The 72,089-nt window shown below is 38.1% G+C and overlaps 5 protein-coding genes across 5 annotated transcripts in view; 1 reads left to right on the top strand and 4 right to left on the bottom strand.

Moving 5' to 3' along the window:
* LOC149665119 (uncharacterized) overlaps window positions 1–370 on the bottom strand; it is a 2,372-nt gene extending 2,002 nt beyond the window's left edge. Inside the window, exons 1-3 of the mRNA XM_089842083.1 lie at window positions 362–370; window positions 200–281; window positions 10–131 (exon numbers count right to left, since the gene is read on the bottom strand). Of these exons, the coding sequence (XP_089698209.1) occupies window positions 10–131; window positions 200–281; window positions 362–370 (213 nt within the window). The remainder of the gene's footprint in view (window positions 1–9; window positions 132–199; window positions 282–361) is intronic.
* A 5,173-nt stretch (window positions 371–5,543) lies between these two features.
* LOC149665118 (uncharacterized) lies at window positions 5,544–11,700 on the top strand. The gene is made up of 2 exons (XM_089842082.1): window positions 5,544–5,613; window positions 9,362–11,700. The coding sequence occupies exons 1-2, from the start codon at window positions 5,544–5,546 to the stop codon at window positions 11,698–11,700; spliced, it is 2,409 nt and encodes an 802-aa protein (XP_089698208.1).
* A 9,362-nt stretch (window positions 11,701–21,062) lies between these two features.
* Window positions 21,063–22,151, bottom strand: LOC149665117 (uncharacterized). The gene is made up of 2 exons (XM_089842081.1): window positions 22,008–22,151; window positions 21,063–21,950 (listed from the first exon to the last, which is right to left on the bottom strand). Exons 1-2 carry the CDS (start codon window positions 22,149–22,151, stop codon window positions 21,504–21,506), a joined length of 591 nt encoding a protein of 196 aa, XP_089698207.1. The 3' UTR covers window positions 21,063–21,503.
* A 4,104-nt stretch (window positions 22,152–26,255) lies between these two features.
* Window positions 26,256–45,406, bottom strand: LOC149665116 (uncharacterized). Its single transcript, XM_089842080.1, has 8 exons — window positions 45,269–45,406; window positions 44,988–45,069; window positions 33,650–33,905; window positions 33,474–33,568; window positions 32,523–33,392; window positions 32,384–32,447; window positions 31,833–31,852; window positions 26,256–26,411 (listed from the first exon to the last, which is right to left on the bottom strand). Exons 3-8 carry the CDS (start codon window positions 33,903–33,905, stop codon window positions 26,256–26,258), a joined length of 1,461 nt encoding a protein of 486 aa, XP_089698206.1. The 5' UTR covers window positions 44,988–45,069; window positions 45,269–45,406.
* A 10,939-nt stretch (window positions 45,407–56,345) lies between these two features.
* LOC149665115 (uncharacterized) lies at window positions 56,346–57,624 on the bottom strand. Its single transcript, XM_089841944.1, has one exon. It carries the CDS (start codon window positions 57,361–57,363, stop codon window positions 56,347–56,349), a length of 1,017 nt encoding a protein of 338 aa, XP_089698070.1. The 5' UTR covers window positions 57,364–57,624; the 3' UTR covers window position 56,346.
* Window positions 57,625–72,089: the final 14,465 nt, after the last annotated feature.

The raw sequence follows: 72,089 nt of genomic DNA, 5'->3' as shown, positions 1-72,089 counted from the left end.
CTTACATACAGTGGATGTTAAACTAATTGGACGATAGTTTGCTGCGTCACTTCTACTACCCTTGCCTTTATAGATCGGGGTGACAGACGCTACACGCCATTCCGAGGGTATGGTTCCGCAGGTTAGGGAAGCTGAAAAGAGGGTGAGAAGGGGCGCGGCAAGTGAAGCGGCGCAATTTTTAGGAGCCGGTTGGCTATACCATCAGGGCCTGAAGCACTATTAATGTCAAGTTGTTTTAGGATAAGCTTCAGGCCAATTAAATTGGGGAAGAAGTCTGGCATCTGAGTTGTGACATTATCGGGTAGGTCCGTTAGATCAGGGGGTTTCGAGTTAAAGTTTTTGGGTAATGTGATATTCTAACTTTCGCCATTGCCACATCGGAGTCAGTAGGTTCACCGTTAGGGAGACGAATTTTGAGCCGCGTCGGCAGTGTGCGAATCTGGCGATTTATGAAGCGGTAAAAAGCGCGAGGGTTAGTTTTAACTACAGAAAGTTTTCGCGTTTGAAAGTCAACACTAGCTCCCCGTAAAAGAGATTTGACCTGGCGGACTTGAAGTCCGTAGATGGGCTGTAATCGGTCAAGGGCGGTATGGTTACCAGTACAGATAGCATGGCGAAGATTTTTTCATAACCGTTCTTTTTTCCGAACGGCACGCTTAGCTGAACGCGAGATCCAAGGCCCTGGGGGCGGCGGGCCGAATGGTTGTACAGAGGGACAGTCTTAGAGACACAGGCGAAGAGGTAGTCTTTGAAGAAGGTCCATGCGTCTTCAATAGGGAGAGCGGCATGAGGGGACCAGCCTTTGGTAGCGAGGAGTAGGTTTAGCTGTTTGTAGTCAGCACGACTGAAGTCAAAGTCGTGTTTAAATTTTATGGCTGGAGGAGCAACGCTAGCTAAGGGGTACTCCGCACAGATTGTTACATGGTCACTGCCACCAACAGGGGGTAGTGACGTAAGGATCGGACACACATTGGCCTTGGTTAAGAATAAGTCAAGTATATTGTGGCACAACGAATTGCATTGGCCAAGGCGAGTGGGGAAAGTTACGTGTTAATGTTGAGCTGCAGAGTGGAGAAGATCGATGAATTCAGTGTGGGGGGAGGATCCTAACGTGGGAGTGACAGTAGTCCAAAAGATTCCTGGGATATAGAAGTCCCCAGTGACGATAAGTTCACTGCGACGGTCGGAGATGAATTTCACATCCTGAAAGAGTGTTATGGAGTCGGTTTGCGTAGTATTTGGTGGACGGTAAACGCAACCGAGTGTCAACCATGAGCAAGAGGTAGGGGGTTTAAGTTCGACCCATATCGCTTCAGAATATTGAGTGGGAAGGGGCAGGTCATGGTAAACAATATATATGAGGACACCGCCTCCCGGGCGACCAGAACGATCACGACGTATCAACGAATAACCGGGGAGATACTCTATGTTTTCCGAATAGTACAAGATGAGGGTAGTTTTAGGTAAAAAAATGTGATAAAATTGTGTGCCAAAAAATAAATCGAATTAAAACGTTGAAAATTAAGAAAAGTACGTTAGATATTTTGAAATTCAAACTAGCCGCGAAATACCGCCCAGCTTGTTTTTCGCGTAGTGACGTTACTCATGGCACTCATTCATTGGTTGTTTGTAATTGGAGAGTGTATAGAGCTCTAGACCATTGTATAGTAGCATATTTGAGAAGACCTTTGTATACATTATTCTGATTTGTCATTTTTATTATCCTTTGTTCCCTTAACTCTTGGTTACGTTGTAGAGTAAGGATGATAGCGATTTGTCAAAATTGTTACAGATAACGGCCAAAACAGCACATTTTTACGCTATTTTGGCAAAGGCCCTAATCTAAGCTTTAACATATTTTCATTTGAAATTAAACATAGTGTAACATGGCTGTCAGAATCACTGGAGCTTCCACTCCTTGGTTCTGGCAGGGCATATCTAGCCTCCATGTTACAAGCAACTCCCCCTTCCACAGTTGTAATATATAATTATTAAGAATTTTGTTATCAGTTCTTGTTATGATTTCTCCTAAGACGGAGCGAATATTGTACTAGTTCAGTTACCGGTTTATCCCTATATCAGTTAACTGAAATAAAATTGTTGTTGATTTTGGATAATTAAAGTAAGTTGTCTTTAATTCATTTTTATGGCCCTCGGGAGAATCTCCCTATTTAGTTAAATTCTATTGAGGGTTACATAAAAGGCGCCCGAACAGGGACTCGACTCGAAAGAGAATATACCTTAAGCCTTGGTCAGTCCCGTAGAAAACTGTTTATCATTGTCGGTATATCCACCCCCTTACGTGGAGTTAAGCCTTGGCTTCCACATTGATAAATGATTAAAGATTATTAAATTAAATCTTAACTAATCATGACAAATTTAAATAATAAATTAAAAATAAAATTATCTTTATATTTCTGTATTGAATTGAGATAACATACTTGTTTATTTTGTATAAACTTAACTGGTTTAACTATTTTGATTATTGTAAAACTTAACTTAAATAAATAATGGCCTACTCGGACAATAACACATGGAGGCCGTCTCGAATATCTGAGGATGAGGAGGATGATTCTACTTTACATAAAGGGGAAGATAATCCGAAGGAAGATCTGTTTGCCTCTGTGGGGGACGATGGCGACACGCTAGCACCGCCAGAAACAGATGATCCTTTGGAGGATTTTAACCGGATTCTTCGCTTTGAAGAAGAGAAGGATGAAGAAGATGCTGATACAAGTAAGAGGACGGCCGCCTCTTCAGTATTGGGATTTTCTCCCTATCAATTATTTCCTCATAAGAGCATTCCCGCTCCCCAGGAAAGTTCAACTCCCTCAAATTTCCCTCCTCAAACTGGGATTGATTCCCTTGTTCCTCCTAAATCAGCGTCCAAAAGTGTTAAGCCTAGCGTTCGTTTTGCTAACACCTTACCTAATCCTAGAGTTAAAACAACCGGAACTCACATGTCTCCATCTCGAAAAATCCCTCAATTAGGACAAGATACTATTAATGAGGAATTAAGATCCTTTATAATATCTTTACTCCAAACTTTGGCAGATAATTCCACCACACAGGCTAATGCCGTGGCCCAAAAAGTAACAATAAATAAAGCTATAGCTAGCTACTAGTTTGAATAAATTAGTTAGGGATCTACCCAGATTAATAAATAGAAGTACAATTCCTCAGACGGGAAAAGTCTCTATTGAACCGCCGGAAAGGTTAGCGTTTATGGGATCTTCTAGCGATAATGTCTCAGAGTTTTTAGCTGCTTTTGAGGAATATGCTAAATTTCACAAGCTATCAAATGAAGACAGGTTAGCGGCGTTGCCTCTCCTTCTACGAGGGCATGCTTTGTATTGGTACAGCGATGTAATCCGTCAGTATGACGATATTTGTAATGCAAACCCTGCCCATCCTCATTTAGCTTGGAAGACCTTTAAAATGCACTTTAAGGCTCAGTTTAGAGATTCTGAAGCTGATTCTAGGCTTAAAATAGAGATTTCCCATAGGAGTCAGAAAGATAAAGAATCTGTAGAGGATTTCTTCGGGGATGTAATGAACATAAATTTAGGGATGACTCATCCTCTTTCAGAAAAGGAGTTAGTTCCTATTATTAAAAGCAATTTGAAAGATGAACTAAGAACTCCTCTCCTTTTCTTGCAATTTAGTACAATGGAACAGTTAAGAAATTCCTGTAAAACAATTGAAAAGGATATCGAAGTTAGGAAAAAGAATGCTGAAAAAAGGGAAAAGAGGAGATCACCCCCTAAACCTAAGGTTACAGCTGAGTCCTCTGGCCCAGCTAATATGGGCTCCGCCCATAGTCAGTATTCCCCCGGGCATTGTCAAAGCCCTTGTAATCCTCCTACTTCTCCTCAATGGGAATATCCCTTAAAACCGTTAGACTCTAGAGCCAAAGCTAAGGTTAACAGCTCCAATAGAGGTCAAAGATCCTTTACTAGATATAATAATCAGAGACCAAAATCTCCTGGTCGTCAATTGGCCTTGTCCTACCCCTCTACACGTACTATCACATGTTATAATTGCCTAAAACCAGGTCATCTAGCACCCGACTGTCAAGAAAAAAAGGTTAGCAAGTCGGGGGAAGCCCAGACGGGAGAGGTCCCACGTGGTCCCTCTCCCGGTGCCCTGAGGATTGAATCCGTCAGGAAAGGTTCAGTTTATAAAAGGGTTACCATTCCCGTTACTTATGAACACGCGACAGTTCACGCTAAGTTAGATAGTGGGGCTGATGCCTCTTTTGTCAGTTTAGATCAATGGCAAAAGATTTGTAAATTTAGAAACTCTTCAGAATTACCTGAAGATGAACATTTAGATTGTGTAGTTTGGGGCGACGGCCGTTATACGTTTACCAAAGGTTCCCACGAATTTGACTTCTCTCTTAAAGATAATGGGAATGAAAACTATTTCAAATTTCAATTCTACATTGTTAATTCCCTCACTAGTGACTTTATATTGGGACAAGATTTCCTTGAGGAATATAGGGTCAAATTAGATTTTGAATCTTCACATTGTTTAGTGGGTAATTTGAAGATCCCTTTTTCAATTCCATCAGAAAATGATCCAGTAAACCAGGAGATATTAGATAACATCAGGGAAGCGGTTTCCGCAGCCCCTATTTCTAATGACCAACGTCATCAATTACAATCCCTTTTGTTAAAATTCCCTGAATTATTTTCGGATAAAGTTGGAAGAACAGGACTAGTCTTCCACGAGATTCATACGGGAAATAGTCCGCCCATAAAATCTCAACCTTATCGTGTAAATGATCAGAAGAAGAAAATAATAGAACAACATGTTAGGGAAATGTTAGATGACGGGATCATTAGACCCTCAGTATCTCCTTGGGCTTTGCCCGTTGTTTTAGTTGATCAAACAAAACGGGGTAAACCCTATAGATTTTGTATTGATTATAGAAAACTAAATCAGGTTACCATAAAGGACCCTTATCCCCTGCCTAATATAGAGGATATGCTAGCTAGAGTGGGAAGACCTAAATTTATCACTAGCCTTGACTTAGAATCCGGTATTTGCAAGTGGAAATGCACCCTAAAAGTAGACCAAAAACTGTTTTCGTGACTCATATGGGAAAATTCGAGTTTAACGTACTCCCATTTGGGCTTTGTAACGCCCCTTGCTCTTTCCAACGTTTAATCGACGAGAGTTTTAGAGACGCCGATTACTTTCAGTTAATTGACTATTTAGACGATTTAATCTCTCTTAGTGAGGAACTGAGGATTGTAATCAGCACTTGACGTGTTTGGAATATGTCCTAAATAGATTAAAGGAAGCGGGTCTCACCCTTCAGTTAAAAAATGTTGGTTTGCTCAAAAAGAAGGAGTTATTTTTGGTCACATAGTTAATGAAAAAGGACTGCATATAGATCCTTCAAAAATTGAAGCAATTAAGAAATTCCCACCGCCTAGAAATATCAAGGAAGTTCAGAGATTTTTAGGAATCGCAGAATGGCATAATAGGTTTATTAATCACTTCTCTCAAATTGTAGCCCCTATTAATAAACTAAAATGAAAAATCCTGAAATTTATTTGGGATACCAACAGCAGAGAGCGTTAGAAAGAATCAAAGAAGAAATTTGTAAGGCTCCGCCTTTACCTTCCTTTAGAAGGGATTCCCCGTGAATTTAAACTACAAATGCTAGTGATGAAGGGTTAGGTGCCCTTCTATCCCAACTTCAAGAAAATAGTAGCTTATGCTAGCACAGGACTAAAAGATGGAGAAACTAGGTACTCCACTAGCGACATAGAATGTTTAGCCATTTGTTGGGCAGTTAAAAAATTTAGACCATTAGATGGGCAGTTAAGAAATTTAGACCCTTTTTAGAAGGTCGGAAATTTACAGTTCTCACTTCTCACTGACCATCAAGCTTTACAGTGATTATTAAATATCAGGGAACCGAATTCTCGTTTAGTTAAATGGCAATGTACCTACAAACTTTTGATTAACCACAAGAAAGGAGTAGAGAATGAGACAGCTGACGCTTTATTGAGAGCCCCGATAGACGTCTTAGTTTTAAACCTTATTTTCTCCTTTCCTCCATCTACTAGTATTCAGGATACAACTAGTAGTAGTTTAAGTCGTCATACAAATAGAAGTACTACAACATCCTCTAGCGACACTGAGCAAGGTCAAGTACGTCCCGCAGATCCTAGAGCCTTGTTATTATTATTAGTGAGTAGGGGGGCTCACGCCCTTGCACCGATGCCAAAAGGCATATTGTGCACCCACGTGTTCAGGCCTTGAATAGACCCGTGGCCACAGCGTAGCGAACATTTCGCTCCACTGTAATAGAGGAGACCCGCGAGGGTTCCAAAGTGTGTGAATCAAAATATTCTAGTCTAAGCGAGGCGAAGCAGTCGCAATCGCAAAATACGTGAGCGGATGTTTCTTCCTTCTCCTGACACGACCTACAGAGAGGGTCGTCGGCAAAACCCATCAGATGGAGGTGCCTATTAAGCCGACAGTGCCCGGTCAGAAGACCGGTGGCCAGCCTAATATCCCATATGCTGAGCGAAATTAGGTCTCTAGCACGAGACCTGCAGGGACCATTGACTAACAGTTTTGTCTGTCTCTGGCCCTCCATGTTATGCCAGAGCTGGTTTTGTATGACAGTCAACCTGTCATGCAGACACCGTTTTACGTGCCTGTAGGGGATGGGGACGGCCGGCTCCGGCCCCAAGAGCTTGGCCTCCGCACCCCTTTTCGCAAATCTATCGGCTTGCTGATTGCCAAGATATCCGCTATGCCCTGGCACCCAGTACAACAGAACCCTGTTGCAGGATGCCAGTCGCGCTAGCAGATCAAGGCAGCTGCGCACCAGTTGAGAGGTAATCTGACACTGGTTCAGCGCGTTCAGGGCGGCCTGATTGTCAGAATAAATTCTCACAGTCCGTCCGGTATACCCTTTGTTAATACAGTAATCTGCGCAATAACAGATCGCGGCAATTTCCGCCTGGATCACACTAGCGAAGGTGCCCAGGCAAGCAGAAAAGCCGACCCTTGTAGTTTGGCAGTAAAAGCCGGCGCCAGCGCCGGAATCAGTCTTGGAACCATCGGTGAACCAAATAGTTTCACCCCCAGTGCCAAAAGGCAGCAGGTTAGTCCACTCTGCTCGACTGGGGAAGTGGATGCTGAATGGCTTAGTGAAATCAAAACTGGTAACGGTTTTGTCAGAGCACATCGTAAGCGACGGCTCAAGTGCGGCGTACTCCCGAAAGAGCTTCGTATGGCTGTAATCCCAAAGTCTTGGAACCCAGCAGCCACTAATGTTGAGCCTGTAGGCTCCCATGACAGCCTCCTCCTCAATGAAGAGATGAAGAGGAAGCATGTCAAGGAGCACCTCCAGGGAAGCAGTTGGGTTCGATCTCATGGCCCCCGTAACACCAATGCAGGCAAGCCTTTGAAGCTTGCGCAGGGCAGCCTGCACCGTCTTAAGCCGGACCCTTGTCCACCAGACAAGTGCCCCGTAAGATAGTATGGGTCTGATGATCCCAGTATAAAGCCAGTGTACAGCCTTGGGGTTGAGGCCCCAAGTCTGGCCGACAGAGCTCCTGGTCCTCCAGAAGAGCATCTTGGCCTTCTTAATACACCGATCAAGATGCGGCTTCCATGTGAGTCTGCAATCAAAGGTCACCCCCAGGTAGGAGGACTTTGTCAGGACCTGGCCAAAGAAAGAGATATCATTGAACAGATCCTTAGTATTCTTCCTCGTTAAAGGAACAAGGACAGTTTTATCAGGATTAACGGTGAGGTTAACCGCCTGACACCATTGCTCCACGCTAGAGAGAGCAGATCTCATAAGCGCGGTAACAGTATCCGGGAACTTCCCGGTAAAGACTATCGCTACATCGTCCGCATACCCGAAGCAGCAGCAGCCCCCAGCACCCTGGAGCCTCCCCAAGAGTTCGTCCACCACCAGGCACCACAACAGGGGGGAGAGCACTCCACCCTGAGGGCAACCCCTGCAGGTAGTCACCCCTAGAGAGTCCCCAAGGAGGGACGCCGACACCTCGCGGTCGGTAAGCATGGACATGGTCCAGCGGCCAAGAGTGTCGCTGATGCCAAATCTCTTAACAGCTTCAGTAAAAACCGAGCTAGAGACCTTGTCAAAGGCCCCCTCAATGTCGAGGAAGACGGCCAGTGAAATTTCCTGAAACTCGAATGCCCTATCCAGGCAATTCGTAAGGCCGTGAAGGTCCGTCTCAGTGGATTTGCCTTTTTGGTAAGCAAATTGTGAAAAAGAGAGAGGAGTTACCGAGAGTACCTCGTCTTTAATGTACCTGTCCACCAGCTTCTCCAGCATTTTGAGGAAGAAGGAGGTCAGGCATATGGGCCTAAATGCCTTCGCCTCGAGATAGGAAGCCTTCCCGGGCTTTGGAATGAAGATGACCCTAGAGCGTTTCCAGTCACGAGGTATGTGATCGAGAGCAATGCAGAGTCTGTAGATCCTGCATAGTGGAGAGGCGATGTGGTCTAAGCCCTCCTGCAAAAGCAGAGGGAAGACCCCATCGGGTCCCGGAGACTTGTAGGGCTCAAAACAGTTGATAGCCCACCGAAGCTTGGGAATCGTGACAACCAGTCTGGCTACAAGCCAGTCTTCCCTCTTAGCCCTGTGCAGGACAGGGTAGAGAGAGTCAGGGTTTGTTGGATTGATAAAAGTAGAGTCAGAAAAATGGACCTCCAGCATGTGCTTGAGAGTCTCAGCCCCAGACTTAGTGTACACACCGTCCCGCAGCTTAATAGCATTAAGTCGATGTGAGCTGTCGTGCGCTAGAATCTTCATGACCCTAGCCGTAGCAGGGACATTGGAGACTTGCTCACAGAAGGTCCGCCAGGAGTCCTTCTTAGCAGCTTTAATGGCCCTGTTGTAGGTGTTAAGGGACTGCCTGTATCCAGCCCAGTCTCCCGTGCGCTTGGCTTTGTTAAAGAGCCTGTGCGTATGTTGTAACCATGAAATTATTTGATTAATTGATTCAGTTTGTAAGGACAGAGGGCACCACCTTACCTTACCACTATAAATAGCGAGGCCCTGCCGGTAATAAGGGGGAGTCACTCACTAGCTACGGGGCAGAACTATCATGTATAACTATATGTTTTAACCATGACGATAAGGAAATAATAAATGTTATGTTTTAAGTAAAAAAACTCGAATTCTCATTTACACAACTCCGCTAATCTAATCAGTTTATAAGCCCCGCGCGGGGAACCCAACAATTGGCGACGGAGGCGAGATACTCGACACCGAAATTTCTACAGAAATTATTTCGGAAGAGACCTCGCGTTCAACAAGACGGACGACGCTCATAAAGGGAATTCACAAAAATAGACCTCGACGACCACTTTAGACAACAACACTTCCAACATGGCGGCAAATGGAATCATAGGAAAACTAAAAAACATTTTCGACAACCATACGGAATCCTGGGAACAATACGCAGAACGACTCAACGCCTACTTTACTTCAAAGCCAATAAAATCGAAGACGCGGACACCAAAAAAGCGGTACTTCAAACAATCCTAAACCCCGAGACCTACACGCTTCTCCGTAACCGAATCCGCCCGGACACCATCGCCGAGAAAACGTACTCCGACCTAGTCACGGTCCTCAACAGTTATTTCAACCCAATTCCACTTCGGTGTATCGCCCGCCTCCGCTTTCATCGACGAAACCGCCAGCAAGGTGAATCAGTAGAAGCCTTTATCGCAGCCCTCCAAAATCTCTCTGAACACTGTCAGTTCAACGATAGAAACGACATGATTGTTGACAAGATCATTTTCGGGATAAACGACGACAACATGCAGCAAAAACTCATTGCTGAAGAAGAAGAGAAGAAGACTTTATCCTTGGCAAGGGCCACAGCCATCCTCGTCGGCATGGAAAACGCCAAGCGCAGCTTGGGAGAGATGAAAGACGAAGACACCGCCGAGAGGATAGCACATGTCTCTGGGCCACATCGCAAGTCAAGTAACTATGATACGTATAACTCGTATAACTCGCAGAAATCATACTCAGGACGCCGATATAACTATTTTCGAGATCATGCTCAAAGGGAGGATAGACCCGTCCCGGATTACAGCGCCTGTTTACGGTGCAAAAACAATGCCCACAAGGGTCCTGAGTGCCCTTACAGAAGCGCTACCTGCGCGAAGTGCCAACGAAAAGGCCATCTAGCCAGAGCCTGCCTGAACCCACCACGGCAGGGAGAAACCAGACCGGGCACATCAAGACATCACCCACAGACCTCCAACTATATAGGCGCAAATCATCACGAAGATCAATACGAAACAGCAACCCTCGCGGAATACGATACCGATATTTACCATATCAGCGTGGCCAAACCACATAACGACTCTCACAACCTCCGAAGGATACACGCTATCGAAAGATCCACAACGCTTAACGATGATGTCCCTCCACCTGAAATCGCCCAGCTGTTAGTCAACGGCAGACCCATCACATTCCAATTAGACAGCGGGTCAGGTTATACGATAATGTCATCACAATATTATGAACTCCTCGGAAAACAGAGCGATCTACACCCTTTTCCACGAACACTCGAATCGTACACGGGAGAGGTGATTCAGGTCCTGGGCCAAACAAATGTTCACGTCGCATTCGGAAGTCACCAGGCCACATTACCCATCATTGTCGTTCATGGCAACAAACCGAACCTTTGTGGCCGCAATTGGTTGTACTCGACATTAAGAATCTTACCATTGTTCGCAACACGGGCCCAAGCAATCTTACTATCGTTCGCAACACAGACCCACAGTGTTCAAGACGCCGATCCTGCCGTAAATGACCTTCTGAAGACGCATTCAGATCTTTTCACGCCGGGACTTGGCAAGCTAAAAGCAATACAAGCACATATCAATATGAAGGAAAACCCCACACCGAAGAATTGTAAAGCAAGATCGGTCCCGTACGCACGGAAAGACGCGGTGGAAGAGGAGCTTCGCCGCTTAGAAAAAGAGGGAATTATCGAGAAAGTCAATTACTCCGAGTATGCTTCTCCGATAGTAGCGGTACAAAAACCCAACGGGAGCATCCGAACCTGTGCTGACTTCAAATCAACTATCAACTCACAATTACACATAGACCAATACCCCATGCCTAAGGCGGAAGAAATTTTCGCCAAAATGAACGGATGCAAATATTTTTCGAAACTGGATCTACGCGAAGCCTACAACCAGGTCGAGTTAGACGAAGAATCCAAGAAGTATACCACCATAAATACAACACTTGGCCTTTTCCGGTTCAATCGCCTTCCCTTCGGAATTGCATCCGCATCCGCAATATTTCAGCGGGTCATGGAGATGGTTTTAAGCAAAATCGAAAGGGTGACACCATTCCAGGACGACATACTCGTGGGTGGCCGGAACGTAGAAGACCATATGAGTAGACTCAATGCCGTCCTTCAGACCTTGAAAGACCATGTATTAAAACTAAGACGTGAGAAATGCAAGTTTTTCCAAACAAGAATTGACTTTTTGGGTCACACCTTGGACGTACATGGTCTTCACCCTCAAGAGTGCAAGATGACGGCGATATTGGAGGCTCCGGAACCGAAAGACGCGGACACTCTACGATCCTTCTTGGGTCTCCTCAATTACTATTCCCCGTTTCTTGCCAAACAACGCAACTCGAATAGCGCCTCTCTATAACCTTCTTACGAAAACCGCCATATGGCAGTGGAACTCGCCGCAGCAAGAAGCTTTCATGCCAGCTAAACAAGCTCTGATATCATCAAACCTACTAGTCCATTACGACGCCACCAAGCCGATATCTCTCGCATGCGACGCGTCGCCAGTGGGAGTCGGGGCTGTAATATCTCACAACATCGAGGGAACAGAGAAACCAATCGCCTTCGCATCGCGCAGCCTAACCCCGACGGAAAAGAACTATTCCCAGTTGTAGAGAGAAGGGCTGGCAATCATTTTCGCGGTCAAAAAGTTTAAAGACTACCTATATGGCACCAAGTTCATCCTGTTTACGGATCATCAACCCTTAGTCACCTTATTGGCAGCTGATAAACCTATTCCCCCGATGGCAGCCGCACGCATCCAACGTTGGTCACTCACCTTAGCCGCCTTTTCCTACGAAATCAAATTTCGAAAAGGATCTCTCAACGCTAATGCCGATGCCCTCAGTAGACTACCACAACCGGTCAACACCACCCAGACTCCCGCACCCGCGGAATACGTCTTCGCACTACGGAACATCACCAATAAGGGACCCCTCAACATAAGACAATTGGAGGAGGCGACGGGAACAGACAAGACCCTTCATCAACTGAAAAAGGCAATGACTCAGGGATGGCGTCCATCTGAGATTCATCCAAACTTAACGGTATACTACCGACGAAGGAACGAACTTTCCAGTCTACACGGCATTCTAATGATGGGCAACCGCGTAATCATTCCGGGAGACAAGCGCCACGTCATGCTAGAAGAACTCCACAGTTCTCACCAGGGAACCGCGAAAATGAAGGCAATTGCCAGGTCAAGTTTCTGGTGGCCTAATATCGACCAGGATATTGCAACCTTATCGCAGACATGTAGGATATGTCGTGAACACGCAACCACGCCGGCAAGGTCATACCATCCGTGGCCACAAACAAATTCGCCGTGGATAAGAGTACACGCTGACTTCGCTGGTCCGGTTGAAGGAGTCTACCTTCTAGTGGTAGTGGACAGCCATAGTAAATGGCTAGAAGTATCCATCACCAGGAATCAGTCAACCCACGCGGTTATCACTTTCCTATGTAGGGAATCACCATGAGCGATGGGATGAAACCCTGGACCTTCTTCAATTTGCCATTAATTCAGCACCCCATAAAACCACAAGCAGATCCCCTTTCTTTTTGAATTTAGGACGAGAGCCACGTCTCCCTTGGGATTTGGATATTGAAGAACCCATTCGGGTCCCTGATGACCTCGACCCCACTGAAACTTTAAAAGTTCTTAAGGAACAAATAGAATTCAGTAATGAATTATCGAAATTAGCTTAAGCTCATCAAAAGAAACACTATGACCTCCGTCATGAGCCTCTAGAATTTGAGCTAGGAACATTAGTAATGGATGGAAAGCCATCCCTAATCAAGTACAACGGGTAAAATTATGAGAAAACTCAGTCCTAAATGTGCAGGTCCCTTTAAAATAGTTGCCAAACATTCTCAAATTAAAAATGAATATATTTATTAAACAATGAATTTGTTACAAAATGAATTTAGCATTCTCTTTTTAAATATATTTGTACTCTTTTGAAATATAATACTGACTAAATTTTAATTTTTAAACTTTGGAATTATTCAAAAACAATGAATTTACTACAAAATGAATTTAGCATTCTCTTTTTAAATATATTTGTAATCTTTTAAAACATTACACTGACTAAATTTTACTTTTCAAACTTTGGAATTATTTCCGAACTACTATCAGAGTCTGAATTTTCACTCTCACTTTTATTTCCGATGAAATAACTTTCATTTTCTTCGTCCTCTTTGAGATTATCGTCTATATACAAGGAATAAAATTAGGAAATTATATTTAGGGAACTAAAAATTTCACCTTTGCCATACACTCCGCAAACTCGAGGCGAAAAGTAACTAGAAGTAACTGGGTTACTTTCTCTGTTACTCTCCGTAATGTGGAATTAACAAGTAACTTGAAAGTAGCTGGGTTACTTTCTCTGTTACTCTTCGTAAAGTGGAAGTGATAAGTAGCTTGAATGTATCGTCAAAATAAATTTGTAACATTCTTCAATTAAAAATGAATATATTTATTAAACAATGCATTTGTTACAAAATGAATTTAGTAATATTTTTTATACACTTTTTAAATAGTGATATTTGTATTTTTTTAAAATATTGCACTGACTAAATTTTACTTTTTAAATTTTGGAATTATTTCCGAACTACTATCAGAGTCTGAATTTTCACTCTCACTTTCTTTACCGATTTACTTTCATTTTCTTCGTTTTTCTTTGAGATTATCGTCTATATACAAGGAATCAAATTAGGAAATTATATTTAGGAACTAATAATCTCACCCTTACCATTAGACTCTTCGATTGCAACTGACTCCTTCTCACTAAAATCGTCTTCCTCCTCTTCTCCTTTTCTATCCTTCTCCTATTTTTCCTTTTCTTCTTTGTCTCTTAAGTTTAGTAGTTTACCCTCTTTGGTATTGTGCCTTTTCTGCTTTTCTACCATTTTTTTTACCTCTTGCACCTTTTTTCTTTTGTCCTCTTCAAAATTTTTAATTTCTTCCTCTTGTAACTTCTTTCTTTTGTCCTCTTGAATTTTTCGTATTTTCTCCTCCTCTTTCTTTTGTTCGACTTAAGCTTTGACTTTTCAATTACATGATCATTTGGAATTTCATTTTTTCTTTTTTGGAGATTTCGGTTGAAGGTGTGGCTTTTCTTTTTTCTAGTGTGGTCGAGCAACTCGATTCTCCCAAACCTTCTTCTTTAAAAATATGTACTCGTTAGCGTTTCTTTAAATAATAGTAAGTAAATCCCCAACCTTCGAAATTTCTTCCAGGAGTAGCTGGAATCAAAGAATCCTCACTTTCATTTTCTAGAAGAATAAATATAATTAAAAGAATATAAAGATTAAGAGTATATGTATCCTCTAAACGCGTTCGTGTAGGTACATTCCACAGGGCATTAGACCAAAGTTACACGCGTGTTGCCATCACCTAAAGGCCCACATGTATCATTTAACATTGCATTGGTCCAATGCATTTTCGAATATCTAACTAACCTGAATCAATAAAAAGTCCTTGATTTACATCAATTCTTTTTAAGGTTTGGCAAAAATCTTCGTCGCCGAAATGAACTTTTATTCTGCCCAAAATGTCCAATACTTTCTGAAAGTCAGGAGTCATGGACTCTTTCACCAGAGCCCCCAACCTCTCGTTCTCTTCTTCTTCATTAACTCTTTGCTTTAAACGGTTGATTTTCTTTAGATTCGATTCAATTTGATCCTCAATCATTTTAACTTCGTTTAAATATTTCCTTTTGTTTGCTTCTAAAAAGGCGTTTTCATTTTCCAATGCATCAATTATGCTTGGAAGTTGGGAATAGGGCCGTCTACATTTAGCTCAGGCATTTTCAAGATTCCCCCTATTTGCATAAAATTATTATTAACGCGATGAGATTTACCTGCGCTCGCAATGGCGCTGAAACCTGCTGTCGAAGCTGAAAGATCAATATCATTTGATGGTTTCTTCTCGACGTTTCAACATTCGTAAAAAACCTCATTGAATAAGGCCCATCTTTCAGCTTCGGCTTTCATTTTCAACTTTCAGCGAAACCGGAAATTAATAAAGCAAATCTAACCTTGGACGCCAAAACGCGGTTCCAAATGAGTTGAATCTCCGCAATTCGGGTACATTTTTAAATTCTCTTTATGGCAGACACAAGGGCTTCGTCCATAATGCCTCTTTTTTGCAGGTGTTTTCGTAGCATCTCACCACGCTTTCGGGTAAAAGATCAGGAAGATCAACCCGAATCCCTTGATCGCTTGTAACGGAAAAGATTGAATGTCCGTTCCGTTGACAAGGGCGTTCAAATCCTTTAACTTAAATTAGAAGGTATAGCAAGCGGTTAATCAAAACTTTTGATTTTATTCACATAAACTAAATAAAAAATTTAACATAACTGAAGAGACTGAACCATGAGGTTCAGTAAATTATAACGAATACATTTAACCGGGTGTAAATGAGAACTGCCTTATACAATAGAAAATTTCTCTTTATATATAATTCCATTTGGATGCTAACTCCTATCCGCAAAAGGGGGAAGGGTGGCAACCGGAACGATCTAGGATGTTTGGGGTTGATGTAGTTACGCGACGGCAGTGGACTGAGCATTAAGCTGGATTTCTACTCGGCAGAAAATTACGACGGAAACACGGTGTAACTGGTTTCGACGGAAATATTTTACGTCGGGCTCGACAGAATTGCCGCTCGGTTCGTTTCGGTCGGACTTAAAACCTGTTCTATTTTTACTGTCATAGTCGACTTAAAAAACATCGTTCAGCCAATGAGAAATCGAGATTTCTAATACGTCAGAGAGTCGCGCGCAACAGCAAATTCCCCAGTTTGGTGGATTTTCTGGGTGCCATTTTATTTTTGGGCCTCGGCCACGATAAACCTCGCTAATAGCTATTCGCTTTCGCACTTTCTGAAAAACTATGCCCCCTCGTAAAGGCAGCAAAGCTGCTACGGAATCAAAAAAAAGATAAAAAGTAGATAAAGAAATGTTTATAGTAGAAGTTAGAAAATACTCTTATTTATATGACTTAAGTCATAAAGACTACAAAGATACGTTATTGAAGGAGGATAGATGGGCCTCAATTGGAGCCCTTTTCCATATTAATGGTACGTTCTCTTTACATATTTTAAATTTCTTTGGTCTAAATGTATTGCTATATATTACAGGTGTTGAGGCATACAACACTTGGAAAGCCATAAGAGACCGCTACACTAAAGAGAAGAAAACCATTTGCGACAGCAAACGAAGCGGAGCTGGAGCGGATGAAGTTGTCTGTCCCAAATGGACTTTATTTAAAACGCTGGATGCCTTTTTAAAGACAACTATCAAACCCAGGGAGTAAGCCCTAGGCCTATAAGTTTATAACACATTATTTTAACCAATCTGCTTGCGAATAATTTGAAATTAATTATAAAGAACCTCAAGTAACATGGAACTACCAGAGTCGCAGACTAGCATTTTGGAAAGCTCTACCCTGGATGAGGAAAGTGCTAATACTGCAACAATAATATTTGAAAACATGATGAATCCTTCATCAGTTGTATTGTAAAGTTTTTGAAGTTGCAGTAGGACAAAGTATAATTATGCCTAATTATATTATTTTGTTATTGTTAGAAATAATTTGTCAGATGATAATGAAGACAGTGGGTCTCAAACAAAAACAGACACTTCTGAAGCCTCCCATTCTGCCAAACCAGGGTCTTCGCGTGATGGAATGACTGAAAACAATCCTGGGCCTTCGAGGAAACGAAAGAAAAGTGATATTTTAGACAACAAGTTTGAAAAAATGATGGATATCTCAGAGAAGACCCTGTTAACGCAGATAGCGTCAATAAAAAATAATGACAAGGACGAAATATATCATTATTTTACAAGTTTAATGGGACGATTTAGAAAATTGGATGCCAGAAATCAAATTGAAGCGCGTCATAAAATTGAAAATATTTTTTATGAATTGGAAAAACAATAAAAAACTTTCATTTTGAACCTCTTGTTACTCTATCCATTTGCCATGAAACTTGGCCTTCATTACAAAAATAACTAGCTAATGTGTCTCTCATTCTACCAACACTAACTGAGTGACGATTATTACGATAAAGATTTCCACAAGGTATGATAGCATTTTCAGGTCCTACTTCTTTCCGCCAAAGTCCATCCAAAACCATTCCATCATTTCCCTCTCGATCAACATAATTTGAGGATGGTAAATACAGTTTCTCCTCATCTCTTTTAAAAGCTTCTTTCGTAATTATAAAATTATGGAGGCACACAGTCGCTTTGATAATATTGTCAATGTTCTCAGGCTTCCCTTGAATTGTTTTATGAAATATTCGCCACCGAGCAACATATATCCCGAAAGTATTTTCAATAACTCGGCGACCTCGGCATAATCGATAATTAAAAATCCTTTGAGATAATGTTAATCCTCTTCTTGGGTAGGGTCTCATTATATGTTTGTTTAAGGGGAAAGCTTCGTCAGCTGCGATGTAATATTGAAAACCTTGGATTGAATTTGGAAGATACGATGGATCAGGAAGAGACAATAATCCTTCGTTAAGCTTCCTTCCAAACTTTGATCGGGAAAATACCCCGCCATCGCTTTGGCTTCCGAACGCTCCAACATCTACCATTGTAAATTTATATTCAGCATCACAAAGTGCCAAAAGTATGATACTAAAATATCCCTTGTAGTTGTAGAATCGCGAACCACTTTTAGCTGGGCATCGTATGTTTATGTGTTTCCCGTCCAGGGCTCCGATACAATGAGGGAGGTTCCAAGCTCTCTGGAATTCTTTACTTATCGCGAGCCATTCTTTAGCTGTGGTTGGTAGTCTTAGATAAATTGGCGAAAGAACTTCCATATTGCCTCACAATTTCTTTGATAATATTGCTCACAGTAGTTGCTCCTAATCTGTATGCAAAAGAAAGCCTAATTTGCATATCCCCACTCGCTAAATACCTTTAGAAAATTACATATAAGTATAGCTGTGAACTAAGACAACAAAAAACAAAAATCTAACCGTAAAGTTAACGATAACTTTTCTTCCGGAGACATTGATTTACGAAACCTCGAATCTGCCTTATGGATGAGTGGCCTAATTAGTTCTAAAATTTCATCAAACTCCATTTTGTTCAATCGAAAAAATCTGCAAGAAAATTGTATAAAGTCAGATAAAAAATACCTGAAAATTTCATTACATTAGGTTTACATACTGAAAATGTTTTTCATCATCCTTTGCCGCATTTCAGTTGGTAACCAAATTGTTGCCGTTTTCGAAAAATATTTCTAACCCAGAAACGTCTTTTCATATCATCCTTATAATTTTTGTAGCATAAGTAAGTCAATAAACTATAATTAAACACACACAACGTACTTAAAATATCACTAGCAAACTCGGAGCCCTCCATATTTCTATTTTGTTTACAGTTAACAGCTGTATGCAAATTACTATACTATTGACGCGCCATCTATACATTTTACGTTCGATAATCATCACGTGACCTACTGAGTTTCCGCTACCGAATGTATTCGGTTTGAAGTGAAAACTCACTACCGTCGACGGTGGGCGTAAAAAAAAATTCAAACCGCTGGCGCCGTGTTTCCGTCGTAATTTTCTGCCGAGTAGAAATCCAGCTTAAAGAGGCAGTTGGTTCAATCAAGGTGTAGAATGAGTGTCTTGACCCCAAGATCGAACCGAAATCGGCTGCTCAAATGCAAACGAAATAGGTCATCGTTAAACCATAAAATTAAACATCTAGAGAGGAAGCTGCGAGAGACAAGCTAGGAACTCAGCACTGCTCAGGATAAAGAAATGAGGGCTATTGTTGATGACATAAATTTAAATGGCCAGGAAGAGTTACAAAACATATTCGAACAACCGATGAAAAAAAACAAGCTTATGGGATTAGCGTTGAAAAAGGCTTGGGAGGCCAATAGTAAAGGTCGTACCGAAAACAACTTCCAAAAAGATCAAGAAAGGTGTACCACTGGATCTAAAGGCAATCGATGGAGCCCCTTAACCTATAGGCTTTGCAAAGCTGTGTATGCCTGCTCACCTGCAGCCTATGAAAGGTTTCGCTCCTTTGAAATTTTAAATCTACCAAGTTGTCATACATTAAGAAGAAAAATTCGTGAAATACCCAGTAAAGCTGGGATTGACTTAATTCATCTTAAAAATGAGGTCAAGAGGTTTGAGGAGCATTCAAAAAACAATCCTGAGTTCAACAATCCTCCCAAAGAAGGCGCACTGATATTCGATGAAGTTAAAATTATTGGAAAAATGATCTGGAATTCAAGAAATGGAGAATTCATAGGAACGGCAATGGATGATGATGAAAACGCGTCTTTGGCAGACTTATTCAAAGTTCAAAAAGTTCAAGAAATACTGGAAGCTGAATACGCTCTCCAGTATCTTTGGCGATGTACCTCTATGAATTTTGATGTAATTAGGCCATACTTCATGTTTTCAAAGCCAGTAACACATGCCGCTATTTCGACCACATTACTGAAGTGCTTATACCGTTGGTTTTGAAACTGGAATTATTGTGTGCGATGGTGGGAGCAGCAATATGTCTGCATTACGTCATAGCTTAGGTATGACAAAAGCGGTTCAACCTACAGTCAAGGAAGATGGTTCCTTCAATTTCAGGATTAGCACAAAAATGCCAAATTTTTATGTTAGTGGAGATTCAATTTATTGGATGGTGTGCCCGAGTCACCAGCTCAAAAACATGATTAACGGTCTCAATCATTCACAAGAGGGTGAAACCAGAGATTTCACTAAAAACGGCATACGATTCGGCTGGAAAGAAATCGTCGACATGAAAAAACGAGAGGACGATATAAGAGACAATGATGAATTGGTCCAAGTAAAGGGACTCCAGCAGTCACACGTAGACCGTGATTCGTGGACCAAACTCAATGTGTTCCCAGCTAAAATAATGCAACAGATGGAAGTTTTAGGAGAACTTTATAACTACGCTAATCCAATGTTTGAGAAAGAGCCTTTAGACAAACCCAATGTCATGGCGTGTCATGATTATCTAAGCGCTTGTCACAAAGTTTTTGAAACTGGATTACTGTCCGGGGAAAGAGTTTACGACCTGCAATCAGCTCCGATAAAATCTATGCTAGATGGATTAAGTTACTTCGAAGAATGGGCTTCCGAAAGAACCGCTGATCGAGAACGAATGACTAATAACCGCAAGTTCCTCGCGTGGCAAACTTTTGAACTCTTACGAATTTCAGTCTTTGGATTCATTGACTATGTTAAAGATTTCATTGCTCGTCATCCAAACCGATACATATATCCTGTAAGGATAAATGGTTCCGCAGTGGAAACCCTATTTAGTCAAATGAAGTACGTAACAGCCAGTAAACTTTCTAGTATAAATTACCGTAGTGCTCGACGAGCCATTTTAATTAAATCAAGCTCAAAAACATCCCAAAATGCTGAAGCTTGTTATCGTAAAGTTAATCTGAATGTTTCTGACCAATAAATATTTGAACACATTTTAATTGAAACGTCTTTTATTATTGCACATCGTTTTCCTTTAAAGGGAGGGTGAAAAGGAAAATAAAGATCCGCATAGTGAAACATCCAGGAAGTATCTACGAATGATTTTAAAATTCAAATTAGTTTCAGATTTCATCGATAACTTGAAACAAGACCCTCGGACCAATCGCGTAACTCCCTGCCTTCTTCTTAATAACATTCCTGTGGCAACAGTACATCCTGGATGTTTCACTATGCGGATCGGTCTTATACTTAGGTGAAGAATCGAAAAACAAATCACTTTATTTTCCTTTTCACCCTCCCTTTAAAGGGAGAATGAAAGTATCTGGCAACAATTATTGTATTGTTATCGTAGATATTATCACATTTTACATGGTTTCGTGATATTATCAAAATAAACAGGAACTAAACTTCAATTAGAGGAACTAATTAACAAATATCAACATTGTTGCACTTTAGGATGGACTTAGTATTAATTATTGCATTTTATGTACGAGTTAATAACATCCTTTAACGTTGAAACTTTTATCACTAAAGAGTATCACATATTTTTAAAATTTACGATATTATCACATTAAACAGGTACTACAATTAAGTAGGAGGAACTAGTGAGACAGTGAATATTTTAACTTTACAATTAGATTTGTACTTTGATGCTACTGATAAACGTATTAATCGTAACTATAATCAACGCATAGTTTCTTTTTAATAGTTCTTCCAGATCTTGAGACATTTGGATTTTGCACATTACCAGATATTGACGTATTGCACATATAATTTTGACTTTTTTTATTCAGTGTATTTTCATTTTTGTCGGGGTTTTTCACTTCGAAGCTATCAACCATGGACTCTAACGACATTGATAGTTTCTTCATATTTATTCTTCTTCTTTTAATCACAGTCTTCATTAAAGGCATGGTGGGGCTGCTAATGATTTTGCTGCAATCAGTGTTTTTGGGCGTAGCATGTTCCGGGTTTAATGACGTTGACGTACAGGAGTTATTCGCCTCGGGAGCTGTACTGACTTTAGAGGTTTCACTTTTCAATGGAGATTTCATCACCTTTGGTTCTGACTTTTTAATTCCTGTCTTTTTATTTTTCAATGGAGATTTCTTCACCTTTGGTACCGACGATTCAATTCTGGTCTTTTTATTTTTCAATGGAGATTTCTTTACCTTTGGTTCTGACTTTTTAATTCCTGCCTTTTTTGATTTATTTTTCATTCCGTACAACATGCATCTCAAAGTTTGACCACCCAAGCCTCTTCTTACTTTTTTCTCATTTCTTTCTCGAATTGCTGCTCGGACCAAATCTGACATTTTAGCATGTACAAGTTTCCGTTGGAAGACAACTCTAAATTCTTCCAGTTGCTTTTCAGTGAAACCAGATTCTATAACCTCCTGGATTTCCTTAATGATGTTGTGAAATTGGGCTTTGAATGTTTCGTCAGACCTTACGCTTTTTGCTGTCTCCTCTGAAACCAAGAATTAACGCTAATAACGTTTAAAACAAACTAATACCAATAATACATACTGATAGCTTTTCCGGGATAGGGACTCTGTGCCCATACTCGATATTCTTCAACCACTTTAGTTATTATTCGTGTGACGTATGGTATAAAAGTCTCATTTGCTATAAACAAGCCTCCCTTATTTATCCGCGTTGTAGCTGGTGGGATATTTTTAATTTTTTTAAAATTTCCAATGGCAAGGGCAATTTGGTAATTTGTTAAGGCTTCTGCATGTTGTTTAGGGGTCAGCTTTCTTGGTTGGTTCTGTCTTGACAGCTGGATACCTTTTTTATTGGCTTTCCAAATTTCCCCTAACACTCCCCCAACAATACGGTTCATGCTATATAAGCGATCTGTTTTTAAATGTCGAAGTTTGACTTTTTGAGCAGCTTCAAGAGTAATGTCTGAACTATAAGAACGCTTCTTCTTAAAGAATCTTTCCACTTTATTGTCCACATTTTCTTCTATATCTTGAATTCTTTTCCTTCTCGCTCTTACGTCTAACACCTTCCAACCAATCCAGTGAATTACGTTCAACAGTTCAGAAAAACAGCTAAGTTCGTAAATAATTACTGGGGAAACACCATTTTCTCCATGTACTAATTGATAAAGCCATTTACTCCAAGAATGTAAAAACGTAGAATATTCCCCGTGAGCATCACCTTCATGTTTCGAAATCAACAAACTATATTGAGTGTTCATATTTTCTAATAGTTCTTTTAAACTCCCATTATTGAACAGCACCTCTATCAATTGCCTCCTTTTACCAGACTCATCAGTCAGAAAAAAATCATTTTCGAGATTAGCTAAATTAAAAATTTCCTCAACACTAGCTCCTTCGTTCATATTCAAAAACCCTTGGTCACGACTCACGAGTCAACTCACGTCCGTTACAAACCTCAGACTAAAATTAGCAGACGACGAAATATTTCCCTTTGACATCGCTTGGGGTGCTAGAGTCGAGGCACTATTTTCTAGAAAAAAAATGTTGCTGTGGCAACGACCAACGCTCAACATGATTGGGCAGCTTTTATGGGAGGTGAGAGGGGAGACAGTTAGTTCCTCATATTACAGGAAATCTACAGCCAAAGCTAGAATAGCCTTAGAGTGCCACCCTTTCTACTCTATCCCCTTTTGATAAAACTAAGCTTTTCCTGAAGGTTTTGAACCGTTGAATTGAAATTATTTTAACTATTAGTGATGATCAATTGGCCAATATCGTAAATTAACCGATGTCAATACCAATTTATTTAAAATCAATGAAACCGGCATTATCTATCCATTATCCAAGTTATTTTACCTTCATCCATACTCGAAAATTATCCACATATTATAACTCACATGCTAAATCGTATTATAATCCACAACTTTGTTTATAAATAATCGGTTATCCACCAATTTGTGGATAATGGATAGATAATGCCGAGCTCTAAACATTAATCACAATGTTTAGTAAATAATACAATTAATCGCAGTGTTTACAAAAATCATTCTTAGCTTGAAAAATTGATATTTAAATCTAAGTAGGAAATTCAGTTAAGATTTGATAATTTTCGTTTTATTTAACTAGTTTCTATATAGGAACTTAAATCAATTGGCCATTTGTATACACTTACCGACAATTGATTTTACTAATCGGGAATCTGTTTATAACATTAAATCGGAACTTCAAGTGTCAAAAGACAGTAGATCACAAAAATTATACTTAGCTTGATAAATTAATATTTAAATCAAAGTAGAAAATTCAGTTAAGCAAAGGCTTAGAGCATTGCTGTCGTCAGTCCGCAAGGTTCCCGCGTACGTAATATAAGACTCCCGGTCTATCGTCTACCATAAAATCTGGCGCGTTTAGACCAGAGATCTCTCCTTCGTTTATTCTCAGTATCATCTTAAGCTAAAAATACGAGGTTCCCTACGTACATAACTTACGAAACCCGTGATAACGCGCGCGGTCTCTAGAGCCACGCCAATCTCAACTTACTTTATTCTCTGTATCATCTTAAGCTTAAAATACGTGGTCACCAACCCGCACCCCGCGAGAGCGCTCGGCATTCGAGGGATCAGGCAATTAGCGTAATACGCTTCCCATCGTACACCCTCAGAAAGACTTTATTACGGAGCGGCTTTCCCCTCGTCAACTAGAAACGAACGACGCCCGAGGGATCAGGCACTGGCGTATTCCCCCGGTATTACCTTTTTGGTGGTTTTATTGCCGTAAATTCGGGAGATATGCCTTTAATCCGTTCTAATATTGAAATAAAAACTATAAAAAGTAATCCAGAGTGTATTTCCGCGTTAAACGGCGTAATACGCCTCCCATCTTACACCCTCAGAAAGACTTTATTACAGAGTGGCTTTTCCCTCGTCAAATTTTCCGTATGGAGTAATATTTTTGCAAACGCCATCTGGATGTCGTGTGCAAAAATAAAAATGGGTAGACTGCCAACCGACTAGTCGGCCCGAAGCCATTGCGCTGCAGGGGCAACCTCGTCTTTTAATCTCTGATCTTGCGCGAACTAATTACACAATCCTGGTAACTAGTGTTCCCTTCACATTTTCCCTTAACTTACTATTAATTATTTCAGCCAATGACGTAATCAAAATGACATTAAAGTTCTACCATGGAGGAAGTTCTCCCTGGGTCTGCTTGTCATATATATGCAATTTCTATGTGTTGGTCATAGAGTTCAATTATGGTGAGATCTTGAAATAAAAAAGCAAACCTCTTCCTTTGGACTCGAAACATACCTTATCAAAGACCATTTCCAAAATGTTTGTTCGTTGGTGAAATACCCAGAATTTATGCCAAGTTCAACGAAAAAAAATAATAGAACAAACTTTTCATCCAACGGGCTTGACATGTTTCTGTCAAACCTTTTTCCAATGTCATTTCTTTAGCCGAGTAAGAATAAGGTTTAATGCAATCGAAACCTTATTTACCGGTATGTTACCTATTTTTCTAATATTGAACCATCAATACCAAAGCCATTATTGCAGCTTTTCGCCAGTAAAATGAGATTTTATTCCTTACTTTAATTAAGGGCCATTTTCAATCATCATTTTCAAGCATCTGGCTTTGGTTTTTTTGATGCGCTTCCGAAGAAGAAAAAAACGAAAATTGAAAAGCTTTAACTCGAACTGTTTTCGAACAAGTATCAATAGAATATAATTAACTAATGATGGCGTAACTCAATTACTTTCACTTTGAGCGGCTTAAATTTAAAGAAAATGAGAAACATATATCAAACTCATTTAGATATTCGCTTCTCGAAGGCTTAAAGCCTGAAAAGACGAAAAACTGAATATGAAGCTTGTTTGAAAACCATCTACAATTTGTGTTCGGCATTTGACTGAACATTAATTTTGTCGCAAATATTTATATTGAAAATCATGATTGAAAATGGGCCTTTAAAAATGAACATTTTAACTTCATGGCGTCAAAACGCTGTCGAGTTTCTGGTTTTTATTTCGCAAATGTGCGTGAAAAACAAGGTGAACCCTAAAACGACTTTAATAACACTGTGATTGCTTTTTGTAAATGCCATCATTTCAAAAAGAAATTATTCCAACTTGCCGTCGAGGGGCTAGCCACTCACTTTAATCAATGGACAAGTTTCCATCCTCGTTTTTTACAAAAATGATCACGCCTAATCTTTTAAAACCTACTCTAGACAGCGCTAGAATTATAACGCGCAATCCGTAAAAGGTGGACCGGGAATCTGAAAGTGATGAACACCTCGTTTGGCGCTGTTATTCCAGTCTGTTTCCGTGATTAGAAATGAACGTTTTATCTAAATGGTGTCGAAACACTATTAAGGCTCTGTTTTTACAGGATAATAATGACACCAAAATGAGCGTGCGGAGGTAATTGTACTCTTCAGTCGACACCGGCGTTAAAACTAGTTTTGACTTCTCATGGTGAGGTGACGCTGTAGATTCGATCATTTTTTGACTCTAAATCGGAGCATAAATTTTCTGTTGGACAAGGCTTCTCTTTCTTCAACATATGGAAGAAGAGGTCTATAACGTAAGCGTAGTCAGTTTCTCTGAAAAGGTAAGCTATCAATATCTGAAAAAGTTTTAGTTGCGAATACTATAAAGATAGTGTTCGTTGTGACGTTAACTTGACGCTGTAAGATTCTCGAAATACTGAATCCGAGTTTTTTGCACATTGCGATTACGTGTTCCAGACTATAGTTGTGAATTTTATGATAACATATTAAATTTAATTCTCTTATTTGAATGAAATTTAAATTTGTAAAGTAATATTGTACCATTAATTTTAATTTTCTAGCCGCTTTGGAATTTACCTAACTTTTCTGTCCACAGAATGATTTATTACGTATTTGAAAATAATAAACGTCTCCGGTAGAGTATGCAGGTAACCGTTACCCTAGAGCAAATTTAGGTGGAGGAAAATTCTCAGCTGTTAAAAATTCCCTTGATTACGCGTCTAAGCAAAAACAAATTTCACCTTGTCTCTACACTTTAAGAAATTACCGTAAAATTAACCGAAGCGAAATGTTACCAAAAACGTTACTAGTTGGAAATAAATTTACTGCTTTATCATATTTAAGTCTATGATTAAATGAAATTAGTTATTAATGAATAGTTTCCACTAAATTAACGGTTTGTTGCGTATAAAATTTACGGTTAAAGTTATCACGTACTCATTATTCTGAGAGAGCGGTAGCTCTCTTAGATCGAATCGAATCGAATTCAGCTAGCTAGCTAATTGGACCAAGTCATCTTGCGACTTATTGCCACTTATCTAACGCCTTTACAATGCATAGAGGGGTGGTGGCTAGCCCCTATGCCACAGCTAACCGACAGCGCCCTATACTAACTATTACCGTTAGCCTCTGCAAGTTTTGATGGAAAGGAGAAACCGGGTTAGACCGCGGAGGAAAACTCCTTTAACAAGCGGGGAGACAACTTGCAAACTCTACGCAGAAGGATTTGTTCCCAGATTTTTCACCCGGTGCCACAGTCCGGGATCGAACCCGGGATCCTCTTGCTGCGAGGCGAAAGCGCTAACCGCTACGCCACCCCACCTAGACTTCATACTGCCTTTAATGTATAAGGGTTTATTTTATTGGACGTAACTTTTTCGTATTATGTTCACTGATTTGAAAAGATTCCTCTGAACTAAAATTTGGACCCTTAGTATGTGGTTCAAAATTCAAAATGATCCACCAATTAGTTTATTTTATAAAAAATAAAGTTTATAAGGGTGGATTTTCATTTGCATAAAATTGGTCAGTGTTTTGGTGAAAACTTTCAAATTTTCCCATAGAAATAACATGGGCGTTTTTGTCCATTTTACCCATTTTGTCGCCACCGTTTTGAAATTAAATATTTGTTTGTTACGTTTGGGAACAGTTTTATATCAAAATGAAAAGGAACAAATTTAAGGTTTTTGCGAAAAATTAATTCTAAGTGCTACATTTCATGTTTTAAAATCATGCTTTGACTTACGTTATTGCACCCTATATGTCATACTGTTGGTCTTACAGCGTTTTACCATGGATGCAGCCGAGGAGAAAGCCACTCTTGTACTTACGCTGTTTTACCGCGGACTTTTATATGATTTTACTCTCGTTGCAAAAACTGAATGATATTAGTAAAAACTGTCATTCTAGGCAAAGACCGGAAAGTGTAAAAGATAAGTGTATAAAATTAATTGCCTGAAGTAACAGATATTAAAATTTTCAACTTTTGAAGACATGATTCTAAAACATCTATTATTTTAAGAAAATCTTTTATTACTTTTTTCACCGAAATTATTACAGTAAAATATTTTAACATGAACCATGCGCAATTAGGTAGAGAATTTAGCCCTTTAAAGAGAATAAAATGGAAAGAAAATCGTTGAGAGCTGACAAAATAATAAAATCCGTATGAAAACTTAATTGCAAAGTTTTCGACGCTATAAAAATAAACGTGTTGTATAGCCCTCAAAGATCACGATCAATTACAGAATGTTTCGACACTAATAATTACATCTCAGTCTAACTTAATTACTACTCTCGGTAGTCTAGCATCATTACCAGTCGTCGGTAATCTGGCTTCATTACTAGCCGTCGGTAATCTGGCTTAAGTACAGGTCGTCGGTAATCTGGCATAAGTACCGGTCGTCGGTAATCTGGCATAAGTACCGGTCGTCGGTTATCTGGCTTAAGTACAGGTCGTCGGTAATCTGGCATAAGTACCGGTCGTCGGTAATGTGGCTTAATTGCCGGTCGTCGGTAATGTGGCTTAATTACCGGTCGACGGTAATCTGGCTTTATTACCGGTGGTCGGTAATGTGGCTTAATTACCGGTCGACGGCAATCTGGCTTAATTACCTGTCGTCGATAGTCTGGCTTTATTACCGGTCGTCGGTAATCTGGCTTATTTACCAGCCGTTGATAATCTTGCTTAATTGCCCGTCGTCGATAATCTAGTTTAATTACCAGTCGCCGGTAATCTTGTTAAATCACCTTTATTGTTAAGGCTCGTTTACATGTAAGCGAGAATTAAGCTTAAAGCTGAGAGTAGAAGTTGAAAGTCGAATCTTTTTCTCGCGCCTAAAAAAATCGCGTCTGCCAAAAGCGTTTGCTGCCGCTGCTCCACACGCTCCTTCGTTTACATACGAGCTGGGCGGTAGCATGAGCCTAGATTGCAAAGTTGTCTTTCAGTCGGAAGTAAACAACTAAAATGGCTTCGACTGTCGTTAGTTTACTTCTGCTTCAAAAGAAACTATTGCTTTTGAAAATCATTCGACATTTACATCAAAAAAACAACATAAAATTAGAACGGAACGTCGTTGGTGGGTACATCCTATATAGAGAAATAGAAACAAAGAAGGCTTTTTTCGCATTTTGGAACGTTACTTGATATAATTTGTCAAGGTGCGTATATTTTCTCTACTTGAGCTTGAGAATAATTTTGATTTAATTGTCGAGCTTGAAAGGATGAGGCAATGTGATTACACGTATTGTTCTTTTAAAGACATTCTCAATGGTGGTGCCTAGGCCTATTTCGCGAGATAAACAAACTCAAAAATATCAAACTATATTCGTTCCTTGGATATTATTGGCTTAAAAAATCACGTGACTCTTTGCGACAAGCAAACATGAGCTGAAAAATCTACGGCAGATCGGAGCTTATTCGGAACACCCGCCTCATCTATGAGCAACAAGCGCGACTTGAAAAGTTCTCGCTTGTTTGAAAACGGTACGCCTAGGGAACTCAAACCCCAATACGCCTCATCTCTCAGCTTTACGCTTCGACTTTTTCCATTTCTCGCGCACATATAAACGAGCCTTAACTGTCTCTATAGTCTAAGAGAGCTGAAATTGAAATATAGAAGACTTTTAAGGAAGGAATTAGAATTAACAAATAATTTTTGTGGTAACTAATCGAATTTGCTGATAATTTCGAAACTGATGCCTTCCTCAATACATATGGATAGTAACAATTCAAGGTTCTTAATCTAGATTACCGATTACAGGTATTTAAGCTTGATTACCGATTACAGGTAAATAAGCTAGATTGCCGATTGCAGGTAATTAAGCTAGATTGCCGATTGCAGGTAATTAAGCTAGATTGCCGATTACAGGTAATTAAGCTAGATTACAAATTACAGGTAATTAAACTAGATTACCGATTACAGGAACTAAAGCTAGATTACCGATGGCAGGCAATTAAGCTAGATTACAAATTACAGGTAATTAAGCTAGATTACCGATTACAGGAACTAAAGCTAGATTACCGATGGCAGGCAATTAAGCTAGATTACCGATGGCAGGTAGTTAAGCTAGATTACCGAAAAGTATATGACTTGTGTTGGTGCACATATCTATGACATGTGTTGGTGCAGAAGTCTAAAACACATGTTGGTGCTCAGATCTATGGAGTATTTTTGTGCACAGACCTAATTAATCTTTTTGTGGTATAACTACCGCTTGCTCTGTGATTTGCTTGTGAAAATGAAGGGAAAGCAATTTGTGTTTGATGGGACGTTGATTGTCAAGTCAAGCAGTCAGGTTTAAAGTTGTGTAATAGATATAATTAAATTTTCACTTTTGAACACATGATATGAAACATCAATTATTTGAAAAAACTCGTATCTTTGTTTTTTAACCAAAATTTCGTTTGCGAAAAATATTTTTGAACATTATTTACCCTAGTATTTTGCTCTCAATATTAGCTCAAGAAAAAGCTACACTGAGAGAAATTTAAACTGTTGAAATGACAGGAAAGTTATGGAAGCCGGTGTAGCCATAACATACATGCAATTGAAACAGCTCATCCCGTAAAATTGTATAATACGAAATTTACAGTTGAACTTACGTGACTAAGTTCCTGTAAAAATTACATGGCTAGATCCGTTAAACTAGCAGGAAAAAATGTGATAAATACACAAATTTCAACTGTACCTCTCACTCAAATGGACGTGTATTTTTAACGGAGGAATTTGTAAAATGTACCTGTTATAACTCAGTAAAACTGACTTGGGTGGTAGAGTAGTTTTAACAAGGAAGATTGTCGAAAATACATGTTATAACTCAGTAAAACTGACTTGGGTGGTAGAGTAGTTTTAACAAGGAAAATTGTAGAAAATACATGTTATAATTCAGTAAAACTGACTTGGGTGATAGAGTAGTTTTAACAAAGAAAATTGTAGAAAATACATGTTATAATTCAGTAAAACTGACTTGGGTGATAGAGTAGTTTTAACAAGGGAATTTGTAGAAAATACCTGTTATAATTCAGTAAAATTGACATAAGTTATAGTGCAGTTTTACCACCGAAACGTGTAGAAAATACATGTTATATTTCAGTAACATCTACTTGCGTTTTAGAGTATTTTCAACTGATAAGTGGGCTAAAAAAACATAAGATATTCCTGTAGCTCTAACTGTAGGGAAAGAGTAATTTCAACAGAGATATCGGTAGAAAATATGTCACAATTTCTGTTGATTTTACGGAAGATTTGAAGTAGTCTCAACACAAAATCGTGTATAGTTTACGCTAAATATTCATGAAGCTTTTACAGAAATAATAATAGCATTTCTACAGCGAAACCCGTAGAAAATACTTATCATTTCCATAAAATTTACTTTAGTGATAATGTTGTTAAAATGAAAAACTGGTTTCAAATACGTAAGAGGTTTCAACAGATAAAATATGAAGTAGATCATACCACCCGGGTTGTATGATATGCTTATGGTAAAAATGGTATCTGCCTTGAATATATCAAAAAGTAGGTACAATAAAACAAAAATCATTTTAAATTTTAACTTTTATTAGGATTTTTACTTTTTAACAAAAATCATCAGCATTAACCTAGATGGCAAAATAAAAAATGGTTAAATATTTCCCAGTTATTTCAATTGAACTTGAATTGAAAGGGAATGAAACTTACCATCAGTCCATTCCATTTGTGAAACTTTATTTATTAGGCCTATTACTTTCGGGTCAACTATATCCTTAGTTTTTTTACAATTTCATTTTGCAATATACCTGTGTTAAATAAAAAAATGGAATTAGATAATTAGTTAGACGAACTTCGAGCCAAAAAGGAGTACAACCCTATGCTGTAACCTTTGGGCTAAACGCTTTAGAAATATGGTGTGCAAGCCGCGAGAAATATATTTTGGTATTTCTAAAAATATTGGAAACTCAAGAACTATAGGTTATGTTATAAATCTCAAGAAATAAATATAGGATCTATAGTATAAGTCTCAAGAAATATAGGATCTGTATTAAACCACTCTTCAAACCATGAAGCACCAGGCTCTATGAAAGTCTATAATTACCTCTGAAATAACTCCAAAGTACATGGACATCCCTCTGGATATTTCAAATTCAAAACATAAAACATTCCAAAGAACATGGCCAGTGCCAAAGCAAGTTTATCACTTGGTAAATGATCGTTAATTATTCTTCTGTCGACCGTAAGCATCAGTTCAGTAGCTTCAGGCAAGCTTTGACCCAAGAAGTGACAAAGTCCATGGAGTTTGCTTTGAACGTAATTAATAGAAAATTATTTACCAAAAACAATCAAGCAAGGATGAAGTGGCACTTTTTTCAAAACCTCTTCTTTAGGAGTACCAAGCTGTTAAGTATAAAATCGAATCAGTTATTCTGAACTTTATAAAGATTAAGAAGTATGCGATTTCATTCGGCTTACTTCAAAGATAGGGAAAATGTTCTCAGGTGCTTCATTAAAATGATTCATTATCATTAATACCACAGAACCAATCACAGCTGATTGATTTCTAATATTTTTTTCTTTAAGAGTTTTCAGAGTCGTTTTGCACATATCCTTGGTACTCTTAGCAAAAAATGTACAGAAAATATTGCTTTTCAAATCGAAAAACCTTTCAAATAAGGAAAAAATGTCTTTTCCCATCATCTCTTGCAAATGAACTTTAAGGCCAACAAGTTCAAATAAAAATGACCACTTTTCAAGGAGATTTTCAACACTAGTATTATTATGTATATCAAGTCTTTGAAGACCGTAGGTCTGTTTCATTCGTGCTTCCACTATATTAGTATCAGGATTCATTTCAAAAAACATTTTCTTTAAAATTTCACATGCATCCTCTGACGTTTGCAACTCCTCCTCATTTATTGTCGGGTTGAATTTAAGGTTTGTATTGTTTACATCAATCAAACGAGCCTGTTTTCCTTTCTTAATGTTTTTTACCAAGGGCATCACTTTTTCGGTTTGTCGGGAAAGATTTTCAAGCCGTACGTACAGTTGGACCGTAAAACTATGATAACCACATCCTAACACTTCTCCATCAATTACGTCCTTTACAGCGTTTGGGAAACGTTGGTTGAAATGGCTGGCTATTATCCTCATGTCGCTCCGACTAGGCCTTGGGGATCGTTTGATGGCATCATCTACCAGATTCCTTACAACAGCATTCCGATTTTTTTGTGAGAGTTGCACATCTGTTGCTAAAGCTTTTTGAACTTGCTTGTTGAAAATATCCATATTTAATACATAGGCCGAAATTGTTTGGTCAGTATTGATACATGAAGTTCCTGATTTCTGTGGGTGATATTAACATGAAGTTAATAAAAATTACCAAATTAAATATGGGGAAATAATATTATGTGGTTTAAATATTACCGAAGGCTGGCTTAAATTTGAAGCTGCATTACTGGACGATAATTTGTCATTGACTTCAGCTCCAGAAGCTGTTGGACCAAGAGCTTTCTCCGAAACTATTTAAAATAATCAAAATTTGAAGTATTGTAAGTAGCTGTGTATAGTTTATGCTAAATTGGGCTTGGTTTTTCACCAACCTATTTCCGGTGCTACATCAAGAAGGTTCGATTTTATGAAACTCAGAAGCCTTCGTGATTGTATAGGTTTTAGAGCCGTGTCGTTAAGGTCCGACAATGATACATATTTTAGATCGTCAACTTTCTCTACGCCTATTTTGTCACTGGCAAGGTGTTCAGTGAGATCTTTAATTGCAGCCTTATCCAAATTTGACAAGGCTTTCGATAGAAAATCAGTAACGTTTTCTGAAGCATCTCTTGAATAGGCTGCAGCCATCTATAAAACAATTTTTTTATATGAAAATAATTTTGAAAACAAACGCAATTTAAAACTTCGATATATATAGTCTTCATTATTTTGAATCTTAAAATAACGGTATAAATATGTCTTGAAACGTAATGTTACTTGACTGGCAGTATATTTAACATAATTCCCTCTCAAAAAATCCATTAAGTACCCACCAATAACATCAAATCCGCAATTCTAACCAACTGTGAAACTTCTAGGGGTGACAAACATTATGCTTTAAAGATAAAAACATTTTCCCAAATATATAATAGACCGAAAGAGGATAGAAATCAGCAAGATCAACCAGATTTGCTAGACACCTTTGATTAATCTCGAATAACTCGTAAAGGTGTAATTCCCAATTATATTTGGAGCCACCCGTACAAAAATTTACGGCTGCATTTTGCTGTTATTTAGATTTTTTAGAATCTGCAATATATTGCAAATAAACTGGAATATTCTGGAATAATACTGGAATAAACCTGAAAAAGGTTCAACTTCAGACAAAATTAAGATGCATTCCAGAGAGCAATGCAGAACATTTTAGACGTTTTGCAGAAAAAATATCTTCCGTTGGAAAACTCAGTACAGCAGTATAGAAAATTTAGCTACTCTAGAGTCATAAAATAGCTAGCTTACAGCTAGAAAACAGAAGGGAAATAGTAACTACCGTAAGAAATCAGGATGTTTGTAGGCTCATTACAGGTACTGTACCTTCCAGATATATTGTATGCATGTTACAGTCAGAAATTGCTAAGTTTGTAGGATAATGGCAGGCGGGTTTCGGATACTTTTTAGGATAATTGCAGGCGCATTTCATATACTTTGTAGGAAAATTGCAGGCGCGTTTCAGATACTTTGTCGGATAATTGCAGGCGCGTTTCAGATACTTTGTAGGATAATAGCAGGTGCATTTCCGATTCTTTGTCGGATAATTGCAGGTGTGTTTCAGATACTTTGCAGGATCATTGTAGGTGCGTTTCATATTCTTTGTAGGATAATTTCAGATGCGTTTCAAATACTTTGCAGGATCATTGCAGCCGCGTTTCAGATACTTTTAAGGACCATTACAGGCGCGTTTCAGTTACTTTAATTTGTACGATAATTGCAGGTGCTTTTCAGATAATTTTTAGGATAATTGCAGGCGCGTTACAGATACTTTGTAGGATAATTGTAGGCGCGTTGCACATACTTTGTAGGATAATTACAGGCGCGTTTCAGATACTTTGTAGGATAATTGCAGGTGATTTTCAGATAATTTTTAGGATAATTGCAGGCGCATTTCAGATACTTTTCAGGAGCGTTTCATATACTTTGTAGGAAAATTGCAGGCGTGTTTCATATACTTTGTAGGAAAATTGCAGGCGCTTTTCATATACTTTTCAGGATCATTGCAGGCGCGTTTCAGATACTTTTTAGGATCATTGCAGGCGCGTTTCAGATACTTTTTAGGATAATTGCAGGCGCTTTTCATATACTTTGTAGGCAAATTGCAGGTGTGTTTCTGGTACTTTTCAGGATCATTGCAGGCGCGTTTCAGATACTTTTTAGGATAATTGCAGGCGTGTTTCAGGTACTTTTCAGGATCATTGCAGGCGCGTTTCAGGTACTTTTTAGGATAATTGCAGGCGCTTTTCATATACTTTGTAGGCAAATTGCAGGTGTGTTTCTGGTACTTTTCAGGATCATTGCAGGCGCGTTTCAGATGCTTTGTAGGATCATTGCAGGTGCTTTTCAGATAATTTTTAGGATCATTGCAGCCGAATTTCAGATACTTTGTAGGATAAATACAGGCGCGTTTCAGATACTTTGTAGGTTAATTGCAGGTACTTTTCAGATATTTTTAGGATAATTGCAGGAGCATTTCATATACTTTGTAGGATAATTGCAGGCGCTTTTCATATACTTTGTAGGAAAATTGCAGGCGCTTTTCATATACTTTTCAGGATCATTGCAGGCGCGTTTCAGATACTTTTTAGGATCATTGCAGGCGTATTTCGGATACTTTGTAGGATAATTGCAGGTGCGTTTCAGATACTTTGTAGGATCATTGCAGCCGCGTTTCAGATACTTTGTAGGATAATTGCAGCCGCGTTTCAAATACTTTGCAGGATCATTGCAGCCGCGATTCAGATACTTTTAAGGACCATTACAGGCGCGTTTCAGATACTTTAATTTGTACGATAATTGCAGGTGCTTTTCAGATACTTTTTAGGATAATTGCAGGCGCGTTACAGATACTTTGTAGGATAATTGCAGGCGCGTTTCAGATACTTTGTAGGATAATTACAGGCGCGTTTCAGATACTTTGTAGGATAATTGCAGTTGATTTTCAGATAATTTTTAGGAAAATTGCAGGCGTGTTTCATATACTTTGTAGGAAAATTGCAGGTGTGTTTCTGGTACTTTTCAGGATCATTGCAGGCGCGTTTCAGATACTTTTTAGGATAATTGCAGGCGCTTTTCATATGCTTTGTAGGCAAATTGCAGGTGTGTTTCTGGTACTTTTCAGGATCATTGCAGGCGCGTTTCAGATACTTTTTAGGATAATTGCAGGCGTGTTTCAGGTACTTTTCAGGATCATTGCAGGCGCGTTTCAGGTACTTTTTAGGATAATTGCAGGCACTTTTCATATACTTTGTAGGCAAATTGCAGGCGCTTTTCATTTACTTTGTAGGCAAATTGCAGTCGCGTTTCAGATACTTTTCAGGATCATTATTGGCGCGTTTCAGATGCTTTGTAGGATCATTGCAGCCGAATTTCAGATACTTTGTAGGATAATTACAGGCGCGTTTCAGATACTTTGTAGGATAATTGCAGGTACTTTTCAGATATTTTTAGGATAATTGCAGGAGCATTTCATATACTTTGTAGGATAATTGCAGGCGCGTTTCAGATACTTTGTAGGATAATTGCAGGCGCGTTTCAGATACTTTGTAGGATAATTGCAGGTACTTTTCAGATATTTTTAGGATAATTGCAGGAGCATTTCATATACTTTGTAGGATAATTGCAGGCGCTTTTCATATACTTTGTAGGATCATTGCAGCCGCGTTTCAGATACTTCGCAGGATCATTGCAGGTGCATTTCAGATACTCTGTAGAATAATTGCAGGCGCGTTTCAGATTCTTTGCAGGATCATTGCAGGCTCTTTTCATATACTTTGTAGGATAATTACAGGTGCGTTTCAGATACTTTGTAGGATCATTGCAGCCGCGTTTCAGATACTTCGCAGGATCATTGCAGGAGCATTTCAGATACTCTGTAGGATAATTGCAGGTGCGTTTCAGATACTTTGCAGGGTCATTGCAGCCACGTTTCAGATTCTTTGTAGGATCATTGCAGGTGCGATTTAGATACTTTGTGGAATAATATCAGATGCGTTTCAGATACTTCGCAGGATCATTGCAGGTGCATTTCAGATACTTCGCAGGATCATTGTAGGTGCATTTCAGATACTTTGTAGGATAATTGCAGGAGCATTTCAGATTCTTTGCAGGATCATTGCAGGCTCTTTTCAGATGCTTTGCAGGGCCATTGCGGGTTTTCCTATCAATTATTGTGAATCAGTCGCCTTATATACCCTAAATTTCCAAAAAAATTTAAAGAGGCTTACGCTTGAGTTCGAACGTCAACAATAGTTATGTTTAAAATTATTTTAGGAATAAAGTTCCTTAAAACGATTTAACTAGAATTAAGGTAAATTAATGACGATTAAATTAATAAATATCAATTATATTTTTTTAATATTTAAAAATAGCCTCTAAATTGCGTCTCGACTTGGAGAGGTTTATTTTGGATTCCCAACTTGTACTCATCCCTTACAAAAATATTAAGCTGTAATTTATCTGAATACACACTTTTCTGACTTGCTAAATTAACATCTGAGATGGTCCAACTGTTTAGGTACATGTACAAGTTCTTACCACATCTAGCTAAAAAGGTCTTTTCGTCTATCTATCATCCACAACATACACACTCACAGAACATAATCGAAAAAGTCTTTAAAACTTGCAGCTAAAAACCGATTACAACTGAAGGGAAGGGTCCCGACAGGCTTGTTTTACGTCTATTCGCAACCAGGAAAACTGCTGTAGACCTATATGATAGCGCTTAAGTACTTTGGTTCGCAGTTTCCTTCACATTTCGAGCGCCATGGTGATAGTAGATCTTGTCTTAATCGGTGAAGTTGGACTGCAAAACCGAGTGTATTCAATTCTCGAGTCATTCTCGAACTAGCTCTCAGTAAGTCTCTAGCATTACGAAGTATAGGCAGTGTCATACTTATTGAAACATATCTGATAAACTTTTGATAACTGTATATACAATACTGGCCCATTTATGACCAAAAATGTTTCAATTTTCTATCTTTTATGGTGGTTTAAATATATTTAGGATCGAGACGTGACAGTATTAGATCAAAAGATCTTATTGAGATGAATGAGTAAAGCTTTTTTAAGATGCCTTTTTAGGCCTAACCACTTGTTTATTCAAAGTTTAGGAAAATAAAAGTAATATTAATGCCTAACAGAAGCAGATAAAAATTTATGGAGCGCTCGAAGTTGACTTCCCGTACAAAAATTTTAAGCTGTAATTCCTCTGCATACGCGCTTTTTTATCGCTACCACGCTGTAACTATTAAGGCTACATTTCTGCAGCTCAAAAAACGGGAAAATTTCACAGCAATTCTAGAACTGCAAATTGACTGCCGTTTCTACATTTTCTGTTTGTTAACTGTTAACTGTCTAGACTGGCAGAAATATGCAGCGCAATTCTGCAAACGCTATGCAAAGGTAGAAATACCAGCTGTTAGTTTAAAACTGTAATTTGACCGTTTTTATAGATATGTTACAGGTCTGCAAAAGTGATGGAAAAGTAGAAATCCAGCTGCTAATTTAGAACTGTAATTTGACCGTTTTAATAGACATGTTACAGGTCTGCAAAAGTGATAGAAAAGTAGAAATACAGCTGCTAATTTAAAACTGCAATTTGACCACATTTATAGACATGTTACAGGTCTGCAAAAGTGATGGAAAAGTAGAAATGCAACTGCTAATTTAGAACTGTAATTTGACCATTTTTATAGACATGTTACAGGTCTGCAAAAGTGATAGAAAAGTAGAAATCCAGCTGCTAATTTAAAACTGCAATTCTACCACATTTATAGACATGTTACAGATCTGCAAAAATGATGGAAAAGTAGAAATGCAGCTGCCAATTTAGAACTGTAATTTGAACATTTTATAGACATGTTACAGGTCTGCAAAAGTGATAGAAAAGTAGAAATCCAGCTGCTAATTTAAAACTGCAATTTGACCACATTTATAGGCATGTTACAGGTCTGAAAGAGTGATTGAAAAGTAGAAATCTAGCTGCTAATTTAAAACTGCAATTTGACTACATTTAAAGACATGTTACAGGTCTGCAAAAGTGATGGAACAGTAGAAATACAGCTGCCAATTTAAAACTTTAATTTGACCTAAATTGACCATTTTTATAGACATGTTACAGGTCTGCAAACGTGATGGAAAAGTAGAAATTCAGCTACCAACTTAAAACTGTAATTTAACCACATTTAGTGAGATATATTGCAGGTATTCAAAAGTAGGAAATTCTACTTTTGAATACCTGCAATATGTCTACAAATGTGGAATAGTTACAGTTTTAAATAGGAAGCTGGATTTCTACTTTTCCATCACTTTTTCAGACTTGTAACATGTCTATAAATATGGTCAAATTACAGTTTTAAATTGGCAGCTGGATTTCTACTTTTCCATCACTTTTTCAGACTTGTAACATGTCTATAAATATGGTCAAATTACAGTTTTAAATTGGCAGCGGGATTTCTACTTTTCCATCACTTTTTCAGACTTGTAACATGTCTATAAATATGGTCAAATTACAGTTTTAAATTGGCAGCTGGATTTCTACTTTTCCATCACTTTTTCAGACTTGTAACATGTCTATACATGTAGTCAAATTACAGTTTTAAACTAGCATCTGGTATTTCTACTTTTCTATCACTTTTGCACACCTGTAACATGTCTATAAAAATGGCCAAATTACAGTTTTAAATTGGCAGCTGGATTTCTGCTTTTCCATCACTTTTGTAGACCTGTTACATGTCTATAAATGTGGTCAAATTGCAGTTTTAAATTGGCAGCTGAATATCTACTTTTCCATAAGTTTTGCAGACCTGTAACATGTCTATAAATGAGGTAAAATTACAGTTTTAAATTGGCATCTGGATTTCTACTTTTCCATCACATTTGCAGGCCTGTAACATGTCTATAAATGTGGTCAAGTTGCAGTTTTAAATTGGCAGCTGGATTTCTACTTTTCCATCACTTTTGCAGATCTGTAACATGTCTATAACTGTGGTCAAATTACAGTTTTTAACAAGCAGCTGTTATTTCTACTTTTGCATCGCGTTTGCAGAATCGCGCTGCATATTTCTGCCAGTACAGACAATTAACAGATAATAAACAGAAAATGTAGAAACGGCAGACAATTTGCAGTTCTGGAATTGTTGTAAAATTTTCGCGTTTTTCGAGCTGCAGAAAATGTAGCCTTAATGTATACCTATTACAGCGTGATAGCGATAAAAAAAGCGTGTATGCAGATGAATTACAGCCTAAAAGTTTTGTACGGGCAAACATAGATGCACAAATATATACTACATCAGATGTTTTGTTAGGAACTATCAGGGTCTCGATACGTCCAAATAAAATTTCATCCTCTGTTGATTCCCAAACCACAAGTTGTCCCCGTTCATAAGTAGTACCTTTCACAGAAATTACAAATTGTTTAAGAAGACGTTAATATATCGGAAAACGGTTTAGAATGTGGTGCTTTGACATATGCATGCAGTGTGCACTACGTTACGTCTTGTTTTAAATTTTCGCAAACAGATTCGCGTCTGAGCTAAATCCCCAGAAGTATGCATTTAGATTTAAATTAACAGGGAATGTTCTGGTAAGTTTTTTAAATGGATTTGAAATCAAGTACAAACAACTTGCGTCATCATTTCATTGTCCTTTTAATCAGATATTGTTCAGTCATAAGGTTTAAAGGAAAGCGCGGCTCCGTTGGTGCCCCTTAAAGATCACTTTCCTGGCTAAGCTTGGTAAAGGCTACTGTAGCCAAAGGCAGGAACCAATCAGACCTAATGCAGTATTAGTTCTGATTGGTTCCTGCCTTTGGCAAGGTAAAATTCGTGTCCAGAAGATAAGCCAGAATGCTAGGGGCGCCAGAAGAGCCGCGCTTTGCTTTAAATAAGACTTTGTTATATATGAAAATTTGTATTTGTTTAAATTATTTTTAAATCTAAATAATTTTCTTCTAGTTAGATTTATTTCTTAGTGAAGTCGAGGGTAGACTCTTTGGGTCTCTGTGTATACACCCGAGTTCAAAGAGCTCAGCTTTGACAGTGCATTGAATTCACGACATATTGTACACCTAAGTATCCCTTGTCATCCCCCTCGGTGAAGTGCATCTGGTCTTGCTTTCAATCACACTGCATTAGCCTCGCTTTTTGATTATAAAACCATAGTCTAGCTTTGTAGAACAAACAATGTCTCGGATTGACAGTTTTAGCTCTCTGATTTCGTTTAACAAATATTTCCCGAAAACATGTTCTTGAAATATATGAGAGTTGTGGTATTTGATATTTGGTGGGAAAGGCGAACCACACAAAAAATATGCTTGCTGAAGTTGATGTTTTTCAGCCAGCGTTTTGGTTATATTCATGAAATTTTTGGTGTTATTTGCAAACTTTTTGTATACTGCATGTTTGCTTTCAAATCGAAGTGTCCACACTCTTATAAGCGGGCCGAATTGCAAAATAAGTTCTGGATAGTGTTGAATGAAGTAATGATGTTTTGGTTTCAATTGATAATCCGGAAATGCATTTAGTAAATTTTGTTTGTACTCAGATAGGCTAACTACCAATAAAGCGACGTTGTGCTTTGAGATTTTAGGGGCAGCCACGACCTCAACAATTTTTTTCAGTTGCAAATATAAGTGCCAAACTGGATCTGAATAATCTCTAATTTTGTCCCGAAACACTAATGAAAGAAGTCTTAATATGCACCAAATTTGAGAAGCGTCCCCAGACAGCTTATTACCACCACCATTGGCACAACATGGTTTGTTGGCAGCATCTTTCCTTGGTATTTGAACTCGGCTATTGCATAGTTGTAATAGTTCCAAGAAAACCATTTTCGTTCTTTGATAAAGTATAATAGGAAACGGTGCAGATCATATGCCACTACCCCTTCAAACAAATCGTGCGCTAAGCATGGAGGCATTGCAGGCAAGCATACGTGAAAATTAATTAATTGATTGAAACCTGAATCTAATCTAACTCCTTCGTGATTTTTATCTCAGGATTTAATTGCACTTCATTGACATTATTGTTGTATTTGGCTATGGTTCTCTTCGGGAAAATTTTTCCACGTGTATTTCTTTACTTTGAATGTAACAATAGCGACAAATATAGCCATTTTTAAAACTCATACTAAAGCCCCCAATCTCATGACTTCCAAGATTGTCTCCAAGAACGCTGGTTACAAAAACTTTGTGATTGTGTCCATTTGCAAAAATACCATCCGTTTCAATGACCTTCAAATGCATTACTAATTTCTCAAGGCACTTGTTAATTCCAAAACGTTTAAAATGTGAGCTTCTACAAAGTAGTGTTAATTGAATATGATCGACTGTTGATCGAAATTCTTCGGGAATGTTTCAGAGTGTGTAGTAAACTCATACTATTTTATGTTTACTTTTTGCCGAGCCCAAAGGGTTAACAGTCTCGAAAGCATCTGGGAATAAAAGAAGGTGGAATGCATTTTCATTTTGTTTTACATAATCCCTTTGAAATATTTTTCCGTCATTGATATCCTCCAACAATTGGTTTTTTTCCTGAATTTTTTTTTTTTTGCTCTGGGTCCGGGACTAGGCTAGGGCTTGGTGCCATATAGCCAGAATTTTGTAGTTAGTTCAGGTGTAGCCGGAGCTTTAGGTGGGTTTAGGAAATTTCAAAACTTTTCTAACTTCCTTATTTAAAATAAGCGCTAATAATGTGTCTTTTATTGGAACAATGATAAAATTGTTTTTTCTTATTTTGATAACCTAGCAAAATAGGGATCGGGCATATGTAACTAAGATTATTTTTGTAAAACTTGTGCCTGAGATAAATTGATTTAAAATTTTCATTCGCCTTTTCAAATGCACTCTCTTCCGAGCAGATTCCAACTACCTTGGTTATTACATCAGTACTTAATCCATTTTTTTTAAGTTCCATGGTTACTTTCTCAATCATCGCATTCTTTTCTAAATATTTAAGATTTGAAATTTCTTCTGCTACATACTGCACAGTAGAACTAGGCATAAACTTATTCGCCTGCAATTTTAGATAAAAAACACCGAGGCTATGAGAAAATTCATCACAAGACGATTCAAAATTAGTTGAAGGTAATAAAGAATCAGATGCATTCTCATAATCATCAACTTCATTTTCTGTTCTATTACTTTCTTCTCTAATAATATGGTCAGGTGTTAAGTCACTTGGAACTTTTTCGGGTCTCAGTTGAAGGCTATATTTGGACTTATGATTTCGAGCAAAGTGACAACTCATCGATTTTATAGAAGTATACTTTCGCGTAGAGCACTCTTTGAATGGGCAAGTTATTGAAGACTCGTTTTTGAAATGTGCTTTTGCGTGGAAGTATAAGGTCTTTAAATTATCACAGTGATAGTCGCAATTTCTAACAGTACACTTAAAATTATCTGACGAAATTTCCTGAACTTTTAAATTATCAATATCAAATGACTTTAAAGAAGTTTTGTGAAATCGGTTCGCGTGAGATTTAAATGATACAAATTTAGAAAATACTAAATGGTATTTCGGGAAATCACAAATAAAGCTTAAGTTTGGGATATGTTTATGCAACGAAACATGTCTATAATATGTCCCGTATGCTTTTGTTCTAAATGAACACCCACTTAACGAACACTTAAATTCCATCCTTTTGGAAATCTGAAAAAATAAAATAAATATTCCTATGGTAAAACCCCGAGGGGTCGGACACTAGCCAAAATCCCTAAAGAGAATTTACATTGAAACTTCAAAATCCCACCTAAAAATTGCTTTAAAATCCCAAAATCTCTCTCAAATCTGACTGGAATGATAAGCTAAAACCCCCGTTCTTCCAATGGCATCGCTTAGCTCAAAGGCCTGTTTAATTTATCAATAGAGTAATGTCAGCGCTACGTATTGCAACGTCACTCCATAGCGTAATCTCGGTAGAGAGGGGAAAAACCAGTTTATTCCTCCCTTTAGGCGCGCTTTTGTAAGAGGGAATACTGAGCGCGCGTGCTAGGGGGGATGACACGTAGCTTGGAGATAGAAGGGAGTGACGTTGCTGTACGTAGCGCCGATACTACTCTCCATGCTCCGTGTCATCCCCCCTAACAAGCGCTCTCAGTATTTCCTCTTACAAAAGCGCGCCTAAAGGGAGGGATAAACTGGTTTTTCCCCTCTCTACTGAGATTACTCTATGACGTAGTTCGAAAACACAAACCTTTTTTAATTTTAAAATAATTTCGATATCATTCCTGAATGTTTAACAAAGCAAACGCGTCATATTTTTAGTAAAGGGATCGATGAAGAATAAATTGATTTTTCTCTTCACCCTCCCTTTAAAATGAGCGTTTCCTTCCACGCTTGAGCCTTTGTAATTAAATAACGCGGATAAATTAGCGGGAAAATTTACTCAGTAAAAGCAGCCTCTACCAGTGTTGTTTCAATTACACTACCCCACGATAAATACATTGGAAGTTTCTATCACCGCTAAAATTAAGACTACAACCACAATAATTGGCTATTGGTCGGTTTATTAATATTTAATTTACCGTCATAACTATAAAACCAGTATATTAATCCTAGCAAACTTTTGTTCAAAAGGAGTTGAAAATGAAGTCAATTGATACAAAATGTTTAACATCTTGGGGAAGAAAATAGTCATTGTTAACTCCTCTTGACCAGGATCATAGTAATAAAATCATACCTTATCGTGTTGAAGATATTATCTGTTTTGGAATGAGAGTTCAGGCTGGGGCCCAGTTTCACAGTGGATGAAGTCACAAACTCTATATAAAATGTTTATTAGAGTTCATTTCAGATTATAAAAAAATATCATCCTAACTCATAACTATTTTACATTTCCCTAAAAATATTCCAAAATTAAAATACCAGTATATAGATAATAATTCATATTTTAATAACCATAACCTATCTATGTACCGGTAGTAAAACAGTAAGGTAAATTTATTATAATTAGAAACTTACTTTAGTTAGCAGAATTTTCTGGAATGCTGAGGAAAATGCTCTAACGACTCGAACACTAGTGTTACTACGTAGCGCTGTTTTGTAAATGAGAATAATGGGCAGCCCGGCAGTGTAAAAGGCTAAAGGTAAGAAGCGGAAATTTTCCAGGCTGACACGACCAGGACGGTTGGTGCCAAAAAGGGTTCAGGGCAGGGGGGGGGGAAGCATAATGGTTTCACGTGAATCAGAGAAACTCGCAGATTTTGTGGGACTCTATATATCCTCTTCTGTTTCTCTCTTAAGTTCTCGAAAAAAAAAAAAGAGAATTTTGGGCTTGGCCCGTTCGATCGAGTTGACTGATAAGAAAAACGTGTATTTTGGGGCTCTCCATTCAGTGGTGACCTTGCATAGAATAAACTGTACTGTCAAGTACAATATGCCGTGCCTTACTGTCGAACCACTAGCGACCCTGTGACTCAAATATTTGCTCGGGTTTTTCGTCTCTTCTTTTATTTGTTAAGAAAAAGCCTCATGAGAATAAAATTTTTGGTTATCAACATTATTTTGTTGAACTAAATACCACCAAAATATACAAGACGGCCCAAGAGCAGGCCGTAAAACTAGCCACTTAATAACGTTCTCTATAAATGAAGACACACAACTTTCGTTTTATGATCCATAAATGTATTTCGGATTTCTAATGTGATCTAATGCGAATGAAAAAAAAAACAAATGAAATAGTTCCATTCCAGTTGAATTGCCATCAAAAGTTCAAACGTCCAAAACATTAACTATATAAGAAGTAAAAACACACAAATTCCGATATATGGTAATTGTAATATATGAAAGTGAGAAAAAATTCCTAAATTATTTAGTTGGACACGTAGGCGTGCCTCGAAAATTATTTTCTACATCAGGTCGGGAAGGGATTATAGAAGGGAATACAAAAAAATTTAACCTTGCCCTAATACTCGGTCACACTTATAGTTAGTATGTTACGAAGATTCCGTCACACTTATAATGTTATGTTGGGTAAAGAAATCATTTCAGAATATGATAATTCAAATGATGAAAGAAGTTGTTTTTATTTTAAAGTTAGCAATGAGAAGTCCAAAGCCGCTGAACAAACTTTACAGAATATCCCCCTTTATTTAAAATAGCCTCCTCGATATTATACTAATAAAAGGCTTATTTAAAAAAATTCTGCTTAATTTCATTAGCCACTTACTTTTGAAAACGAAGTAAAGCAATTCCCCGGGCGAAAGTAACTTAGGCTCTTTAAGGCCTTAATTCAAGGAATTGAATAATTCATAAAGTTAAATAAGGATGTTCTGGATCGTGGTTTTTTTAATGACTTTAGACCTCTCATGGCTTACTTTATTGAATAAAATCAATTCACTGTCTCTTTAAATTCGATGAAAAATAAATCAGAACTTCTTCCAATACATTTATTATATAACGATACTAAATATTTTTAAACTTATCTATTCTTATGTGAAACCAGTGTTAAATTGAATTATATTAATATTATATTATCTTCTACTTTTATGCGGAAAAAATCATGAAATAAAAAACACCGTAAATTCGGGTAAAATTAAATTTATGTCGTAAAATATCTACATAGCCTTTCCATTATTACCAAATATATTGTTCTTAGGTAATATCCTGTGTGACCTTTAACGGGTAAAATTATTTAAATTCTGTAATTTATACGTATCATTTGAATTAACACATGATATCTAAATTACTTATATCCAGTAAAATTTACATGGCTTTGTGCATAGAAATGCCCAGTCCCTGGAATATCTACATATAATTTTCTATTGTATGCAAATTAGTTTAACTTCGTGTAAAATCAAATAACTATCCTGTAATGTCTAAATAGCATTTAAGTTAATATCTAATCACGTATTCTTCTGTAAAAGAAACATATGTCCTGTAATATTTACAAGGAATTCACCTTAAGGCGTAAATAAATGTTAGGATCCTGTAAAATCAACGTCCCATTTTTTCTTTATATACCTTCTAACTTAGATTTGTGTAGATATAACAATATATCCTGTAATATCAACACCGGCTTTTCATTTATAACAAGTACAATATTCTCCTGTTAAAATAACTAAGACCCTGTAATATCAACTTAGGTTTTAAATTAATACGCAATAACATAATCACATGTAAAAATAACTTACATAGGGGCTGTTATATTGACGATATAAGCTATTGTAAGTACAGTTTTTTACCCTAAACGAGATATTGCAGGCACACCTGTGTTAAAAACGAAAACAAGGCCTGTGAAAATAGCATATCTTATCATGTCATAACGGTTCAACATGTTTCATGCAATTTCAACGCAAGTAATTCCTGTAAAAACTACAATTTTTTCTCTCAGTGCCCTTTAAACTTAAACCTATCCCTTTAAAACAAACTGAAAAGAAATTCGTGGTTTCCAAAAATAATTACAATGAAAGAGGAAATAGCCCATCAAATTTGACAGCGAACTTTCTAGAACTATCCTATACCACAGTATCCACAGCGCAAAATGAAATACCTAGCAACGAAAACTTCTTCCAAGAAACCAGAGAAATACTACGCTTATTTAGACCCCCAAGCAACGAGACCTTGAGTCACTATCCTGGATTCCTGGGACCTGGCCCGAGAAACTTCTAGAAGATTCTTTTTGACCCTTAAACTGACCAATCCGTATTGGGTCCCAAAACAAAAAGTTTTGCCCATTCGCTGTTAACATGAATCCGCCCGGCTACGTCCTAAATATGGTCCACTATTCGCCAAACCGAAGTCAATCAACAAACGTCATTGTCCCAGAAATCCTTGCGAGAAACTAGAAGTTATATATACGAAGTCCCTCCTGTCCCATGGTCAGTCGATACCCGAACTGTCTAAACGAGACCCTGTCGGCTCACCCTGAAGAAATCTTAAGTCGGACGGAGATTATTTTAAATCGAACTTTTTATTTTTCATTCGATACTTTAATTTTTATTCATTTGATACCTTTATTTTTCATCAAGTTGAATATTTGAACCCCTAGATGAAGAGAGCACGCGAATTATTAAATCGCGAGAGAGAAAAAACATAATTAACCCTTAAATTGCGTAATCAGAAAAAAAAGATCCTGAATCCCTATAAAGAATATGGAAGAGGAGCTACTTGGCGTAAGAAATAAAAAACTTGAAACTATTGACTAACTGGCTTGAAACTATTGTTAAAGAACTTGGATTATGGTTGACGGATTGATTCATTTTACAAAAATCTTAACTTTCTATTTCTGAACATTATTTCTTTTTAGTGCATAATTGCACGATTTTAACCCAAACACCCCTAAAATTTAAATTTGAAACTTATAGGCGACATTCCATAGAGGTTATAAAGTGCAAACCTCCCTTAAGTTTAATTGTCTTGTTTAATTTCCTTATTTTGACCCCTATAAAAGTGTGTGGAAATTTAGGAACAAGATTGAATATTATGTTGAATATTAAAAATATGGATTAGAATCTATTTTGACTCTCACTTGACACATACCATCAAACGCGGTCAATTTTGATTCAGAAATTTTACAAGCCCCTCGTTTCCACTAAAAAGGCCTTAACTCCCCACAACTGACTGCATTCTAACATCTAGTCTAGCGTTTGCGAGGATGAATCATTAGTGAAAAAAGATATAGGTGTTTGTCTTATACTTTAACCCCTCTAATAAGAATCGAACACTCCACCTCAACCCCATAAAATCTTAAAGAGCATAAAGAAAAGGCTTATATATCGCCTTTATAATCAGTTTAATCCTTGTTTATCTAGTTTTTTTATAATTATTAGTTTTTTAATTCAAAGTCGTCAAGTTAAATTCTAATTCGAGTCAATTTAGTTCATTCTTTATCTTGGCGACTGTTTGGAAGTTGCAACATCGATACAATTACCCCATGGTTTCATATCGAGGCCAAGATAGTTAATTTTAATAACCAATTAACCCATGGTCTCATATCGAGGCCAAGATAGTTAATTTAATCTATACCATTACCCCATGGTCTCATATCCATAAGTTAGCCTTTATCCCAATTCACAGCCATGTCAAGCGCGGAACAGTAAAGCATATTTGATAGTGAATTTTTGTAAAAACTTAATTTCTGTAAAATATTTAATGACTTAAAAAACCCTCAGATTTCTTAGCCCATATCTAAGTATAATGTAAGAATTCTTTTCAAAACAGAAGTGCAAGAATGTAATTTTGTGAAAGAAAACGTTAGTGTAATTTAATCATGAAAAGCAATCCGGTATTGTTCTTTAATGTCTTTGTGCTTTGCATGGTAGAGCATGATTAATTACATCATGGTTAGGAAGTTTGACCAAGGAGCTATTTTATTTAGAATCAGTTGATTAATGCGCACTGTCTTAGTAAGGCTCTGGCTCATCACTGTATTTTATATTTAATGATACGAGACCTGCTCAAGCTTTCTAATGACTCTTTAAAGGATTTCAATCCAAGTGCATCAGACTAGCCTTCACGAGGTGAGAGTCGTCAGTTACCACTGCAAACCGCGAGTTTGTGTTTCACATTTATAAACATGAATATAGAACTGAAAATTAAACATACATATAAAATATCGATTACTTCCAAGAGATTCCATATCATTTACTTCCCTTTTGGGTTCCAGGTAAATTCTAGCATCTACAATCCGAAATCTTCAAGGACTGTAAAGTGTTGCTGATATAGATTTTCGATTGTTAATTAGTAAATATATTGTTAATAATCCTTAGGGAATGGAGAGTAATTTAAAAGAATCATAAGAACTTTTGTACTTGCCGATGAATATAATTTTGTAATCTGGGTATTTCTCGCAATTACCCCCAAGACGGACATTGGGTAATGCTTCTTGATCCACCACGATAACCGCTTCCTTCTGTTGACCACTCTCCTCTTTCTTAAAACGTTTAAGCTATAAGCGTCATGGAGCAATTTAAAGAAATATTGAAGCTTGACGCTTCCCTATTTAAATCTTCTTTTTCTTTTAATTGGAGTTTCGATTACATTTCGCGGCTCCAAGATTTCTGAGGGTAAATTCAAAGCAAAAACAACAAAGCCGCCCCAAATAATCTACTGGTATAGATAATGTTGCGGTTTAAACGATTTTCTGTAAAAATGGCTTTAAAATTGTCAGCCGCCATTTTCCAAGATGGCCGTAGTACAAAATAATTTAGAGTATTACAAAAAGGGTGGCAGAGCAAATGAAGTGCAATGGGTGCTATGGGCCATTTTGAGTTGAAAATGCTATTTCTGTGACAATTTGTCCAATGGGTCACCGTTTATATGTTGTGATTGCAGTGTTTTACGGATGATCCCTCCAATTAAATTAGAAATCATTGTCTTTCAGTTTTTTAATTAAATCTTCCTTAAAGCAATCCAATCAGTTTGGGCACAATATCATAGGAGTTACATTTTCGACTGAAAATTGATTTGGCATAGAACTATACCAATGAAAACTAAAGATACGTCCAATAGGGTCTTGTTACTGACCATTATTTATGTCACACAATTCAACAAATGAAAAAATAACATAACGGTTCGGTAGCTTTTTCATTAGAGGGCGAGTTTTATTGGAATCATGAAATTTTAAACATGTCTATTACTTAGTACGTGTAAATAAATTTATCTTATAAAACGTTAGATATACCAAAAACAAATTTGTCCCCCTAAAAAACAAAATCTTCTCAATTACGCGTTACCGTGAGTTGATGTTTTTTTCTGTGACGTAGACGGTTAAAAGTGTAAAAGTACATGGACTTAGGTTTCGGAGTAATGTTATTGCAAAGCCTGGTTTGAAACTTCAAATTGAAGCGCGAGAGCTGGCGCGTGAGCCAACCTCTTACGCAATTATGAGGCTGAAAGGAAAAAAAAAATAATTTTAAATTATTTCGCTTACTGAAATCGATTTTTGGGTGAGCCTGGTTTTTTAAAATCATTTAAAAAATGTTCATATTGGTGAAATGTAAACCAATTTTAACTAAGCTTGTCTTATTTTAAAATGAAAGATAACATACTTCAGTAAATTGAATTTAAAAAGTGAAGATTAAGGAACGATTTCCCTTTAAATTAACTTCATATTAAGGCAAATTATTATAGGACAGGGTTTATTGAAATCTTTCCCTGGAAATTACAAAATTACTCATGTGGAAAGTTTTTAATCGTAACTTAACCTCTAATACAGCTCTCTTAATTCATGCTTTTTTAAATCAACGATAATATTTTCAAACTTGTAATCGAAACTATACAACTGGTTTTCACCTTCTTGTTAAAACTCTTAAGAATGAAGACAAACTATTCTAAGGGCAAGTTTCTTGATGAAACTTAAACCATATTTTCCAAGTTTAATTAAAATTATTTAAAATCACGCTAGAGTGAGTGAATATTTAATCGCATTCATGTCATAAGTGCAGAACTAGTTCAAAAGTAGATTATATATTTTTATATTATTATAAATTAAAAGAGATTTGAAGTGAAGTAACGTGCAATCATTTTGAAGAACAGAATTGTTTTTTTTTATAATCGAGAAATTCCATTTCTATCCGTGACAAATTTAATTTGCATCTTTTAAGCTAATTAGTGAAAGATTATTTCTGTTGTGACAACGGCTACTGTTCCAGTCAACAACAAGAGAAGAAAGTAGAAAGGAACGCCGACGCTACTCAGGTCCAAATCAGCCACGCTTTTCAACGGTTTCCTCTACTTGATCCGTTCAATCGTGTATTGGAACTCAAAATCCAGATATTTGAACACTTGCGTTTCGAAAAAGGGCGCCATGCTACAATAGAACATTCGTTAAAATTCTAATCATTTTACCATAAAATTTTTACCGACCTCAGTTGGACAGACTCGTGCACTTGCGGACTACTTCTCACCCAAGAGGTGTTGAACATGGTGTGTACGTAGTCGAAGCCAACTTTTTTTTGCGAAAAATACAGTCCTCCTTTCCTACGAGTTGGCAAAAGCAAAAGGACTTTCATCCAATAATTAAGATATTCGACCGTTGTGATCGCAGAGTTTTTCCCGGAAATAATTGCAAGGAAATACTCATCTACACTATATAAAAAGTTTTCGAAAAGTATATCCCTATCGAATGCGCCAAGCCATTCCTTAACAACAGGGTCCCGGGTTGCCTGTAGATACGCTCCAAATACGTTAGTATAATAAAGGAACTTCACACACAGAAGGATATTCACCGAGATCTGGAGGTGTTTGTATGTATCTTCGTTCATTCCTGGTGTAATTCTCGATTTGATCAAGTCTGAGAGGGTGTCGATGCTATTGTAGCTTTCCGTCGTGAACTCTGTCCGCATGAAACAACCCAAGAAAAACAGAATGAAAGTCACTCCGATCAGCCACGACGAAGCGAGCAGACGACAAGTAGTGTGGGGCAAAACGGAGGAAATCGCTGTAGGGAACAAAATAATACAGTTCACTTTGGTTGTGTGATTAAAGCTCCAGCCATCTTTTGTTACTAAACCCCTCATAGGACATTGGTTCACTCAAGTCTGAATTGTTATCAACAGTTAGTGTTATGTCTTTGTTGCTTATTCTAACGAGTCGATCGAGTATTAAATAGAGCCGGATTAATAACTTATACTTCAGTTCTTTTATTTAAAGACAGAGTTTATTAAGGCTTAGTTCCATTGATAACTAATACTGTTAAATTGCTTTGGGAAAAGCGTTAGGCTGTACCTAACGGAGGCTAGAGCGCGACTGACATTATTGCTATTCTCCTTACTAGAGAGAGAAGCCAGAGCTTCAAAACATGGAGAGGCTGGCGCCATCTATATGTTACAAACATAACACTCTTCCCAATTTACATTTGAAGTTGCTTGCCTATACTTTAGGTAATACTTATTTATTCATACATTTTTTTTTATATTGATCTTCAACAAAACTTTTTTTACTAAATTAATTATTTAATAAACTTCAACAAAACTTATACTTATTATCTTTAAATAGGAACTGAATTTTAGAGTTAGGTTTGAATTTAAAGATCGAGTTTCTTCGGAGGTTTGATTAGACGTTTCGAACGGCGAATTTGTGGCGTAGCCGTTGGAGTATCTTTTTGAGGTAGTTTACGTGGTTGGGAAGGCAAGGTTTTCCGCGGAGCAGGAGTTTGGTTGACTGTATTCGTTGGTGTTGTATTGGAATGTGACGTAGTAGGTTGTTCCAATATTGGACTAGTGAATACTTGGTTTTGAGTATAGCTGCGATTCATTGAGTCAGGTAATTCTACCGTTTCTTGGGTTGCAGGTGCAATTCTTTCTAGTATTTGGTCGAGGTGTCTTCTCCATATCATATGTTCTTGAGTTTCTAAGCGATATGACAATGGTCCGGTTCTTTCAATTATTTTGGCAGGTGTCCAGCTAGGTTTAGGAGTTCGGTAATCTCTTGCGTAAACGGTATCACCAATATCAAAAGTCTTATTGCTGGATATGTTTCTTTGAAGAACTTGTGAGGTTTGTTGCGATCGTACTTTCGCGTTGATGTCCGGCTTCATGAGCGTCAGACGTGTTCTCAGAGATCGTTTCAAGAACATGTTAGCGGGAGTTTCCCCGGTTGTGGAATGTGGAGTATTTCGGTAGGTCATTAGGAAATCGTCCAATTGTTGTTGGATGGACGTTGAAGGATGTGAGTGTTTCATTCCATTTTTCAGCGTCTGGACGAATCTTTTCGCGAGTCCATTTGTTGAAGGATAAAAGGGCGCGGAGAATACGTGTTTAATTCCGAAATTTTTCGTGAAGTTTTCAAATTCCAAACTGGTGAAACAGGGTCCATTATCGCTGACGATACATTCAGCTGATCCGAATCTTGTAAAGATGTTGGACAAGTTCGCGATTGTTTGTTCTGACGTAGACGTTTTGGAAATATAAACTTCCGGCCATTTTGAGTGAGCGTCGACAGCGACGAAAAACATATGACCTCGGAAAGGGCCTGCATAGTCTACATGTACCCTTTGAAATGGTCTATCTGCATATATCCATGGATGCAGAGGGCTTTTGGCGGGATTTTTACTGAGTAGCTGACATTCCGAGCAGGATTTCACCTGGCGTTCTAAATCTTGGTCTATCCCTTTCCAATAGACGTAACTACGGGCTATCGATTTCATGCCAACAATTCCCGGGTGATTTCTATGTAGTTCTTCTAGTACCTTGGGTTAACATTTTGACGGAATAATGACTCGCATTCCTCGTAATAGACAATTTTGAGTAACGGTCAGATCTTCTCGTTTAGAGAAATAAAATTTGAGATCTACCTCCTCCTTCGTTAAAGTTGGCCAACCGTTTAAGGTATAGTCCAAAACTTTGGATAAAAGTGGATCACAGCGTGTTTCTTTGGCAATATCATGACTAGTGACGGGCAAACAGCTGAGTTACTGGAAGTTAAATAGTTCGGCGCCGTCAGCGGTGTCTCGTACCGTAACGGGTAACGGAAGGCGCGAAAGAGCATCGGCATTAGCGTGACTAGTACCTGGTTTGTATTTAATCTCGTAGTCATGAGCAGCGAGCATAACCGCCCAACGTTGTAGTCTCGACGCGGCCAAAACCGGAAGACCGGAATGGTGGCCCAAGATCTTCGTTAAGGGACGTTGATCCGTGTAGAGCGTGAAATGACGACCGTAGAGGTATGCGTGAAATTTCTTGATGCCGAAAATTATCGATAAAGCTTCTTTTTCAACCTGGGCGTAGTTTTGCTCTGTTTTCGTCATCGTTCTCGAAGCGTAAGCGATGGGGCGCTCATTGCCATCCGGCAAGAGATGAGCCAAAACGCAGCCTATACCATAAGGTGAAGCGTCGCAGGACAGAATCAGAGGTAAATTTGGCGTATAATTTACGAGTACGTGATCGGAAGTTAGTTCGGTCTTAATCGCTTCGAAAGAAGTGTTACATTCTTTGGTCCATTTCCACGGTTCGTTCTTGTTCAATAGTTTGTGTAAGGGATGCAGTTTCATGCTGATATTTGGGATGAATTTGCCATAGTAATTAACTAAGCCGAGAAAAGAACGTAATTGTGAAATGTCCGTTGGAATAGGTGCATTGAGAATTGCGTTTATTTTCTTGGTATTTGGGTGTAAACCCTTAGAGTCAATTGTATGTCCCAAACATTCAAGGGATTCGACAAAGAATTTGCATTTGTCTTTCCGGGCTCTTAAGCCAAAATCTTCTAACCTTTGTAGGGTTTTATCCAAGTTTTCCAAGTGCGCGTCATCTGTTTCTCCAGTGATGAGAATGTTATCCTGGAAGCTGCTGACAGCATCTAAGAAAGGTAATACTTGTTCGAGAGCTTTCTGGAATATCGCCGGAGATGAAGCTATCCCGTAAGCCAATCGGTTGACCTTATAGAGACATTTGGAGGTGTTGATTGTCAACAGTTTACTTGTTTCCTCATCTACTGTGATTTGCATAAAGGCCTCACTGAGGTCTATTTCAGTGTATCTCGTGCCTTGTGTTAACTTTTCGAACATTTCTTCTATTCGCGGCATTGGATGTTGATCTATTTGTAAACACGGATTGACGGTTACTTTATAGTCCCAGCAAAGGCGAATGGAGCCGTTAGGCTTAACGATAGGGACTACTGGAGTAGCCTAGTCACTGAAGGGTACTGGAGTAATTATCTGTTCTTTTTCCAAGCGTTCTATTTCCTGATCAACCTTTGGTCTAAGAGCGTAAGCAACATTTCGGGCTTTACAGAATACGGGCGTAGCACCATCACGAAGATGGAGGTGGGCTTGGAAGGTTGCCAATTTGCCGATGGAAGAACTGAAGACTTCCTTATGTTTTTCCAGAATGTCCTTTAGCTTGTCCGGTTGTTCATTGAGAGACAAACAGGAGACGTGGTTGTGAGATAAGGTCAAATTTTTCCAGTCTAATTTGAGCTTACTAAGCCAGCTTCTTCCGAACAGAGGTACACCATCCCCCTCTAAAACGTAGAGTAATTCTTTTATTTCTTGGGAGCCATAATGAACCGAAACGGAGATGACACCTAGTGGTTTAACTGATTCTTTCGTATATGTAGAGAGTTTCTTTCTTGTTGGTTCCAAAGGACTATGTTGAAAGATCTTATCGTAGATAATTTTGGGAAGTACAGAAACAGCGGCTCCTGTATCCAGTTCCATAGATCAGCAGATCTATTATGATGGGAGAGTCTTCTCCATGAGTTTCTGAATTTATTGTGTACAAATGTCCTCGAAAGGAATCGTCGTCTTCATTTTCGGAAATGACTTCGTTGGTTTCTGAATCGAGCGAATGAATATTGGTTTTCTTACGTTGAGACGTTCGTCGCTTAGCATCCTGAGGTGAATTCTGAGAGCAAGCACGTTGAATATGACCGTGGCGTTTGCATCTGTTGCATTGGGCGCGTTTAAAACGGCAAGAGACCTCCGAATGATCATTTCCCCCGCAACGGGAACAAGCAGGTCTACCTGTAACACCCCCTCCAAAACGAGAGGACTGAGGCCTGGGTGAGGGCGAGGCTGTAGAGCTGGGCGGACGGTGTGCAGAACGGTTACCGCCGACGCGAAGAGCGTTTACGGTGTTTTCCGTAACGGAACCATGAAGTTCGACGGAGTCTTTAGCTGCGGTTTCCATAGAGACAGCGATCTCGAAGGCTTTCTGGAAGGTGAGGGCACTTTCCGATAAGAGACGTTTCAATATACCCGCGTTGACCAAACCCGAAACGAATTTATCCCGTAAAACATCGTCTAGGTTTGCGCCAAAGTCACACCGAACCGACAACTGTTTCAATTCCGCGACGTACGCGGACACGGGCTGGGAAGCCGATTGCCGGCAGCGATTAAACCGAAAGCGTTCCGCGACAAGCAAAGGCTTAGGGAATAAATGATCGCCGAGAGTTGTTTTGAGTTCGGCCAAAGTCTTACTTGAAGGCGCGGCTGGAGCCGTAAGATTACGTAACAAAGTGTAGGTACGTGGGCCTAATAAAGTCAAAAATGTGGCCACCTGTTTATCGGCAGAAATATCGTGAGCGATGAAAAGAAGTTCCACGCGTTCCATATAAGTGGGCCAATCGCATGTAGTGGAGTCGAAAGGTTCGACGAGCATAGACAAAGCAGCCGCCATTTTGATGCGTAGCGATAGGGTGGGGTCGGTACGGAATCTCCGTCGCCAGTTGTTATGTCTTTGTTGCTTATTCTAACGAGTCGATCGAGTATTAAATAGAGCCGGATTAATAACTTATACTTGAGTTCTTTTATTTAAAGACAGAGTTTATTAAGGCTTAGTTCCATTGATAATTAATACTGTTAAATTGCTTTGGGAAAAGCGTTAGGCTGTACCTAACGGAGGCTAGAGCGCGACTGACATTAATGCTATTCCCCTTACTAGAGAGAGAAGCCAGAGCTTCAAAACATGGAGAGGCTGACGCCATCTATATGTTACAAACATAACAGTTAAAGAGCGCTTAATCGCTTACGTTCGGCGCAGAAGAGCAACGCACTGTCCCAAACATTTTCCAGGGTTTCTCGGGCCATTTTCTTGACAACTTTCTTGGTGGGCAAGGATTTGTATTTGTTGGTTACGACGGAGTGAATGACGAGCAAAAAGAGAGAAGGACCAAAGTGGACACAATTAAAATCACCACCTAATTGAACCGAGATTGGAAATTAATGAAATAGGCGGTGAATGGAAGGTTTATTGATCGAAATTTACTGGAGTGTCCATATTTAAGAAGGACAGTGAAGTGGATGTGACTCTCTTCGGGGCACCCGAAATGATAATCGTGTTGAGCGTTCCATAGGGAGAAGACGGAGATAAATATTCTGTTCGTTTGTCGAAAAGAGAGCGTGGCATATCTATCGTGAAGATATGAGTGTCCTAAAATCAACGTATGGATTTAATTTTTAGACTTCGAAATTCAAAAATTACTCGATGCGTTTCATTATTACACTTAAACTCTCTTACGTTGAAATAATTAGGATCATTATATATATTACCAATCTCTAATGGGTAAGATACACGCCAGTTTACCCTGTAAATGAATGAACAAAATGGGTAAATATTTGACTTAAAATTTTCCAATCGTTTCTGATAGATTTGTTAAGAATGAAATTAATGTATTCTTCGCTTCATTTGTCTAATATCTCGACGGTTTCAGCCGTCGTTTCGATTACATTCGAGTTTTGCACTTTTGCCAAACAAGAAAGGATTGATTATGGCATTAAGGCGATTATTTCTCGCACTTTCCCATTAATTGTCGTCTAATGGAGTACCAAATATGAAATTTTCTTCATGTTCAGAGATTGTTCCAAATATTCCTTAATGATTGTGAACTGGGTCCCTTTGCTTTCTGTTTGCCACGAATGCTGACAAGAAATAAAAGTGCAATTATCACCGAGAAAAACAATATTAATTGCCAGGCAATGATGAAGAAATCGCGCTTCAACAACGCCAAATTATAAATATAAACTCACTCCAGGTATCAGGTAGTTAATTTCAGTCTCATTAGCGAACCTATAATATGTGACGCGTTATTGAAATCAAGGATAAATAACACTCGTGGTTTTAAAATTCAAATTCTATACCTGTATTTAAAATTTCGATTATTTCCAAGAAATTCCATTTCGTTCAGCCTCATTTTGAGGTCTTCTTCAAAGGCTGTAAGGAGTTGCTGATAGATTTTCGATATTTCATAACAGAGGAAAACGTGAATAGTTATGCGCGCTGCTTTTTAGCTAGAAAATCGCTGCGTCTAGCACTCAAATTCTTGGAAATTAAAACTCCAATAATTAACATTTATTAATTTTTAAGGTCGTCTTTTAATTTCCTTTCCGAGTTCTACCCACTAAACTCTTAATATTCATTAAGAGGCTATATTAATATTTAATTATAGATGTCGAGAATGGAAAATAATCCAGAATTGTATCTTTTCACCTTCCCTTTATGTTTGGTAGTGAAATTTATTTAAGACATAGTTTTAAGATTCTTTGCTGGAGTTTTTCATCGCGAAATGTGCGCTCTTCATTTGATGATTGTCGATTATGTGCAACATGAATATTCAGAAAGTTAAAGCGCAGCCAAGAGACCAGTCTCCTATTTGAGTCTCTTAAATTTATGAACGGAATTGTACTCACTTCAAACAAGTCGGTGTCGGGTGTTTTTGGAAAGCGGAATTTGGATGATGCGTAACAACGTGATCACGTTCACTCTCGCTCACAAAAACAGTTGCCAGGGTTCGAATCGAAATGGTGGATAGCTTAGAGAATAGGGGCTATTGGAAATCCATGATTACTTTTTTGTGACGCTTGGTCAATCGGGCAAATATGTTTAAAATAAAAACAAACGAAGATTAAAAATATTGGACGTGCAAGGCTTAATATGGTGAAAAGGGGTTTCCGATTTGACAATATTTAATCTTCTAAAACACAATTCAACAATGAAAAAGAAACATAACGGTTGGTAGCTTTTTATTAAAGGGCGAGTTTAATTGAAATCGTGATATTTTAAATATGTCTATTACTTAGTACGTGTAAATACATTAATAATACTTCAATAATTTCAAAATTAGTCTTATAAAATGTTGGATATACTGAAAAGATATTTTGTCCCCCTAAAAACAAAATCTTCACAATTATGCGCTCCCGTAGGTTAATATCTGTTTTCTTTGACGTATAAAGTGCACAACTGTTATTGCCATGCCTAGCTTGAAACTTAAAATTGAAGCTTGAGACTCACAAGAGCTGGCGCGCGAGCCTACTGCTTACATAATTATGACCTGGAAGGGGAAATAAATAATTCCCGCTCATTTTGAATATCACAATCGATATTTCGGTGAACCTGGTTTTTTAAATTATTTTAAAAATTAGTATCTTCGTGAAATGTTAACCAATTTTAACGAAAAGTGTCGTATCTTAAAAAGAAGAATATAACATATTTGGATATAAAAAGGGAAGTTTACATGAGACTTTCCCTTTAAATTAACTCATATAAAGGCGAAATTTTATGGGTCAGGTTTTATCGAACGCTTTCAAGCCGTTATTACAATTCTAATCTTTCAACTTTTAGAGGATCTAAATTCACTCTTGTGAATAGTAGTTCTGGTTCTAATACATCTATCATGAATGACACTTTTTTAAATCAACTCTATTTTTATTTGGTATTGCCAATTTTCAAGAAATTCAATTTCGATTTTCGCAATTCTTTACACGTTTCAAACGGAAACTCCAACTGTACTTTTCTCCATCTAGTTAGAACTGTCATAAGAATGAAAACGAACTATTTTATTGGAAGGTTTCTTGATGAAACCAGAACCATAAATCCATTTATTTGCCATGTTCCATTAATTTTGTTTAATTTTATTTTAATTTTATTTTATTTAAATTTTATTTTATTTAAATTTTATTTTATATAAATTTTATTTTATTTAAATTTTATTTTATTTTGTTTAAATTTCATTTTATTTAAATTTTATTTTATTTAAATTTTACTTTATTTAAATTTTATTTTATTTAAATTTATTAATTTTATTTATGTAATAACGCCGTATGTAACGCGTAAAATAAGCACGACTACCCTTCTAAACGTGAAAACAACAACTGAACATTTTTATTAGGTTACTCTTGACTTTAATACAACTAGAAACGTATTAATAAAAAACATATGAAATCGAAAAGGTGCAAAGGTTATTACACCTCCCTCCTAAATTGTTAATTTAAGATTGTCCAAAACGTTCGGGTGGGCGTGATATTCGGGATGATCTTCTCGGTCCCTGGTCAACTCTTGTTCCTTCTTGTGAACTGTCTGGCGTGAGAACTGGGGGTTCGTGAACCTCTGGTGTTGGTAACGGTATTTCTGGTGGCGTGGGTAGGGTTGTTGTCTGCCCATTGCTAGGAGTCCCAGGTTTATGACGCCATAGTTGATCGGCGTGCCTATGCTATGTTTGGTTGTTATTCGTTCGGACCATGTAGTTGCGTGTACCCGAATCTTGATTGAGGACTGTAGAACTAGTCCAAGTCTTGCCACGACGATAATCTTTGGCCAGGACCTGATCACCAGCAGAAAATGGTCCGTTTTTTCCACCATAGTACTGAACCTGAAGTGACTGGCATCCCTGGACAATCATCGATAGAGACAGACGTACCAAATCGTGACGTGCACGGAGACGACGACCCTGTAGCAATTCGGCTGGCGTAACGCTTGTCGTTGTATTGGGTACACAACGATATGAGCTTAGAAATCTTCAGAAAGGCCATCCTTCACCCCAGCTTAGAGACCCCTTTTGAATGTGCCAACAAAATTTTCAGCAGCGCCATTCGTCGCCGGATGTCCGGGAGCGGTGAAAGTATGGCAAATTCCACACGACTTGACAAAGGACTCGAATTCGGCGGACCGGAATCGACTACCGTTATCCGTCACCAGGCGTTCGGGCAACCCAAATCGAGAAAAGACAGTGCGAAACACCCTAATGGTTTTTTCGGCAGTAATGGACTGCATACGGAAGATCTCTGGCCATTACTGTGCGCATCCAAGATAAGCAAAAACATGGAACCATGTATTGGTCCAGCGAAGTCCGCGTGAGGCGACCCCAGGGTTTTTCTGGCCAATCCCACGGGTGCAAAATAGCTTTGAGGGGATTTGTCTTCGTATCTTGAAAAGCTTCGCAATTCTGGACGCATTCTTCGATAGCCTTGTCTAGTCCAGGCCTCCAAACGTGCTGGCGGGCAAGATACTTCATTCGGCTAATGCCAAGGTGTCCCTTGCGAACTTCCTCTAACATCTGGATACGTGGCGTGCGGGGTATAACAACTCAGGTACCCCAGAGAAGGCAGTCATTGTGCAACGTAAGTTCCATTCTCTTATCGAAGTACGAACGTAACTCGGAATCAGGACACTGTTCTGGCCAACCGTCACTTGTCCATCGGATAGCAGACGATAATACCGGATCCCGTCTTGAATGCTGCGCAATGATAGAGGCTGTCACCGGCAAATCGTTGAAAATCTGAACTTAACGGAAGTCTATATCATTAGGTCTGCTTCGTTGAGGCAGTCGTGAAAGCATATCAGCAATAACGTTGTCACTAGACTTGAGAAACCTGAAACCGTATGGTATATTGGTACCCTTACAAAAATCTTCTTAAGAGTTCTAAAGGAATATCTTTGGAACCCTACGGAGCCCTTGGGATCATTTTCTAAAGAAACTATTTCCAAAGACTTCCTTGGAATTTCCTAAAGAATTCTTGAGATAAATTTCCAAAGAATGTCTTGGGATTATTTTCTAAAGAAATTCTTTAGGTATTCTAGAGATAAATTTCCAAAGAATGTCTTGGGACTATTTTCTAAAGAAATTCTTTAGGAATTCTAAAGATAAATTTCCTAAGAAGGTCTAGGGATTATTTTCTAAAGAAATTCTTTAGGAATTCTAGAGATAAATTTCCAAAGAATGTCTTGGGACTATTTTCTTTAGGAATTCTAAAGATAAATTTCCTAAGAAGGTGTAGGGACTATTTTCTAAAGAAATTCTTTAGGAATTCTAGAGATAAATTTCCAAAGAATGTCTTGGAATTAATTTCTAAAGAAATTCTTTAGGAATTCTAGAGATAAATTTCCTAAGAATATCTTGGGATTATTTTCTAAAGAAATTCTTTAGGAATTCTAGACATAAATTTCCAAAGAATGTCTTGGGATTAATTTCTAAAGAAATTCTTTAGGAATTCTAGACATAAATTTCCAAAGAATGTCTTGGAATTAATTTCTAAAGAAATTCTTTAGGAATTCTAGAGATAAATTTCCTAAGAATATCTTGGGATTATTTTCTAAAGAAATTCTTTAGGAATTCTAGAGATAAATTTCCTAAGAATGTCTTGGGATTAATTTCTAAAGAAATTCTTTAGGAATTCTAGACATAAATTTCCAAAGAATGTCTTGGAATTAATTTCTAAAGAAATTCTTTAGGAATTCTAGAGATAAATTTCCTAAGAATATCTTGGGATTATTTTCTAAAGAAATTCTTTAGGAATTCTAGAGATAAATTTCCTAAGAATATCTTGGGATTATTTTCTAAAGAAATTCTTTAGGAATTCTAGAGATAAATTTCCTAAGAATGTCTTGGGATTAATTTCTAAAGAAATTCTTTAGGAATTCTAGACATAAATTTCCAAAGAATGTCTTGGAATTAATTTCTAAAGAAATTCTTTAGGAATTCTAGAGATAAATTTCCTAAGAATATCTTGGGATTATTTTCTAAAGAAATTCTTTAGGAATTCTAGAGATAAATTTCCTAAGAAGGGCTTGGGATTATTTTCGAAAGAAATTCTTTAGGAATTCTTCAGATAAATTTCCAAAGAACGTCTAGGGAATATTTTACGAAATTCTTTAGGAATTCTTGAGATCAATTTCCAAAGAAGGTTTAAGGTTTATTTTCCAAAGTAAGGCATTCTTGAGATAAATTTCCAAAGAAAGTCTAGGGTTAATTTCCCAAAGAAATTAGTTAAGAATTTTAGAGATGAATTTCAAATGGCCAGATATATTGAAATTATGCTTTACATACCTATCAAAATATTTTTACCCAAATTGTTTAGCTAAAGTTTTCCTAGATAGACATTAACTTGATGGTTAATAAAATTAAAAACGTTTCACGAAGGCTTGTCCCGTAGCTAAGGCTCAGCAAGCGCTGAAATGGAATGTTATATTTACCTATTTTTTTATTTTTTTTTTTTTTTTAGTTTTTTTTTTTGCTTTTAATCATCCGTTTATGTAAAGGATAAAATAGATTAAAAGTAAAATAAGAGTAATTAAAATCGTTGTGTTTAGATTTACAGGGAATCTAAGCTGTCAGTCGAAATTTTTGCTTAATTCTCTTATGGCATGTTTTATCTTTATTTCGAGCGTAATTTGAGTCCAAAATAAATATTTTTTAAAAAACATTGTAGAGAAAATTAGGTTCAACGCGTTTCTGATACTCGAAAAACTCTCGGTGAATATACATTATTAAATTTAACAACAACGTCTGTATCTACTGCTTGGTCATTAAAGCCTCCAAAACCCATTTAGTACCCCATACAATTGCACAAGGTTAAAACTTTCTGCCGTTTACGGATGTTTTTAAGTCGATTAAATGTCTGACTTTATAAGCAATTTCACACTGCATGCGAGAACTTCCCTCGCAATAAGGGGTGTAGTTCAGCATATAAGACCTACACTCCCTGTATTAGGATATAGTTCTGCATATGAGAACTATCCTCGTTTCAAGTGGCTAAATTAATTTACCCCACAGCTTTCTCTTTATATTTCCCACGAAAATTCCAAAAATATTTCCCAAGAAAATTCGAAAGACATTTCCCAAGTAAATTCCAAAGATATTTCCTAAGAAAATTCCAAAGATATTTCCCAAGAAAATTCCAAAGATATTTCCCAAGAAAATTCCAAAGATATTTCCCAAGAAAATTCCAAAGATATTTCCCAAGAAAATTCCAAAGATATTTCCCAAGAAAATTCCAAAGATATTTCCCAAGAAAATTCCAAAGATATTTCCCAAGAAAATTCCAAAGATATTTCCCAAGAAAATTCCAAAGATATTTCCCAAGAAAATTCCAAAGATATTTCCAAAGTAATTTCCAAAGAAAAAGAGGCCAATATTCCCCAATTTCCTAAAGAACGCCTTAAGGATTTCCAAAGAAATTTCCCAAGGAATTTTCTAAAGAGTTCTTAAGAAGATTTTTGTAAGGGTACCCAGTCAAGAATATTACGAATCGTTGCATTCGTAACGATAATGTGGACGGGATTTTGTCTTGAACAGCGTAACTAAAGGCCTGTGATCTGTCCATAAGGTGAAATGCCGGCCAAAAAGATATTGATGAAATTTCTTGACTGCAAAGATAATTGCGAGGGCTTCCTTGTCAATTTGAGCATACTTAACTTCAGTCGTAGATAGTGTCTTTGACGCACCGGTGTCCGCTACTTGAATTAGCACCGCTCCAATACCATAGCTGGAGGCATCAAAGTATAGTTCCACTGGCAACTTAGGGTCGTAATGTGCCAATACCGGGGCCCTAGTTAGCAGCTGTTTTGCGGTTTCGAATGCCGTCTGACACTTTGAATCCCATTGCCAAGGCACATTGTCTCTCAGCAGACGATGGATTGGTCCCAGTACCTCGGAAAAATCCGGTAGAAATCTCCCGTAGAAGTTAAGTGCTCCAAGGAAGGCACGTAATTGAGTCTGGTCTTTTGGTACTTGAGCTCGGAGTATGCCCTCGACCTTATCCTCAGTCGGCTGGATACCGTCACGTGAAATCTTTTGACCTAGGTAGACAACTTCTGGTAACATTAGTGAACATTTGTCCTTACCTAGCCGGAATCCGTTGTCCTCCATGGTGCCCAAGACTCGATCTAAGGTCAGAAAATGGTTGTCGTCGTTCTGCGCTGTGACCAACACGTCATCCAGGAATGACTGACAGCCGGGGATACCGCCGAGAACTTCCGCCATAATATGTTGGAAAATGGCTGGGGCCGACGCAACTCCGTACATCAAACGAGTCACCTCAAACAAGCCCAAATGCGTGTTTATAGTACAGATTTTCTGAGAGTCCGTGTCCAATTTCACCTGCGCGTACGCTTGTTGCATGTCCAACTTAGTGAACTTCTGTCCCCCGGCCAGCTTACTAAAAAGCTCAGGTGCAGTGGGTAGGGGATACTGTTCGATCCTTAGATATGGATTAACGGTGACACTGTAGTCCGCGCAAATACGAACCTCCCAGTTTTTCTTCATTACCGGGACGATTGGCCTGGCCCAGTCGGACACTTTAACTGGTTTCAAGATTCCCTGTTCTTGTAGGCGTCTCAGTTCCCGTTCAACTAGTTTGAGCAACGCGAACGGCATAGGTCGCGGTTTCTTAAAAACCGGTTTCACATCTGGACGGAGCCTGAGTGTAGCGACTTGATTCTTAACGCAACCCAGTTCGTCCGTGAATAGCGTTGAATGTTTTTCCATGACGTCCTTTAGTGTAACCGTTCCGACTTCTTTTGTCATGCTACGGACATCTTCCAGCTTGATCTGGAACAGCCGGAAAACTGTGCGGCCAAGTAATGGTCGTTCCTTGCCCTTGACTACGAAAAACTCATGAGTACGAGTGATCTTATTATGGGTTATGGGAGTAGAGAACGATCCTAGCGGATAAATCTTCTCAGTGGATTTATACGGCCGAAGTGCAACCGTAGTAGGCTGCAACGGACAGTTGAAGTAACGATGGTAGTCGTTTGATGATAACACCGAAACACCGGCACTCGTATCGAGTTCCATGTCCAATATGGCTTCATTATCCTGGATGCGAAACATAATTGGCGGATCAGCACCGCTACTTAATTGAAACATCAAAACATCGTCAATATCGGGGTGATCCACCGATCGTACATCCTTATCTCTCAGCTTGTCATTCTGAGTTTTCGGCCTGTCACCCTGGTATCTCCCCTTCCGCCGTCGTCGGCTCCTAGGCCCTGCTTTTCCCTCTCTGGAACGACAAACAGTTGAAAAGTGACCTCTCCTACCACAGGTACGACAGTCCTTATCCTTAGCAAAACAATCGTCCGGACTATGATTACTTCTTCCGCAGCGAAAGCAAGGGTCGCAATTGGCACCTGACATCGTAGGGCGTGCCTTCTGGAACCGGAGCGCTTGAACCCTAACCGTAGATCCATTACCCTTGATATCCTCAGCGTCCCGTGTACCTAGCTCCATTGACATAGCCAGTTCTGAAGCCGCGGAAAATGTTAGAGACTTGACAGACAACAGTTTCTTCAGCGTAGACTCGTCCAGAATACCGACCACAAATTGGTCTCGTAAGTAGTCATCGATCTGGGCCCCGAACTTGCAAGTTTTGCTCAGGTGTTGCAGTGAAGCCACGTAATCCGCTATCGATTCTTGAGGTTTCTGATGACATCGGCCAAAACGTCCCCTCTCAGCCGTGATATTTGGTTCGGGGTTGAAGTGCGCCGTAAACTTAGCTACAAAAGCCTAAATGATTCAAACTGTGATAACTGTTCTACTAGTCAAAATCCTCCAACTAGCGAAAAGAGAGAAAGCCTAAATGCCCGCAGACGAGCAAGATAGGCTGAAAATAAAAGGAAAATAAACGAAATGTCCGGTCAGGGACCTTCTACTTGTCAAAATCCTTCAACGCCTTCAACTAGTGAAAACCCTCATAGAGAAAACATTAATGCCCGCAGACGAGCAAGATATGCTGAAAATAAAAGGAAAATAAACGAAATGTCCGGTCAGCAGGGTTGGCAAGTTTTAAACAAATTGTTTTAAACTTTGGTTTAAAACTTGTTTTAAACAGCCATGAAAAAAAAACATTAATTTGTTTAAAACGTTTTAAACAAACAGTTTAAAACATGTTTTTTATGGAGAGGAATTTCGAATATTTTTAACTCGTTTTATTTGAAAATGAGCGAAAATATTAAATAATAGAAATAATAAGCTTCAGTCAAAACCTTGCACTAATTTGACTGTTTCATATGAGTGTTTAATTGTTTGGAAACCCTTCCAGTTGATTTATCCGTTACCAATCTGTATTGAAGACTGATATTCAATAATCTGATTTGGAATAACTTATTTTGTCGTCTACCTAAGGTAAAGGAACTACGTTTTTCTACACTGTTGGTACATTTTACTGTTCTAAAGTGAGTACGCGTAATATTTAAAGCCAGGCCCTTGACAGTTCTAAAATTAATAGGCTTAATCCGTAAACGGAAAACATGAAGCGCGTACAAAGTAGAAAGGGGTGGTGAAGTTTCAAATGTATGAGTTCTGACCGAAAAACTCTGCAGTATGGAAGCGAAAATTCCTTAATAGTGGCCTCAAAAGAAATCAAGCATTTGGACATTTGGGGTTAAATGAACAATTTTACCCATCACCCTCATTTTGTATGCTCTATTAAAAATTACATTTTCGTTTTGAAAAGATCTCTTGCTCTTTTTAAACAGTCAGTAGAACATTTCAAATATTCAAAATAGATCCCTCAACACGTACCCCTTTTAAATAATTAATTTCATGATAAAATGTTTTCTTAAAATCTAATTTTAAATCGTGTTCTAAACAATAAAAACACAACTTTTTTTACCACATTTTTGCCAACCCTGGCAAGGACCCTTTATTACACCTTCAAATTCTAAATTTTAGGAGCTCTTGATTTCGTCTTTTCGTATTTTTTTTCTCAATACGTTTTCGTGGTCTGTTAGTCAAGCTGTATGATACTCGCTTTGGGTTCAAGTGGTCCCTGGTTCTAATTCCACACGGACAATTTCTTACACCTTGAAATTCTAAATTTAAGGAGCTCTTGCTCTTTTTAAACAGTCAGTAGAATATTTCACATATTCTGTATTGGTCGCTTAACACGCACTCCCTTCAAAAAAATTAATATCATAAAATATTTTCGGAAAATCTAATTTGTTCTTGAAATAGCTCAAATATGTTATTTTTCAATTAATTTGGAGGGAATAAATCGATTAACAATTAAATAAGTTGATTGAATTAAATTGTGATTAAGGAATAAATTAATATAAATAAAGAAAAATCGCAATGTCGGATCTTCAGTCAATTGATAAACGTCACTCTCATAGTTTGTTTTTTCTGTCTTGGTCCAAACCAAGACCATTTTGTTTAATCAAACAGGCTGTGAAAATAAGCGCCTAGCGCTAGCGGGAGTAGTGGCTTAAATGGAGAGCCGCGATGTATAATATATAGACTATTAGATCTGCTAGAGTGATTTTAAACATGTTTAAAACTAGGTTTTTTTGTGTTTTTTACTGTTTTTTTCTACTTGTTTAAAAAACAGTTTAAAACAACAAATCGTGTTTTAAACAATAAAAAACACAACTTTTGTTTTTTTTTTTTAAAAACTCAATTTTTGCCAACCCTGCCTCCTCCCACTGCCCCACCCGAAACTCGTGAGACTGAGTTGAATTTTTCGCAACGCTATATTGTTGGGTCGGACCGCGCATTTAGAAAAATCTTTATCAGACCCTGTCCTATTGAAGATAACAAAAAGCCTACCCGGGCCCGACCCTGCCCTATTGAAGATAATAAAAATGTCTACCCGGGTAGACGGTATGATAACCCTACCCAACCCGACCAGCAAAACATTTTAAGTTTTCTCACCCAACCCGACCTAGGATTTTCCGACCCGATATGGGTCGGGTTGGATTGAAAAATCCCGATTAAATCAGGGGCCCTACTCATCTCTAAGGGGAATGTCTATAGTTTTATTAACTTTTATGTACAATAAAAATAATTCTCAATTAGACGGCCTAGCAGAAGACAACTAGCGCACTAAATGTAAAAAGAAGTGCTAAAATTAAGCACTAGAGAGTAGTTTAAAAAAGCCAGATAAATCCAATAAAATCCGGTTTAAACCAGCAAAAAACCATACCAGTGGCTATTTCAAGAAAAATCCGGATTTTTGCCGACCCTGCTTGAAATTTGGCTTGTTTTTCGCGACGGTTGTTCAGGATCAGACGGGGAAGCCTCCCCTGCCGCAGACGAACTAGTGAGCTGGAAAGCTCGCATATCGTAATTGGTATGGAGGAGGATAGGAGGCTCTTCGAATAGGGCCATGTCCGGTTCCCTATCCGAGTCAATAGGTTGCTGGAAGCTGCAGGAATGATCGGTTGATCGTTGGTCTGGTTGTCCAACGTTGTTGAAGTTGAGTTATCAGACAATGAGGTTGAGGAAGTCTCCGCAGATTGGTGTTCGCGACCATCTTCCGTTGAAGAGCTTGGCTCAGGATCGTCTGAAATTTCTGACAGGGAAATGGGTGTATTGTCGAAGACTGCTACATTTGTCTAGTAAAGTTTTATTTGTTCCAAGTTGACTTTTCCCACATTCTTGCTCTGAGTTAGCAATCTCTAACTCAGACTACCGGAGAATGTTTTTCAACTATTCGAAAAGGACCTTCCAATTTAGGGCTGAGTTTTCTCATGATTTGTCCTGACGTAATAGACAGAGGATGGCTTTCTATCCATACTAATGTTCCTATTTCAAATTCTAGAGGGTCAGGGCGGAGGGCAGAGTATTTCTTTTGATGAGCCTTAGCTAATTTAGCTAATTAATTACTGAATTCTAATTGTTCCTTAAGAACTTTTAAAGCTTTAGTACGACCGGGGTCATCAGGGTCCTGAACGGGTTCTTCAATTTCTAAATCCCAAGGGAGACGTGGCTCCCATCCTAAATTCAAAAGGAAAGGGGATCTGCCCGTAGTTTCATGGAGTGCAGAATTTATAGCAAACTGAAGAAGGTCAAGGGATTCATCCCATCTGTCATGGTGATTCCCTACATAGAATGATATAAGCTCGCCTATTACTCTTTACTCGTTCGGTGAGATTTCCCTTAGGTGTGTAGGGGGTAGTAAACTTCGGTTTAATCTTTAAAGCTCTGTACGTCTGCAGCCAAAGTTTTGAGGTAAATTGAACCCCTCTATCACTGAGGATGGCTATAGGAGCTCCCCACCTAGTAACAATGGACTTAAAAGCTTGTACACAATTTTTGTCGTAATAATCTTTAGTGGAATCATCTCCACGAATTTTGTCATATAATCGATAAAGACTGCTAGGTATTTGTAGTGGCGTCTACTTTGAGGAAAAGGTCCCATTATGTCAACACAGTACTTCTGGTAGTGTAAGAACTTGAAGTACTACTAGTTGGATCCGGAATACTAGTAGACTGAGAAAGGGAGGAGCTAAGGTTTATACTCAAGACGTTTATCGGGGCCAACAATAAAGCGTTAGCTACCATTTTCTCCACTCCTTTCTAGCACTTCATTTTAAAATCAAACGTTTGTAGGTACATTGCCCATTTTACTAAACGAAAATTTGGTTCCCTGGTATTAAATAGCAACTGTAAATCTTGATAGTCGGTAAGGACAGTCAATTTTTGACCTTCTAGAAAAAGCCTAAATTTCTTAACTGCCCAAACATATCTTTGAGTCCTGGGCTAGCATAAGCTATAGCGACTTCCATGTTGTCTTGAATTTGGGATAAAAGGGCAACTAACCCTGCATCACTAGCATCAGTAGTTAAAATGCACGAGGAATCCCTTCTAAAGGAAACTAAAGGCGGAGCCTTGGAGATTTCTTCCTTAATTTTTTCGAACGCCATCTGTTGTTCGTGACCCCATATAAATTTTTAATTCTTTCGTTTTAGTTTATTAATAGGAGCTACAATTTGGGAGCAGTGATTAATAAACCTATTATGCCATCCCTAAAAATGTCTGTACTTCCTTATTATTTTTGGATGGAGTTAATTTCATTAACAATGTGACCAAAAATGGCAGCTTTTCTCCAAGGGAAACAACATTTCATCAACTGAAGTGCGAGACCCGATTCTTTTAATCTATTTAGGACATTTTTCAAACACGTTAAGTCTTGATCCCAATCCTCACTAAGAGAGTTTGAATCGTCTCTCTTGTTTAAATAATTTTAAGAAATCACCCTTATTTTTTTCGGGAAGATCTCTTTTAAACGGTATCGGTTTGAGAAGTTCTCTTTATAGACGTTCTTGAATCAGCAGTTCCTAAATGGCAGTACTCGAAACAGCAGTTTACTGTTTCGCAGTTTTTTGTTCTTCATCTTAATGCTTTGCAGCTTTCTGTTTACTGTTTTTCAGCTCCCTTGCTAAACGGGCTAAGATTGATCATGATATGATCAAGGTAGACGGTTATGCTATGATAGTTTCAGTTATGACTAGGTTAGGTTCGATTGGTTATGATGAAGAGGCTTCGCTATAACCTCCATTCCCAAGGTTGGTTTAGGAACGAAAGCCCCGTATTGGAAATAATTCGGGATGAAACACATGATAATTTTGTT

Source organism: Phalangium opilio, unplaced genomic scaffold (assembly GCF_054372755.1).
Source record: "Phalangium opilio isolate 3A_F unplaced genomic scaffold, DU_Popi_V2 ptg000061l_1, whole genome shotgun sequence".
Taxonomy (NCBI): domain Eukaryota; kingdom Metazoa; phylum Arthropoda; class Arachnida; order Opiliones; family Phalangiidae; genus Phalangium; species Phalangium opilio.
This window is presented reverse-complemented; position numbering and strand designations above follow the sequence as displayed.

Bases quoted from the DNA above. Each gene is read 5' to 3' on its own strand.
- LOC149665115 (XM_089841944.1), bottom strand. From the start codon at position 57,363: ATGGCGGCTGCTTTGTCTATGCTCGTCGAACCTTTCGACTCCACTACA.
- LOC149665117 (XM_089842081.1), bottom strand. From the start codon at position 22,151: ATGTCAGATTTGGTCCGAGCAGCAATTCGAGAAAGAAATGAGAAAAAA. The intron at 21,951-22,007 runs GTAAAGAAATCT...TCGGTACCAAAG, and splicing joins TTAAAAAGTCAGAACCAAAG to GTGAAGAAATCTCCATTGAA.
- LOC149665118 (XM_089842082.1), top strand. From the start codon at position 5,544: ATGAAAAATCCTGAAATTTATTTGGGATACCAACAGCAGAGAGCGTTA. The intron at 5,614-9,361 runs GTAAGGCTCCGC...TCACAAAAATAG, and splicing joins AAGAATCAAAGAAGAAATTT to ACCTCGACGACCACTTTAGA.
- LOC149665116 (XM_089842080.1), bottom strand. From the start codon at position 33,905: ATGGCTGCAGCCTATTCAAGAGATGCTTCAGAAAACGTTACTGATTTT. The intron at 31,853-32,383 runs GTAAATAATTTT...TATTTAACACAG, and splicing joins TCCTTGCTTGATTGTTTTTG to GTATATTGCAAAATGAAATT. The intron at 26,412-31,832 runs GTAAAAAAACTA...AAACTTTTTCAG, and splicing joins GTATATTGCAAAATGAAATT to ATATTGATAGCTTACCTTTT.